At 46.2% G+C, this 72,089-nt stretch overlaps 1 protein-coding gene across 1 annotated transcript; it reads left to right on the top strand.

Moving 5' to 3' along the window:
- Positions 1-43,239: 43,239 nt before the first annotated feature.
- Positions 43,240-66,694, top strand: NOP53 (NOP53 ribosome biogenesis factor). Its single transcript, XM_040405005.1, has 13 exons — positions 43,240-43,466; positions 44,601-44,663; positions 48,165-48,269; positions 51,212-51,411; positions 51,488-51,558; positions 56,328-56,423; positions 56,706-56,810; positions 58,980-59,141; positions 61,187-61,362; positions 62,236-62,302; positions 62,478-62,554; positions 63,839-63,895; positions 66,198-66,694. The coding sequence occupies exons 1-13, from the start codon at positions 43,261-43,263 to the stop codon at positions 66,202-66,204; spliced, it is 1,392 nt and encodes a 463-aa protein (XP_040260939.1). The 5' UTR covers positions 43,240-43,260; the 3' UTR covers positions 66,205-66,694.
- Positions 66,695-72,089: the final 5,395 nt, after the last annotated feature.

The raw sequence follows: 72,089 nt of genomic DNA, 5'->3' as shown, positions 1-72,089 counted from the left end.
GGCAAGAGGATTGTCCGGCGTCATCATTTTTTTACACTCGAGCATTTGGGCCACGGAAGCCTGCCTTGTGCCAGATGAACGCGACGACGGCACGGTGGAAGGTGGAGTGGAGGACAAATGGGAGGAGAGAGGAGAAGAAGAAGAGGCAGGACGTGGAATGCCAAAAGTGTGGCTTTGTGGGTTCTGACGGTGTTGCTCCCACTTTGCTCGGTGATGGAAGGCCAGGTTCCTTCTAAAGCGGTTGTCCCTAGGTGAGTGTTGGCCTTACCGTGACTTATGCGTTGACAGCACAGGCTGCAGATGACAACACTATTATCAGCAGCTGACACGTTAAAAAAAGCCCACACTGTGGAGCCATGTGCCGGCGTCCTGGGAGCGCAAGATGTGACTGTGCATAGTGGATGGCTCACTCCAGATACATTTGCAGTCTGCTTTTTGCCTCCTGTGCACTGCAAGTTTTGCCTGCTTCTCCTCCCTATCTGCTGCTCCATCTCTCCCTCTGAACTCCCTTCCTCTTCCTCTCTTGTGGGCACCCACGTGACATCCATCGACACGTCATCATCGTCACCTTCACCACCACTGACATTAGAGATCTCGGAGTAGGCATCAACGGCGGGGACCACCCTCCTTGGGCTGATCTGGGTACTGTCGTCAGACCGCTGAGTGCCGGCCGTTGCTACCTCCTCTTGGTAGAGTTGGTGGTGGTGTCTTTGGGGGTGCACACAGCAGAGAGTGAGGAGGGTGCAGATACAGAGGATGAGCAAGGTGCAGAAGTGGAAGGCTGAGTGAGCCACTCAACCAACTCTGGTGCGCCCTTTAAAGTTATTGTACGCGCCTTCTCCAACTTCCCACTTAGGCTCCGGCCTGGTGCACCTGCCTAACCCCTAGCATCTGCAATGAGCAGGACACTGGGTCAGTGGGCATGTTATGCAGTGGGTCAGATTTGTCCTGGCCCCCCCCAGTGTGCCCCTGCGGGGGCATACCTCGGTACCACGCCGGTCACCCAGTCCCTCATTACTGCATCAGCGGTGGAGTATCAGTAATCCCACTCTTGTGCGAATTTACCGAAGGGGGGACCCTGCGGCGCCCGAAGACGCCAGATGGTGAGCATGCTCCCTACCCTATCCTTCCCTCCCATCCATCCATACTCCATAGGAGTCCCTTCCCCCCCTGGCCGTCCTTCTCTTCCTCGGCATCCTAATTACTCTAGTCCCCGGCTTGTGCCTGGACTAGGCCGCGCCAGTTCCCGCCTTTTTCCTGGGATCCAGGATCTCTGTGTGGCTCATTTTCTCTCTATATGGGGGTCGCTATGACGCCCCCTTCCCTCCCACCTCAGGGCATTCCTTCCTCCCCAGGTCCCACGGTGTCCGCCCGCTTAGGGTGCTTCATTTTCGGCTGCGGCATCTACTTTAGTCTCCGGCTACGACAAGGCCGCATCTGTTTTCTCATTTTTCCCTGCCATCCAGGGGTTCTATTGAGTCATTTTTCTCATCAATGGGGGTCGCTTTGACCCCCTTTCCATGCCTACCTTTTTTGTAGACTTTTGGAGCTTTTTTCCGCTTCCCAGCACCCTGCAGCATAAGTCCGCCGAGGGGGCCTCATTTTCGGCTACACTATCTACTGCCGTGACTAGGCCAAACTCTTTCCCTCCATTTTTTTTGGCTTCCCGCTTTTATTCTAGGGGTGTTGCCTCCCTCATCGACTTCTAGAGGTCTCTGCATGGAATTTCCGGTGGGAGGACGAGATGTCCTTCTTCCCAGAGGGTGCTTTCCCCATCTTCACAGTGCCCCCCGCCCGCATGTAGCGCCATTGGTGGGACTTATTATCTTGAGCCCCTGTTTGGTGGTTCATGTTGTGGCAGGTCCCCTTGCCCTCCATCCCTACCCCTGGGTTGCATCAGCTCCTGCGGTGGCTGGGGGTTGCTGTGCTATGGGGGCACTAGGAGGAAGGGGGGAGAGGAGCACTATGGGGGCATTTACTGGGGGCACTATATAGGGGTATTTTATACTGGCACATTATGGGGACATTAGCTTAACTGGAGCCATTTTTGCACTGTCACCTTATAAGGAGAATTATTTCTACTGGGGGGCATTATGGTGGGCTTTATTACTCCCCCATTGTATGACCCCCTAGTAGCAGCACCAGCCTCTCCCTGCTCTGCTATCCCTCTGCCCCTTCTCCAAATCCTTATTATGAAATCTTTCTCATTAGGATAAAACACAACATCAGCTCCGCCGAGCCCCCCAGCCAAGTGTTGAAGTGGTGTCTGAGATCCCCAAGGGCCAAGCCAAGTAACTAAGTTTTCATGTGAAATATGTTTATGTTATACACATATAGCCTACACCGTGCCCCACAATATACAGTATACCGCTACACTGTGCCACACAATATACAGTATACCTCTACACTGTGCCACACGATGTACAGTATACCTCTACACTGTGCCAGACAATGTACAGTATACCTCTACACTGTGCCCCACAATGTACAGTATACCTCTACACTGTGCCCGACAATATACAGTATACCTCTACACTGTGCCACACAATATACAGTATACCTCTACACTGTGCCACACAATATACAGTATACAGTATACCTCTACACTGTGGAGTCTGTTCTATAAGCACCCTTGTTCTGTGGCGGCGGACAGAAAATAATCTGGAAGTGCACCTCCCAAGACCAGGCTCTGGATCCACCACTGGACCGCTCACAGGAGTGTACATTTCTTCTAAACTGTAATCCGTATCCTCTGACCTGCAGAAATCAGCACTCGCTCGGCAACAACTAACAGGCAGTGCCTGTAGGCTGTAGCCTGGCCCTGTTACAGAAGCTAGCCGAGTGGTGTAAGGTTAAGGTACTAGTAGAGATGAGCGGCCGCTTAATCCTGATTTAAGGTTAAAGTTACTGCAGGATATGGATTACAGTTTAGAAATGTCAAATGTACACTCCTGTGAGTGGCGGGGAGGGAGATCTGTGGATGACACTGTTATAGGGAGGGGGATCTCTGGATGACACTGTTATAGGGAGGGGGATCTGTGGATGACACTGTTATATGGAGGGAGATCTGTGGATGACACTGTTATATGGAGGGAGATCTGTGGATGACACTGTTATATGGAGGGAGATCTGTGGATGACACTGTTATAGGGAGGGGGATCTGTGGATGACACTGTTATAGGGAGGGGGATCTGTGGATGACACTGTTATAGGGAGGGGGAAATGGGGATGACACTGTCATGGGGTGGATCTGTGGATGACACATATAGCATAAGATGCTATATACGGTATGTGTCATCCACAGATCCCCCCCCCCATAGCAGTGTCATCCACAGATCCCCCCATAGCAGTGTCATCCACAGATCCCCCTCCCTATAAAAGTGTCATCCACAGGCAACTAGGACATGTTGAAATATGAGTGATTGTTGTTGTTTTTTTAAACCACAGACAGCAAGACTTTTCTTCCCTGTTGCGGTTTTAGGTATTGGGTAAAGTATCGCAAGCATTTCTAAGCATACTTGTGTAAATGTATCGTTGTTATAGCTGCCCCCCTACTTTTGTCCTGGCCCCCAGTGTGCCCCCCCAAAATTTGAAAGCTAGAGACGCCACTGCTCTCCCGGCTTCCCCTGTCCAATTCTGCATCCTTTTCTGACATATGGATGTAACATAGTAACATAGTACATAAGGCCGAAAAAAGACATTTGTCCATCCAGTTCGGCCTGTTATCCTGCAAGTTGTAGATGTCTAGCGATTCTTTTACAAAATCCAGGGTGCTGTACTTGCCCCTTCCAGGGCAGTGTTATACAGTATGCTAGTCACTACACTTAGGATGGTTGATTAACCATGGCTGATATTTTTTTCCCTAAGGTAGCTACATTTCATTTTTCCTTTGATAATCTGGCTATTATTGTCCTTATGTGGTCCAGTTCTGTGGAACCTACTTGAACCTCTGACTGGGTAATACTGCTTGGAGTCCCTGCCCCAATGATTCTTAGACCAGCTAGCTGGCCGGTTCCCTCTGGGGAAGCTATTCGTGGCATCTCTGACCACACATGCTCTGTATGACAGCTGCTTCTTTGGGCCCGGTTTGGTTCTTTTCCCTCCTGGGTCCCCATAGGCTTGTTTCCCTCTTGAGATTCTAACCTCTCTTCCCGTATCCCCAGGTTTAGGTCCTGGTACCTTGTTGCTCCAGTTTGCAATTTACATTCATATTGGCCACTTCTGGGATGGAGCTTTCCCTCTAATTGAGAACTGTTCCTCCTTAGGCTGTTTGGAGTCCTTTCTCTTCTACTCCAAAATCTCTCAAACGAGTGTGTCCCCACTTGTATCACCAGGGCCTGTAACTGGTTCCTTTTTTTCTGAGACTTCATGTGGCCAGGGATTTCTCTGGTCTTACGTTATACAGTGCTATTTTGTTCCAGTTTTTCTTGATTCTCGCCTTCTTTGTGTGGGAACCATGTCTTTACGTTCGCTTCTCCTGGCCATTACCAAGGACCCCCTTCTCCCCCAGAGGTTGGCTGCTTTCTCTAGCAGGATGGGGTTTCCACCTTCTCATAGGGTGTTTCTCTTTTCCCACCTGCCAATGTAACGCCTCAGAGTGGTATTACCACTTCCTTTTGTATCCCTACTATCTTGGTTGGTGCAGCAAGTGTCATCTCATATATATTTACTGTAATTTCCTGCAATGTGTGTAAGTATTTCCTTGCATATGTAATGTTAACATGTAATGTGCCTGGTTCAACAGCAGGTGGCAGCAAATCTGTGCAGAGAGAGTTTCTCTGGAGAAGAACTTCTAGTTCCATTCCTGCCCTCTTTAGAGAGGGAGGAGTTAGTTAGTCAGTGAGTAAGTCTAGCCTACACCCTCCTGGGGAAGGGTTGTGTGTTGGCTAGCAGGGCACTGTCTGCTCTGCTGGTCCTGCAGGCCCTGCTTGCGAGTGCTATATGGTTGCTTGTCACCTCCTGGGCTTGCATTGCCTTAATACCTAGCTAAGTGAGCTTGAAGCCAGAAAGAAGTTCCTAGGATTACAGATAAAGATAAAGTAAGAGACAGACTACTGACAGCTAACCTAAGTTCCAGCAGAAGAGGAAAAGTTTCCTATTTAACCCATCCTGCATAGCAGGCTGAGAGAGTTCAGATATAGTAGAGCTGAATTTGTTGCAGATGTGTTTGCCTGCCAGAGTTAAGCCAATACCTGCTGATGACCAAGATAAAGTCTGGAAACTGTTTGGATTACCGTTTATGCCAGGTAAAGCTGTGTTCAAAGTTAACACAAAGTCTGGACTCCGTTTTTTCTTGTAACAGGTAGCCGGCGGTGCGCTTCCTCCTTTCAGCACCTCCGGAACCCCACTGACAGAGAGGGAGGAGGAGCCGGCGTCGGACGTGGCCGGCATCCCCGTCTCCCTGGCAACAAGGGAGGTGGGAGGACCCAGCAGCGAGCACTTCCTCAGCGCAGCCAGCGTCCTCCATCCCCTAGGCAACGAGCAGGGGCAGGAATCAGTGCCAACGGTGATAAGTCGGTGCTTAGAGTAGTGGCTGGGGCTAAAGCAGGGTCATGTCACGCTTGCCACGTCACGTGACCATTCAGTCTGGCCTATTTAACAGGCAACTTGCTGGCCACAGGTTGCCTGTAATTGGTCTTTATACTCACTAGCGTATTTCCTGCATGTGTGTTTATGGAACTCGACCTCGGATTGTGTTTGACTCCATATATTGTGTTATCCCTCTGTACTGACGTGATCTCCTGGCTTCTGACCTCAGTTTGTATTTTGACCTCGATTCTGCATTATCCCTGTGTACTCACGTCACCTCCTGGTACTTGACCTTGGCTTCTATTTTGTCCTGTTTTTGTCTACGGTGTGTTATTGCTTGTTTGGTTTCTACCCAGCCTTCAAGTTTATGATTCTGTCCTTGTCTCGTTTTCTCCATTTTGTTTCCTCCCTTTAAGCCCCTGCATGTACTTAAGCTAGGGACTGCTGTCCAGTTGTGCACCGTCGGTTAGGATGGATCGTGCAAGTAGGTAGGGATAGCGGTGTGGGCGGAGCTCCGGGCTGCACTTATCCCTACCACTTGTGACAATTCTACTCCTTCATCACCCAAGTTAATCACCCCCTTTGCATTTGCTTCGGACTACACCACGTCTGGGATCCAAGGATATCCAGGTAGGAGCAGCGTGACACGTGCATATAACATCTACAGAGACATTGTAGGCCACTCTACACCACTCTGGCAATCCTACACCTGGGTACCAACACTACCATCTACAAAGGGGACTCCATGTACTCGTTGCTTAACTACAACTGGTGTCACATTTACTTGCTCTATAAGAGGGACATATTTTGTAGAACCCTCCTAAGGGGCAAGGGATACCCCAGACGCTGGCAATAGGCAGCTGCACCTTTCAGTGGAAGAAGGCTTGCTTCCCTTCCCATGGTGAGTCTTTGCTATTCTTTCTCTCAATTGTTCAGCCTCCAGTGCTTCCTTGTTTCCTCTCTACCCTGGACTTCACATGGTGTTTGCCACGGACATCACATGGTGTTTGCCACGGACAGGCTACATTTTTGGTCTGAGACCATTTAGAGTTTTTTCCTTGCCGGGTCGTCTTACTGGTCAGGTTCCTTTGCTTCCAGGCCTTATGGAATCGCCTTCCTTTTGCGGAGGGGTGGTCCACAGGGTCTTCCTTTAGTTTGTCTCCAGGAAGTTCTTTCCTTGGTTCAGGACTGCTCCTGTCCTTTTCCCAGGCATTTTCTCTCCTGACATCCCGCCAACTGAGGAGAAGAGTTAGGGAACATGTGCTATCTATTGTAGCAGCCAAAGATGAGGAAGATGAGACACAGCTGAAAACTTTGGCAAGGCACTTTAAGGAAAGACATGATTCAGACGGGTCCTTGTTGCGGGTCAGAGGTATCGATAGAATTATAATAAATACGAGAAGTGGCAATTGGAAAAAAGCGCTGGCCCAAAGAGAAACCAAATGGATTTTTCTCCTGGATACCATCACACCTTTTGGTTTGAATGAGGGTAATAGTTTTGCCCCATTCCTCTAGATCGGTTTCTCTGTGGGGTGTGTTCTTTCTCTGTAGCCTTCGGCGCCTTGGTGGGATATTTTACTTATGGTCCGGGTTCCGAACCAGTCGCTCTTTCGTGTGTTTTTAACTGTCATTTTATAGTAACATTGTTTGTTGTTTAATTTTTTAAAAGGTTTACACATATGGGATGTGGAACCTGCTGACTATGCATATGTCCTGGGTTATCTGGATGTCCTGGTATCTGTGTCCTGGTAGCAGATATGGGAGTACGGAGAAGATGGCACCATTGGAGATACCTTCATATCTTCATCGATACTCTAACCCATCTAGGGGGTTTTCTTTGGACAAATATTTGGGCGATCATCCATTCGTAGTTGATACTCTTATAGAATCATGGATTAATGTGTTTTTGAACCGATGATCATGTATTCATTTTATAATATATTTATTCTACTCACTGCATGTCACTTGCACTGTTTACTTGCACATCACTTATCGTTTTGTCTGTCACCTTGCACTTTATGGTTTATTTATTATATGAATTGCTTAAGAACCTTAGCAAGGCTATTATTGTTGTATGTACTCTATTATATATATACACTTATTGAGTCTCATTTGACTTAGGATGGAGGGACATGGTTTTGTATCCATTATGCATGTAGTATCTGTACAGCGCTCCTCTCTGCGCCTTAAAGGGACACTGACAGGCCCTATAAACATATTTAGTTATTCCTATGCAGTCATAGATCTAGTAAAGTGTATTCCAATGATATAAGAGTACCCCCTGTCCGCATTGTAAACCATGTAAAAACAACTTTATATTGATCTGTCAATCACATTTCTTTATGCCCAAGGGGCGTTTTTTCTCCTACCTTCGTGCCCAGCCGCGCCTCAACTGTCGCTTCCTATCGCCGCCCAGCTCATTATTATTCACTGCGCTGGGCGGCTCTTACATTCCCCGATCCTGTCAGTTGCCGCGCATGCCCGATAGATACTCATTACCATGGTGAGACAGGACCCCTCATATAAGGAAGTGATGTGCGATCATGTGATCGCGATCCGATTTGTGATCCCGCGGTCTTTGTCTCGCATGATGTTTCTTGCATCTGACTTGAAGCGGTCACGTGATAGCTGACGTCAGCTGCTGAGATCTCGCGAGATGACGCGATCGGTGAGGACTCGTGAGATCCATCTCTCATCCCCTGACCTGGCTCTGGCAGGTCATGTGGTGACTGACGCCGTCATCGCGTTGTCTCGCGAGACGACGCGGTCACCACTGACCGGCCTAGGTCCTGCCAAGTCCCGCCTGCTGCATAGCCATTGGCCTGAGGTCAGGTGAATTACATTTGATTTTTAATCTCCTAGGGTATATGTAGGGTACAGCCTAGGGTTAATCTCTAGGCTGTAATCTTTAATCTCCTAGGGTATGTCAGTGGGTACAGCCACATACGCCCCTTGATAAAGCGGAGCGAAACGTGCGTCGGGGTGCGCTCTCTACCGATCCTAGTTTTGATCCACATTGTGATTCCACTAAACTCTAGGTAATATGCTCTAGTCTGCTTGCTGATTTTGTGTATATTGCTACTAGTGTTGTCTCTCCATACTGTCTATGGGCTTTTTTTGAGGTGCCTCATACTTGGCCCTCACGTTGGCTTATTTTTGTGCAGTTATCAGATGTTTAGTGGGGGGGTCTTGCACATTTATTGGGGGTGGTTCCAATATTGCCTGCACTTTACGGCACGTGTCATCTTTTGGATTTCCCCTTTTATTTGGATCATTTATATCCTGTGTCCCGTGGACGAGCTGCTTGTCGCAGCGCTAGCCTGCATTGCTGCTGCTTACATTATAACTTTTTATGTCTTGTAATATTTATTACTTAATAAAATTTGTCATTACCTCATATGTGTGTCCTTTGGTTTAATTGGTTCAGGTTCCCTCATGGTCTAATTTTTCTTGTTGGGTCTGTCCTCTTATAGATCCTCCTCCTGGAGCATCCTTCTATATGCAGAGTGCTAGGCCATTACCAACAGGCGCCTTCCGGTTGTGCTGCTCTCCTGTTTCTTCAGGGGAACCCCTGGTTCTTCCAGATCCTTCCTCTGGCTCTCTAGTGTGCACTTGTTCAAGGCTCGGTTCTTGCGCAGGACATCTAGCCCTGCTCCCTATCCTCTAACTTCTTTATTTTTCCCACCTTGGGTGGAGCTGGGTGTTTCCTTTTGTTCCTTTCTTGCATATGGCCTTTTTTCCCAGGCACTTGTCCTTGGGATCCTGGCGGTCTCCCACAATTTTTTCTTTGGACTCTTCCTGGTCCTGGAGCCTCTTGGCTCACTTCCTTAGTTTTCTATCTACCATTTCATGCTATGTCCTCTCCTGGTCCTGTTGGGTCACAGGGTTCTCCTGCACCTGTGCGCCAACATTTTGCATGAGATTTCCTTCCCACCCTCGGAGACTGCATTGGGACGTCCCATGGTGCTGTGTCCCCTAATGACATTAACAAGAAAATTAGATTTTTGTACTTACCGTAAAATCCATTTCTCGTTCAATTCATTGGGGGACACAGATCCCACCCTTTGTTTTCATTTCTCTTTCTTTCACTGGGCTGCTGTTCTTCTTTCTTCCCCGGTCCAGGACATGTTAGTTCTTTGCTTTTGTTTCTCAATCCTACTGCTATTGGTACAAACTGATTAGCCTAGTGTCTGTGGAGAGGGTACAGCCCACCTGGGCGGAGACAACCTTTTTCATATCTAGGGTCGCCTCCTAGTGGTGGCTGGGCGTATTTCCATGGTGCTGTGTCCCCCAATGAATTGAACGAGAAACGTTTTACGTTAAGTACAAAAATCTAATTATCATTGTTGCATGAATATAGTCTTAGAGGATAGGCCCCAGAGAGCAGTGAATGTGCACTTTACTCACCGCTCCCTGGACCTCTTCTGCAGGTGACGGCACTGGGGTCTGTATAAATTTGGGGTCTGATCCGGGGTCTATATGAATTTGGAGACTGATTTGGGGTCTAATCTAGGGTCTGCATAAATGTATGGGCTGATCTGTTTTTTGGGGGGAATTTGTGGTTTAATGCATGGTGGACTGGTTGCAGAAGAACACCCCATGCATCCAAAATAAAGTTAGAACACCCCATCCATTTACATCTCATCTGTATATAACGCAGCCTGGATCGCATGTTGCTCACCGGATTGCTGTGGCCTCTTCAAATAGCTGATCGTCAGGTTGTCTAAAAGTCGAACCCCCACCAGTATTGCACTCCCGGGAAACCCCTTTAAAGAGATGAGTACGTCAGTAATGGCATTTTACGCCGCGGTCGTATTCTGGGACTTACTGTACTTGTTAGAATAGTCTTTTCTTCTTTCAGTACATGAAAACCCAGAACCCCACCCTCTCCTGCCAGGGCTGCCCCAGATTCCACAGCAGAGTGCAAGTATGCCGGGTCATAGGATCAGCAGATTACACGGCTCTGTTAGTGAGCAGGAATGAGACGGCGGATCTGTGATGTCTCCAAAACAAGAATACATTGTTAGGATTGCAGAAAACCGAGCTCGCGGGGTGCATCCCTAATATCTGGTTTTGTGAGGCACCAAATAGTATATGCAGGGTGTTTATATGCAGCATCCTCTCTCTGCTAATAAAAGATAAAAACCCATAAAAATACATTTCTTAGATGACGTCATCAGTTCCTAGAAAAGCTGGGTGATAACCAAGAGGACAATTTGCAATTTTGACACGTACTGGACATAATAACTGGGGCTAGAGGGGTAGGCATATGGCTCAACTTAATTAAGCTAGCCAAAATAGCGTTCTTGACTTCCTGGCATGCTAGTTGGGTGTGCCAGGGAGGCTGGCGCTGCCGCTGCACAGCTCAGCTCTGCTGCAGACTGACACAGCACCATACATACTAGTGGGTTATGGTGGGTGACTGGCAGTGGGTGCTGAATGATGGATGGCTAGATATTTTGCACATGCAGCCGCTCATGCTAGCTGCACCCTGGCTGACTGCAGGGGTGAATCCACCGGTGCACCCCTGAGGCAGAAGTGGGCCCCAAGCCCCCTGCATAAGTGGCTCATGGCACATTACATTGGCTGTACTACTTACAGATAGGCGGCACACAGCATCTCAGCCATACAATAAACTGGGCGTCCAGGCTGGCCAATATTCTCCCTCCCTGGGTGGCTGCTGGGAGTTGTAGCTTTCCCCACAGACTGCAATTCCACAAGAAACTTTCTTAAAGGGACACTTCCGTCAGAAAGGGGTATATTTTTTTAAACTCTATGGGGCACATTTACTACTGAAAATGCACCAGTTTTGGAGCAATTTGCACCGAAATACTGACAGACATGCTTTGCACCACATTTATCAAGAGTTTTAGACACTTTTCTAACTTTTTTAGGCCCAACAAGGGACTTATCAGAAAGTGGACATGGCTTTGTGTAAAAGGGTGTGTGACTTATTAGGATCTCCATGCGCCATAATTTTGATATATTTATTTGGAGTGCAGGAAGCAAATGTATTGGTGGCGTATACTTAGACTATACGGATTTATCAGCCACTGTCTTAACCTGTTGGGGACACATGACGTACCGGTACGTCATGATGTCCCGGTACTTAAGGACACATGACGTACCGGTACGTCATGTGTATTTCCGATCACCGCCGTGATCGTAACTGGGTGCCTGCTGAAATCAATCAGCAGGCACCCTGGGACAATGCCGAGGGGGGTCCTGTGACCCCCCCGTATCGGCGATCGCTGCAAACCGCAGGTCAATTCAGACCTGCGGTTTGCAGCGCTGTCGGAAGTTTCTGATCCGCGGGGATCAGAAACTTCAAAATTACCTACATTTTTTATTTTTAACCCCCTGAAGCCCTTATTATTAGTTGCCGGCGGGATGTGCAGGGGGGGAGGTGCGGGCGGGCGCGCGATCATCCAGCCCGCCCCCTCTCATTTTCAGGATGGCTGAGCGGTTAGCAAGCAGAGTGTCAGCACATTAATGACACTCTGCTTGAAACGGCTGAAATCTGTGCTGTGATGTCAGCCGTTTAACCCCTTCCATGCCGCGGTCCATAGGGACCGCTGTATGGAAGAGGTTAACAGGGAGGGAGGGAGCCTCCCTCTCCCATCGGGGGCTGCTGTGCCTTTTCAACCCCCGATTTTTGACGGGATCCCAGAGGGAGGGGGGCCCCCCTCTCTCCCCATCACCCACTGCTCTGTTGTGGCAGCAAGTGATGGTTACCATAGCAACCGGACGCCTTCACAGGCTTCCGGCTGTCCATGGTGCTGATCAGACTTCTGCTAAAGGCAGAAGTCTGATCAGACTTTGTAAAGTGAAAATACAGTACAGTACACTATATAGTGTACTGTACTGTATTACACAGACATCAGACCCACTGGATCTTCAAGAACCAAGTGGGTCTGGGTCAAAAAGATGTAAAAAAAAAAGTGAAATAAATTTAAAAATAAAAAATGTATCACTGATTAAAAAAAAATAAAAAAAAATGCACTACACATATTAGTTATCGCCGCGTCCGTAATAACCTGCTCTATAAAAATATCACATGACCTAACCCCTTTTTTGTCACCTTACATCACAAAAAGTGTAATAGCAAGCGATCAAAAAGTCATACGCACCCCAAAATAGTGCCAATCAAACCGTCATGTCATCCCGCAAAAATCATACCATACCCAAGATAATCGCCCAAAAACTGAAAAAACTATGGCTCTTGGACTATGGAGACACTAAAACATTATTGTTTTTTGTTTCAAAAATGAACTAATTGTGTAAAACTTACACAAATAAAAAAGTAGACATATTAGGTATCGCCGCGTCCATAATAACCTGCTCTATAAAAATACCACATGATCTAACCTGTCAGGTGAATGTTGTAAATAACAAAAAATAAAAACGGTGCCAAAACAGCTATTTCTTGTTACCTTGCCTCACAAAAAGTGTAATATAGAGCAACCAAAAATCATATGTACCCTAAAATAGTACCAACAAGACTTCCACCCTATCCCGTAGTTTCCAAAATGGGGTCACTTTTTTGTAGTTTCTACTCTAGGGGTGCATCAGGGGGGCTTCAAATGGGACATGGTGTCAAAAAACCAGTCCAGTAAAATCTGCCTTCCAAAAACCGTATGGCATTCCTTACAGCAGTTTACGACCACATATGGGGTGTTTCTGTAAACTAAAGAATCAGAGCCATAAATATTGAGTTTTGTTTGGCTGTTAATCCTTGCTTTATAACTGGAAAAAATGTATTCTAATGGAAAATCTGCCAAAAAAGTTAAATTTTGAAATGTTATCTCTATTTTCCATTAATTCTTGTGGAACACCTAAAGGGTTAACAAAGTTTGTAAAATCAGTTTTGAATACCTTGAGGGGTGTAGTTTGTAAAATGGGGTCATTTTTGGGTGGTTTCTATTATGTAAGCCTCACAAAGTGACTTCAGACCTGAACTGGTCCTGAAAAAGTGGGTTTTAGAAATTTTCTGAACAATTTCAAGATTTGCTTCTAAACTTCTAAGCCTTGTAACGTCCCAAAAAAATAAAATGTAATTCCCAAAAATGATGAAGTAGACATATGGGGAATGTAAATTAATAACTATTTTTGGAGGTATTACTATGTATTATAGAAGTAGAGAAATTGAAACTTGGAAATTTGCTAATTTTTCCAAATTTTTGGTAAATTTGGTATTTTTTTTACTCCATTTTACCAGTGTCATGAAGTACAATATGTGACGAAAAAACTATTTCAGAATGGCCTGGATAAGTAAAAGCGTTTTAAAGTTATTCACACATAAAGTGACACTGGTCAGATTTGCAAAAAATGGCCTGGTCCTTAAGGGGTTAAGTTTAGACAATGTTAGTAATCGCTGTGCCGACTTCCCCGCTTGTAGCTGGCCAGCTAAGACCTGTCCTAGGTTTCTAGTATAGCCTTATATGTGTATACAGCTAAACCTGCCAATAACCTTAATACAGTTCCTATGTTTATGTATTAAAGACAAAAGCAGAGTTATTTACTGTGACATCATGTGTTGGATGTCATATAACTGTTATATTTTGTGTTCACAGAATAAGAAAAAAAATACCGGTAATATGCCCTTAAAGGGAACCTGTCACCTGGATTTTGGGTATAGAGCTGAGGACATGGGCTGCTAGATGGCCGCTAGCACATCCACAATACCCAGTCCCCATAGCTCTGTGTGCTTTTATTGTGTAAATAAAACGATTTGATACATATGCAAATTAACCTGAGATGAGTCAGAGCTTGAAAATATGACTCTTCTCTGGTCACACAAGTAAGATATGACTCTTTTATGTTAATTTGCATAAAAGGCGGGAAGTACAAAAATGCATAATACTTATTGAATTCATCTGCAAATTAAATTAAAAGTGTAATTTATATGTTTAGGGTAACACAATGAACATTTAGAAAGGCTCAGTGAGGGTAGCATAGTAGAGGCGACAGGTTCCCTTTAAGATTTATTTTGTAATGTAAGGTAAGCAGTGACACAGCAGAAACAACAGAATGCATAGTGCTAATCTGTTGTTGCTGGGCAGAAGTCTAGACCAATAACAGCCAGCTTCTCACACAGCAAGAGTTTTTACCAATCACAGTGTCACGGATGATGTTGCAGATAGCTGGAACTTATAAATAAACATCCGACTGGCTTGATCCCAAACTAAGGAGCATATGGGTGAGCCCTATAAAACCCTAAGAGCTCTCCCTGACTGCTATGCCCATGCAAGGGTCTGAATGGTAGACAATTGCATGCCCACATACCTAAGACTGTGTGACACCTGAAGACCCTATAATAGTGAGGGGACACGACCACCGGCTCCCTGCACTTAATACGGACGGAGTCAGGGTCACCTAGAATCAAGCCAGCAAGGAAACACAAATAAAGAAAAAGACTTATCTTAGCAAACAGCAGCAGCAGCCTCCAGCAGTGAACACCTCATCCAGGAAGTAGTATAAACCGCAAAGTGAGGCAGTATAGGAGGGAATATAAAGGGAGACAATTAGTCTAAATAGGTGACACCTGGGAGAAGGAAAGGAGATGACAAAGTGAAACCAAAACAATGAACGTCATGCAAGAGGTAGAGAAGAACGTCTGCCAGACCTTCTCACAGAACTGGCGGTGACACACAGCCAGCCTCACACACAGCCTGTCTGGGAATTCCCCCAGCTCCTTCTGCTAGAATCATTATTCACCAGAGACAGGATCTGAAGAAACATTCACTCCACTGAGAGCTGAGCTTTATGGGAATAAGAGGCCAATATAGGTATTTAAAACAGTTATATAATGTTCATGTTGTTAGTATTGTGATTAGAACTGTATACTGAATCAGTTATATATGTGTTTACTTACAGTCCTACTAAATTGCAAGCATACTGAGCCATACAATTGCATACAAATTCAATTGCAAGCATACCATTGCAAGCATTCAGATTCCATATTGCAATACAAATTGCATACAACCATACCAGATCATACTCAACCAATCTGCAAATAGTCAATGCTAACTGCATACTGCAAGTAAACAGTTAGTTAGACCTCAGATATACCTCTCAGAGAGATCATAAAGTGCTTAAATAACTTAAAGTAAGAGTACAGATACTCAAGGGAGAAACGACAAGATTGAACAGTTGAACCACCATCTTAATCATACCGCCATTTTGTGATATTTTTTCAACACGTGTTATGTACATGGACTATCTGAACTATAAAGAAGTTATTTCAAGCATTTGGTGTGCTCTTTAAACCTATTGTTTCCATAGAACGGCGCTAGAGGAATTACAGAGTAATAGTCTGGTTAGACTAAAAGCCAGAGATATCAAAATTCTTTTAATGCCCCAGCGCAAAAGGCACTTCATAGTGCTGCGCCTGCCACACCACTGTCTCTTCAGTTAGGGGCAAAAATACCACAGTTCTGAAAATTGGACAGAATTAGGGGGCACAGAGAAATTTTTGGGCATAAATCTGATGTAGCATTTACTATATGTAAAATTTATAACGGTATGTTCATCTGAATGATAAATCTAAAATTAAAAGGGCATCTGTCAGCAGATTTGCACCTGTGAAACTGGCTGACCTGTTACATGTGCGCTTGGCAACTGAAGGCATCTGGGTTGGTCCCATGATGATGTTTTCACTGCCTGGCCCTGTCAATTAAAGTGGAGAGGGCATGCCAGTAACAGATAAAGCAGAGCCTCTAGGTGTAATGGCAACGCTCCCATTGCTCCTAGAGGCTCATTTTCATTTAGTAAATATGTAGAGCCATAGCTGCCAGGTTCAACAAGCAACTGGTTGCTAATGTCTATGATCGGCGATAACGCCGATCACAGACATTTGACCCCTAAGACGGCATGATGGTGATGTGCTGCATGTGACCACTTCACCACTGAAGCCAGTCATTGACTGGAGCGGTGCATGTGACCCTGCCATAGCCAGCCCGATGTAAACGGCGCTGGGACCGGTAGATGGATAGAGTAGAAGCAGCATTGAGCACCAGAAGGTAAGTATGCATCTTTCATTTCAGGGTCATGCTGCAGTCACTTGATAAAAAAAATGTTTTGCTTAAAACCCCTTTAAGTCTTTCATGTGCAATGATAATAAAAAATTACCTAAATGTATATGTGCATATGTCATATACACAAAGGGTGGGCCCTCAGACTAATTTCCTCTGGTGAGCCCAAGGTACTGTAGTTGGACACTATCTGGGGTCCTCAAATTGTGTACTAGAGCCCAGCATATCCATGTTTTTATGGTGGGTATCCAGTTAAGGACCAACTTATCTCATGGAGAGCTCTCCTACATTGTTGGGAACCCTTGTGACCGTGAAAGACAAGACGCCCATGGTGTACACTAGAGATTACAGATCCATCTTACCCTCTGTTTCCATCCCTGCAGTAATTCATTTAGAACAGCAGGTTGGAGCAGATCTGTCAATAAAATGAATGTTGCACATATATATGTCTTAGGGACAGAGGGTAGGGTCCCATCCTGAAATCCCTGCCTCGGGCACTTTGAGAGTCTGTCCCATCCCAGCTAGAGGATCCTATTTTGAACATAAGTTCCTTAATCCTTAAGCAAGAACTGAGCAGACCCATAAGTTCCCTATTCTCCTGACCTATATAATCAGGTACCACTTCTCCAGATTTACACTATACATCCCATGCTGGCCACAAACCCCAGGCTTTATGTACATTGCCAGAAAATCTTTCATCCCTCCATCCATCGCTTCCCTCCATTGTCCTCCACGGCATATTTTCTGAGTGTGTAATTAATGAGATTGGTGAGTAATGCGAGGTTAATTCTGGAGATTCTCTCTGGGCATAACCTAGAGGTGACCCTTGCGTGCCTGGGTGTGCCCCGTAAGTAAGGGGGGGGGGGGGGGCCCTCTAAGGAAACCCTGTGTATATGTAAAGATTGCAGGGGTTGGGGTTTTATTTACACAGGCTGGAATGTTCATATATGGTCCAAAGCTGGAGAACTTCACACACACTTCTCACTTCAGTCATACAACACTTGGCATCTGCATTCAGTGCAGTAACTCTTTATATGCCAAGTCCGAATGCAACCAGCTGCACCTGAGACTCCACTGTAGCTGATGATACCAAGTGGCATAAAAGGGGTACTAAAGCACTTAAAGGGAAGCTCTGAAATAAAAAAAAGTTTGGATGGTAACTTTTTCTGCTCCGTTGACTTGCTGCCACCCAAATATCTTTGAGTTGAATTTGTGACAGAGGAACAGATGTACAGTCAGTGGGTGACTCCTTACAAGCTGGTGACACATCACCAGCATTTTCTCTGGTGGTTAACCTCAAGGGTTAAAGTCCCCGAGCTCCTCCTGGATTTAAAGCAGCTGTCCCTCTAACAGGATAGGGAATACGTTTCTGATTGCTGGGGGTCAAACTGCTGGGACCCCCAGTGATCATGAGAACAGAGGTCCTGGACTCTTCTGTGTGGACGGAGTGGTAGTGGTCACCTCTCTATTCACTTCTATGGGACTACCGATGATGACGATCGGCTCTATCTGTGGCATACCCATAGAAGTTAAAGGGTAACTGTCGTATTTTTTTTATTTATTTGCTAGTTTATTAGAGCTAGGCAGGTATACCTGAGTTAGTCTGTCAATGATTGTCAAAAGATCTGTAATTACCTTATAATAACAGCTTTCATTAATGTCCCCTGTCCCTGGCTAAGAAGACAGGAGGACAGAGGGGCGGTCCTTCACACTGCATGCCTGCATTAGGCTTCAGAGTGAGGAGGCGTGTCTCTCAGTAATCCAATCTGATTGGCTGGCAGGGAGCTGCTGGCTACAGCAAGTGTGTATGAGAAGTGAGGGAAAGCAGTTTTGACCTCAGAGAACTGGCAGAGGAGCCATCTTGAGAAGGTCCTCATATTGTAAATGTTTAAACAGCCGTAACTAAGGGAAAAACTCAAGAAAAATAGTGATATGTGAAGATCTCTTTATGCATAATGCTGCTGCAGTAGTAACATATGCTAAAAATGATTTTTTTATGAAAACATGACAGTTACCCTTTAATGGAGCAGTGTTCACACAGGCATATAACTGCCAGACCCCCATTAAACAGACATATTAAGGCACAACTTACAATTTCCTCCACCTTCATTTTTCTGCCATTGAACTGGTTCCAGAACTATAGAAACGGTCCAACCATCCCACTAAAGCCTGCATCATCCATCAGAGGAAAAGGATATTGGAAAGGTTAGTGTTTTAACAATGATAAGCAGTGCAACAGGTCTGTCTGGCAGCTGCTTATCTCCATCCGCAGTAAGGTGGCGTTCACATCTCCGTTTTGAAGATCTGGGGGCTCGGCAAAAAAACATTGCATGCAACTGTTTTTGTCCAGCAAAACACAGCATTTATCCCGGAAAACGGCTGGATAACCGCCGGACCTCATTGCAGTCAATGAGGATATGGAAATGCCGGATCCAGTGAGATCGGCAAGGCTGCTCTGTGCCAGGACAGTCTGCCGGATAACGTAGATGTAAAAGAAGCCTAAAAACATGGGGGGTCATTTATTAAGACCAGCATTTTAGACGGTTATCCCATTCTAATACAAGGGCGTTCCCACCATATAATCTGACACATCAATCGCATCTTCGATAGCGGTCAGCCTCCTGACTCCCCCATACACCTAGTTCCACCGCAAAGCATGCGTCTTCAATAAGGAGAGGGAGAAAAAAAGCACTACCCAATACCTCTGGCTGCTAATTATATTCCTTGAAAACAAAGGATCGGGCATGTTGGAATCCAATATGCCCGAACCTTCTTTCCACTAATATCTGTCGATAAGAGCAGATATACACATTACATGATTGACCAGTCCCACCCAATAACTGGTTCAGTTGACATTTATCAATACCTAATATGGGGTTTCGCTCTGGTAGACAGGATTAGCGGACGCAGTATAGAGGCAACAAGTTCTTTGGATCAAACAGTTCAGTGTTTTATTCACACTTTAGGCAAGTGATAAAACAAGCAGTCATAATCAAGTAAAAAGTCACCTTGTGGTGTTGGTGGTAATTCCCATCATGCAGCAATTCTGCCTCAAAGAGTCCTTGACCATAGCAGAACCAACCTGTTTTCAAGCCAAACAGGTAGCAAGCCTTCATCCAGACACAAGGCTCCCAGATCCCAACACAGAGACCTGGCTTCTGAGCCCAGCTGCCTATTTAAGGACAGCCAGGTGCTGCCAAAACCCGGACTGGCACTTAAAATCCGGTCCGGTATTTGACCTCACCTGGCTGTAAATGCTGGGAAAATAAATACCTGTTTTCCCAGACCAAACCTCTAACTGTGTCACATACCCCCCCCCCCCCCCTTCCCTTTGTTCAACCCTGAGGGGGAGAACACACGTCAGACAGTGTACTCAGGACAGGGCATCCACGTTTCCCTGTAACCGGCCTGCCCTGTGTTCCACTGGAAACTTAAAGTTTTGTAGGGAGAGAAACCATCAGGTGACCCGGGCATTTCTGTCCTTGGCCTGGCTCATCCACTTGAGAGGGGAGTAGTCAGTCACCAGGCGAAATTTTCTCCCCAATAAATAATAGCGGAGAGATTCTAGTGCACTCTCTCTCCACTATACTATACTGGGTCTCGGCTGGGATGAGCTTACGGCTGAGGAAGACAACGGGATGCTCCTCTTCATTGACTTCTTGGGACAGTACAGCACCGAGACCTACTTCGGAAGTCGGGCGTCACTAAAACCGGGGACCCACACAGGGCCAACTTCAAAGCGAAGAAAGCCTCTTCCGCCCGATCATCCCAGTGAACCATCATTGACTTGAGTCCCTTCAAGAGTCCTGTCAAGGGCGCGGCTAGAGTAGCAAAGTGGGGAACAAACCTCATGTAATAGCCCACCATTCCCAGGAATGACTTTATTTGCCTAGTGGTGACAGGTTGGGGCCAATTCTGTATCGCCTCTATTTTGTTCACTTGGGTTTTGATGACTCCGTGCCCAATGACATACCCCAGGTACTTAGTCTCTTCTAACCCTATCGCACATTTTTTGGGGTTAGCGTTTAGGCCAGCTTTACGAAGGGAGTCCACTACAGCCTGTACTTTGGGTAGGTGACTTTCGCAGTCGGTACTGTGGATGACAATATCGTCCAGGTAAGCCGAAGCATACCGACAATGTGGACGATGCACAATGTCCATTAGTCACTGAAAAGACCTTATATTGATACAGCCCCTCAGGCGTGATGAAGACAGTTTTCTCTTTGGCAGCCTCCGTTAAGGTCACCTGCCAGTACCCTTTCATGAGGTCCAAAACAGAAAAATACCGGGCTTGTCCTAACCTCTCGATGAGCTCATCCACCCGGGGCATGGGATACGCATCAAATTTGGAAACCTCGTTAAGTTTTCGAAAGTCGTTACAAAACAGCGTCCCATCCCGCTTGGGTATCAATACTATAGGACTGGCCCACTCACTTTTTGACTCCTCAATGACGTCTAGCTGCAACATTAGCTGCACCTCCTCCGATATGGCCTGTCGCCGAGCCTCGGGCACCAGGTATGGTTTTAATCAGACTTTTGCCTGAGGCTCAGTGACAATGTCATGCTGGATTATGGAAGTGCGTTCAGGGAGGTCCGAGAACACATCCGTGTTCCGACTAACGAACTCCCTGGCCTCCTGAGTCTGTTTAGAGGAGAGGCTGTCTGCAATTTTTACCAGGGTAGCCCTTACTAGAGTCACCAGACTCCCCGAGTCCAGCAGAGCCTCCGCCGGAGTGTCTCCCACTTCCACCTGGCACAAGTGATCTAAAGATTCTGGGGTACCTGTCGCACACAGCCTCCTGGCATATAGTGACTAACGGTAGCCAAAGTTAGTGTCCATGGGCTCAACCCGATGGGGACAGTCAGCCCTTACATGGCCATGCTCTGACACCGCCAGCAAACTATCGGAGCCAAGTCTGCTGTGGGTACATCCCCGGGCGGGTTTTATCGGCTCAAATCTCCAGGCCTGGGGGTGGAGATTTCCAGGGTCTGCCGACCCCCCTCCCGACAGAACCCTCCTTTAGAGGGCTGGAGAGGGTATGGCAAAGCCCTCCAGAACATGTCGGCTAACAAACGACCCAGCATAGCAGTGGGACTCAGCACGTCAGGCTGTAGCCATTTTTGCAAGAGGTGAAGTAAGTTATAATACTGGGGTCTTGGAGGCTCAGCCGGGATGAACCCCCACTGATGCACCCGCTGGGCCCGGACCAACACATTCACCCCCAGTCTTGCCAGAATCTCACCCTTGACTTTCTAGTAGTGGGCCGCTTGGTCGTCCGGCAAGTCGAAATACACCCGCTGGGAATCGGATGCCAGGAATGGATTGACGACCTCAGCCCACTGGTCACGGGGTAGCTTTTCCCTGATGACCCCTTTCTCGTACATGGCCAGGTAGGTTTTGCTGTCGTCTGCGGGGATCATCTTAGGAATCTCGGCACGGACTGCTTTCCGGGCATCGTGGACGCTCAGGGTTGCTCCTGCTGTCTGGAAAGCCATCACGTGTTGTAGCAGCAACTGGTTATTAGCCTAGCGTTGCTGCAGATTAGCCTCCATGAGGGCTTTCACAACAGCCTCCATTTTGTCGTGGGTCACTGGTTCTAATACAGCTGGTTTAATGTACGACATACAACAGTGCCTAAAAAATGCAGAAACCAAAAATATTGGCGTTCATGCCAGCCTCGCTGCTCTTGCCCGCATCCTCCACCAATTGTGGGGTTTCACTCTGGTAGACAGGATTAGCACATGCTGGGTGGAAAATACCTGTTTTCCCGGTCCAAACCTCTCACTGTGTCACACTACCTTAAGAGAAGCAGAGCAGGTGCTCCTCATATAAAGGAACTGGCGAAAAACAGACATTTCCTATTCTGCCATGGATAAGGTACAAGCGCCATCTGCTGTCAAGAGTCAGAACTGAACACTTGGCACTAAATGCAGATGTGGGTGTAACAGTGGCTGAAAAGGAATTTGGTTCTGGAGCAGGGAACTGTAGACATGCCCTATCAAGAACAACACGAAACAATTGGAATATTTGCAGCAGACAAAACCCCGGGAGATGCAACGTGTTACTATTACACGGGTCAGAATAAACGTTTGTTTTAACTTGGCAAGAAAAAGAATGGACGGAACATTTTGCATACTTATAACACCCTCTGCTGGTTAGTAGGCAGCAGTAAGGATGCAAAATCTGCCGGAAACCTCAGCGGATTTTGCGGGGGGTTTTCAATGGTGCGGACTCGCTCTTGTTTTATCTCCAGGGTTTGCAGACCCTGTCTTTACACTGCATTAATAATACAGTCTGCAGAACGCTCCTCCGCTCCCCCTAGTGGTGGTTGCAGGCAGCTACAATTTAACATTTCCTTCTAAGGATTTGCAGAGAAAAAGTGATCTCTGACTGTTATAGCTATATTATAAAATTAAAGTCCCTAGGACAGGCTGTCGATGCTGGGCGGACATTCACTGTCAGTTCATGTGGAAATCTGCAGTGTTCATGTCTATCAGATCTTCTCTTTTTGGCTAGTTTTAGACTAGCACTAAACTGTTCTGTCATTAATTCAGGGGCGTAGCTAGAAATGCATGGGCCCCATAGCAAAAAAAAATTATGGCCCCACCCCCCACATATCTATCGGGCACCCCCCTAATATAAATTTGACCCACCCCTTCCTGTCAAGGCCAAACCCCTTTCTCTCTAAACCCCACCCCTTCCTATGTGCCATCCACAGATCCCCCTCCCCTAAACAGTGCCCTCCACAGATCCCCCTCCCCTAAACAGTGCCATCCACAGATCCCCCTCCCCTAAACAGTGCCATCCACAGATCCCCCTCCCTTAAACAGTGCCATCCACAGATCCCCCTCCCCTAAATAGTGCCATCCACAGATCCCCCCTAAACAGTGCCATCCACAGATCCCCCTCCCCTAAATAGTGCCATCCACAGATCCCCCCTAAACAGTGCCATCCACAGATCCCCCTCCCCTAAACAGTAGCATCCACAGATCCCCCTCCCCGACGCTCACAGAGTACATTTATAAACTAATCAGTAACTTTAACTTTAATCATTGCTGATCTCTTTACTTAGATTGGATACCTTACTCTGTCTTAGCTCTGGTAACGGTAACAGCAGGCAGTGTGGGGTGCGGCGCTCACTCACTGACGTCACGCGCCTGCGCCGCCTAGTGGGAGGAGCAGGCGTGTGACGTCAGTGAGTGAGCGCCGCACCCCGCACTGCCTGCTGTTACCGGAGCTAAGACAGAGTAAGGTATCAAAGTAAAGCGATCAGCAATGTCAATGAATAAAGTTAAAGTTACTGATTAGTTTATAAATGTACTCCTGTGAGCGGCGTGGCCCTGTATATTCTAACCCCCAGGCAAGCGTCCCTGTCACCATGGGAATGCCTGGGGGTTAGAATATACCATCGGATTTGAGTTTAACTTTTTACGATCTCACTGAGCTTGTAAAACTCAGATCCGATGGTATATTCTAACCCCCAGGCAAGCGTCCCCGTCACCATGGGAACGCCTGGGGGTTAGAATATACCATCGGATCTTCTGAGTTACTCAGTGGCCTGGCTGGAGCCTCCCCGTCCCCAGCCTCTGTGTCGGCCCGGCCCTGCGTGCGCCCTGCTCCAGTCCTGACTCCTTCTCCCCAGCCAGGCCCGACCCGCGGACCGCCCGCGCCCCGTCCACTACACTAGTCTAGTGTAGTGGGCGGGAGGTCCACGGCTCGGGCCTGGCTGCCTGTGTGTAAATAAAATAAATATATAAAAAAAAAATCAAGAGAAGGCGGCCCGGACGGGCCCCCAGTGGCGTGGGGCCCCATAGCCACTGCTATGGTTGCTATGGCGATCCCTACGCCAATGCATTGATTATAATGGGACCTGGCAGGCTGAGATACCGCTGCAAGCCGGAAACAGGGCGGATCCCTGCCGGTTCCTATTAGTCAATTGGCTCTGGCGGGGAAAGGTTGTTTCCAGCTATGCCGGATACAATGAACTCCGGAAGGCTGTTCCTCTACCAGAACAGTCTTTCGGAACAGTTTAGAATGAGTGTGAAGCTAGCCTAACAGATCTTGCATTGTATTCTGCAGTTCCGGATGAGTAAGGGTACATGCACATGAATTTTAAAATCCGCACCGCAGGTCAAAATCCACGCGGAAAAAATACGCATCATGTGCATTGAGAATTTCAAATTCTCATAGAATACAATGTACAGCGGATTTTCTGCACGCAATCCTGATCATGTGCATTTAGCCTAAAGGATGGCAGCGGGCATCAGCTCTATGGGAGTCAATGAACTGACCTCTTATCCCATCCTGATGAGTGATAGCGGTCACTTACTATATTCTCCTCACTTTAGGACATCTACTGCTGCAAGGACAATGTTTATGGACTTGGATCCTTCTCAAAAGAGATTGTTTTTCATGAAGCCTCAAGAAACTGACTGATTTCTGGATGTTTTATGTTTGATCTCGTTATCTGGTTATGTTTTCTCTGCAGACACCACTAAAACGTAACTTTTAATAGAGATAAAGTCCCTGATAAAATCATTGTTCACTTGACTATTTGTATAAAGCTGGGAACATCAAAGAAAATGGAATAAAAGAAAAAAGAAAAACAATTCCTTATCTCTCACCCTATATCTATTTAAACCCTACCTAAAGACGGAATGGCTGCCCCAATAGGGGCGATCCCGTGTCAGGAACCTCCTGTTTGCCCTGTTGGGTCCCTGGCACAATGATAGGTCCCGTCACCAAATACTGAATAATGTATGTCCGTCAAGTAGAGTACCGTATATATAGACACTAATAGGGGAATTTATCATTGGGAGAATATTTGAAGTCAGTTTTGCTTCAGTCTGAGTTGGAGTACTTTAGTAGTAACATTTATCAGATGTTGCATGTTGTATGATAAAGTTGGCTTGTCCTTAAACCTAACACTTCTGTCTAGAGAAGCTACTCCAGTTTTCCTACTCCACCCTGCTCCTGGAGTGAGATTGCGACTTAGTTTCACACTGGCGTTTGGTGCGGATCCGTCTTGTATCTGAACAGACGGATCCGCACCAATAATGCAAACGCTTGTATCCGTTCATAACGGATCCGTTTGCATTATTCATTAAAAAAAAAAGTCTAAGTCAAAACGGATCCGTCTTGACTTACATTGAAAGTCAACGGGGGACCGATCCGTTTTCAATTGCACCATATTGCGTCATTGAAAATGGATCCGTCCCCATTGACTTACATTGTAAGTCAGGACGCATCCGTTTGGCTCCGCATCGTCAGGCGGATGCGTTTTAGTGTCCGCCTCAAAAGCGCAACGGAGACCAAACGCAGCCAAATCGATGCATTCTGAACGGATCCTTATCCATCAGAATGCATTTGGGCTGAACTGATACGTTTTGGGCCGCTTGTGAGAGCCCTGAAACGGATCTGACCAGCGGACCCAGAAACGCCAGTGTGAAAGTAGCCTAATTTGCGACTTTTTTAAAAAGTCTCAATGATAAATCTGGAGTGAAACTCATTAACATAGCTCGCCACGCCCACTTTTCCACCCATATTACAAAAACTGGAGCGAGTGGTGTACACATGCAAAATTTTGCGCGAGCGAGTGTAAAAAGTTGCAATTTTTGGCGCAATTGCATACATTTTGCGCAAGCAAGTGCAAAAAAGTCGCAAAAGCACTATTTTGTGACTTTTTAATACCAGAATTCTGGAGTGAAGGTATGATAAATCAGGGCCTAAGTCACTAACAATATACATACACTTATGATAAGACGCTCACACATAACACATTGACAAATCCTCAGAAAGTAAAAATGGCGGTCTAAGATTGTACCATCAGTTACGGATATATCTCAATCCAATATCAAACCCCAAATCGTATCCAAAAGGGGTTTGATATTGGATTGAAATATATCCGTAACTGATGGTACAATCTTAGACTGCCATTTTTACTTTCTGAGGATTTGTCAATGTGTTATGTGTGAGCGTCTTATCATAAGTGTATGTATTGTGGGGACTTGCTCTGGTAGACGGGTTAGCGGACGCAGTATAGAGGCAACCACAACAGTTCAGTGTTATTATCACACATAAGGAGAAACTAAAAGTGACGTTTTGCAGTCTAGATGTTTGTTCACACCATGAAAAGTCCACAGAACAAAAACCTTCACCTGGTTTGCAGTTTCTCCACCTGTGGTCCACAGCATGGTTTAGGGGCCTGTTTCTCAGCACGCGGCTCCCAGCCCTTTTGCACGGCACAAGTTTTCAGATCCCAAACCACACAGGGACTGACAGCGCTCCACTGTCATAGAGGAGTAATACACACACAGCTGAGACTGCTGGCTGGGTTTGATATAGGCCAGTAAAGACCCGGCCTGGAGCGTGAGGAGAAGCCACCCACCCAGCACTTTGTCTAGTAAGAGCCGGCCCGGATCAGCTTACAGCCATACTAAAATAGCAACGTGTCAACCAGCACTAGCTGCCGCTGACACTTGAAAATACTGGCTCTTATTTCACCGAGGCCAGGAACCTCGGTGACACATACCTTCCGTCAACGACGGACCCTTGCACCTTCCAACAGTATATTGTTAGTGACTTAGTGTCTATATATACCCCCCTTGACGGACATACATTATTCACTATTTGGTGACGGGACCTATCACTGTGCCAGGGACCCAACAGGGCAAACAGGAGGTTCCTGACACGGGATCGCCCCTATTGGGGCGGCCATTTCATCTTTAGGTAGGGTTTAAATAGATATAGGGTGAGAGATAAGGAATTGTTTTTCTTTTATTCCATTTTCTTTGCTGTATCCAGCTTTATACAAATAGTCAAGTGAACAATGATTTTATCAGGGACTTTATCTCTATTAAAAGTTACGTTTTAGTGGTGTCTTCAGTGAATTCTACTCTTTAATCTCCACTTCCTTCTTTATCCGACCATCTGACGGTTGACTAGTCAGAACTGTATATTTATGTTTTCTCTGCAGCCTATCCAAGAGATGAACAACGCCTCATCTACTGGATGAGATTCCTCCCATGCTCAAAATGAAGGTCGGTGATCCTACTGCCTTAGGCTACATGCACACGACCATTGTGTGTTTTACAGTCCGTAAATTGCGGATTCAAAAAACACGGATGGCATCCGTGTGTATTCAGCAATTTGCGGAACGGCACGGACAGCCTTTAATATAACTGCCTATTCTTGTCTGCAAAGCGCGGACAAGAATAGGACAGGTTATATTTTTTTTGTGGACCACGGAACGGAGCAACGGATGTGGACAGCACACGGAGTTAGGTCCGCATCTTTTGTGGCCCCATTGAAGTGAATGGGTCCGCATCCGACCCGCCAAAACTGCGGCTCGGATGCGAACCAAAACAACGGCCGTGTGCATGAGGCCTTATCAAGATGTCCTTTTAAGGCTCCATTCACACGTCCGCAAAATGGGTCCGCATCCGTTCCGCAATTTTGCGGAACGGGTGCGGACCCATTCATTCTTTATGGGGACGGAATGGATGCGGACAGCACACAGTGTGCTGTCCGCATCCGCATTTGCGGTGCGCGGCCCCGATCTTTGGGTCCGCAGCTCTGCAAAAAGATAGAGCATGTCCTATTCTTGTCCGCAGCTTGCGGACAAGAATAGGCATTTATATGGGGGTGCCGGCTGGTGTGTTGCAGATCCGCAATTTGCTGGTCCGCAACACACCACGGACGTGTGAATGCAGCCTAACAGTTTCATCCATGTTCTAGCTAAAGGTTTGAAGGTTTTCTTGGAACGTCTCATTGATAATTAACTGACTCGGTCCTTATTGCCTTGTGCCGACCAACTGAGTAGTCTAAAAGAAACACCTGCCTTGGCCATTGGATGAAGAAGAACCAGAACCTCAGCCGATGAAAGCGAGCCAACTGAAGAAGACAGAAGATACTGTACGTCAGCAGTCCATTCTCCATTATATCAACACCAACCTCAGAAGAAAGAAGAACATCATCTGGACCATCCTCCTCAGACCATTCTGCTGGCGACGGACGGCAACAAGTTGTTATATCACCTACAGCAACAAAATATAAAATATTCACGGGAATGAAATATTAATATTATACTTAGCCTATTATAATAATAATATCAAGTGTAGTAATTAGTAGTAAAAAAAAGTCTATAATAGATTATAAAAATAAAATATAAATAATAGTTAAAAAATGTATAAATAACATCAGGGGGTTTGATCCAGGGTTCTAGGACTAATTGCCTTTCTCCAAGTCAAGAAGGCACACATTGCGGAATGTGTCCAGGGGTTTTCACTTTCTTCTGGATCAACAGCTTTGGAATTAGGGACCTGTTAAAAAGTTGGATTTTGACTCATAGAGAGCCACTTCCACAAGGTGGCGCTAGTGAGATGGTTCTCTTTCCTTGGGAGATACCTCTTTGCATATTATTTTCCCAGGGAGCATTGCCAATAAGTCTCCATACAGGGCTGGTCTCTTTAAGTACAGCCTGCACCCTGCTTAAACTAGATACAGGGATGTAATTTATAATAAAAGTATATATTATATAGCCAAATGGTATCATTAGAAATATTGCTAATAATATAATAGCAATAACTTTGACCCTAGGATAATAATTTGGGGGTGTGGCTTTACTCATTGGGACAGATGAGGCCTCCACAGCCTGCCAGATTTACTTCAAAAGGGTTTTCTAAGACTTATGTACTGATAACCTATTCTCAGGCTAGGTCATCAGTGTCCGATCGTTGTTGCCCCCCCCCCCATTGATCAGCTGCTTGAGAAGGCACCAGTGCTCCTGTGAGTGCCACAGCCTTCTCCTTGCTCGCCAAGCACAACGCAGTACATGGTATAGTGGCCGTGCTTGGTATTGCACTCAGCTACATTGACTTCTATGGGGGATGAGCTGCACCTAAGTCATGTGACTGATGAGCGTGACGTCACTGATCTAGGAAAAGCTGAGAGAAAGCTGCAGCGCTCACTGGAGCACCACTGTCTTCTCAGACAGCTGACCGGCCATTATCCCAGGTGTCGGACCCCCAGCGATCAGATACTGATGAGCTATCCTGAGGTTATCAGTAGAAAAGTCTTGGAAAACCCCTTTAATTTACACTGAAATAAATTGTAGCTGCAATCTACACCAGTTCCTAGCTGGTGCACATTTCAGTTTCTGGCACACGGAAAGCCAGAAAATGCGCCAAATTTATAAAGAGTCCTGTCACTCGTGGCTTAACATTATACTGGTTTACGTTTTTTGCAGGATGCAGCTGGCTACTTTTTTCCACACAGCAGAAAAAAACCTATACCAATATATACAGGCCTGAAGAAGGGCAAAAGGACTCTCGTCCGGACCGTCAGGTAAATGGCGGCACCTACACAAATCTATCACCTGACAGCTTTTTAACGTTTCGTATAGTTATAGTATGAGGGACGCTGGATCTGTGAGAGAGGGTATTATTATTATTTTTTTATACCACTTTTAAAATTTTGGCACACAGAACAATCCCTTTAACCCCTTCACGACCCTTGAAGTACTAGTATGTCATGGCCACAAGTGACTTGTGGACCTTTGACGTACAATTACCTATCAGTGCAGGGGCTCGGCTGTCAGTCACAGCTGTATCCGCTGGCATCGCTGTAAAAGCTGATGTCGACAGATTAACCCCTTATATGCTGCAATCAACGCTGACCGCAGCATATAGGAGAATCGCAGAGGGAGGGGACTCTCTCTTTGCCTCTCCATTGGCCCCACGTGCTGCAGTGACAGGGGGCCGATGACTGCCATGGGGTCTGCTATACATGGAAGCCCCCAGGCTGGGTTTGACTGGCACACTGTCAGTATTGTACTACATTGAAACAGGGATTAGACCCTGAAATGTTGAAGTCCCTGTACTGGGACAGAAATAAAAAGTAAAAAACTGTAAAAAAAACAAAAACAACAAAAAAAAAGTTACACTTAAAAAGTGCCGCTTTCCATTTATTCAGCAATTTTTAATAAAAAAAAATGTACTAAAAATAGACATATTAGTTATCCGTAATGAGCACCTTTATAAAAATATCACATGACCTACCCCCTCAGTTGAACGCCTTAAAAATAAAATAAAAAAAGTCAAAACAGCAATTTTTTGGTCACCTTGCCCAATAAAAGTGTAATATTGAATGATCAAAAAACTTATGTACCCAAAAATGGTATTAATAAAAATGTCAACTCTTCCTGCAAAAAAAAGAGCCCCTACACAAGACGATTAGCAGAAAAAGAAAAAAAATATATATATATATATAGCTTTCAGAAAATAGAGACATAAAAATATGATTTTTTTCAAAATGCTTTCAATGTGCAAAACTGAAATAAATAAATAAAATAGACATTAGATATCGCCGTGTCCGTAACGAGCGGATAAAATTTTCACATGACCTACCCGCCCAGGTGAACGTCGTATAAAAAATAAAAATAAATAAAAACTGTGCCATTTTTTGATTGCCTTGAATCTTATGTACCCAAAAATGGTACCAATAAAAACGTCAGGGTCTAACCGCAAAAAATCAGCCCCTGCACAAGACAATCACAGAAAAAAAAAAAATATATGGCTTTTGGAAAATCGAAACACAAAACATGATTTTTTTTTTAAATGCTTTTATTATGTAAAACTGAATTTTTTTTTTTACATATTTGGTATTGTTGCGTCCATAACAACCTACTCTTTAAAAATAACACATGACCTGTCCTGTCAAAACGATGCCAGAACAGCCTTGCCTCACCAAAAATTTCATATTAAGCGATCACAAATCATAAGTACCCCAAAATAGACTCTTAAAACTGTCACCTTATCCCATAGTTTCAAAAATTGGGTCCGTTTTTGGGAGTTTCCACTGTAGGGGTGCATCATGGGGTCTTCAAATGCTACATGGCAACTTAAAATTATCCCAGCGAAATCTGCTGTCCAAAATCCATATGTTGCGCCTTCCCTTCTGCGCCCTGCCGTGTGCCCATACAGCGGTTTGCGACCACATATGGGCAGAATCAGGGTAATAGATATTGCTGTTAACCCTTTCTGATTGAAATGGATTCAAATGGAAAATCTGCAAAAAGAGGTGACATTTCTCTTCTATTTCCTTTAACCACCTCAGCCCCCAGTGCTTAAACACCCTGAAAGACCAGGCCACTTTTTACACTTCTGACCTACACTACTTTCACCGTTTATTGCTCGGTCATGCAACTTACCACCCAAATGAATTTTACCTCCTTTTCTTCTCACTAATAGAGCTTTCATTTGGTGGTATTTCATTGCTGCTGACATTTTTACTTTTTTTGTTATTAATCGAAATTTAACGATTTTTTTGTCAAAAAAATGACATTTTTCACTTCAGTTGTAAAATTTTGCAAAAAAAACCGAGATCCATATAGAAATTTTGCTCTAAATTTATAGTTCTACATGTCTTTGATAAAAAAAAAATGTTTGGGTAAAAAAAAAATGGGTTTGGGTAAAGTTATTGCGTGTTACAAACTATGGTACAAAAATGTGAATTTCCGCTTTTTGAAGCCGCTCTGACTTTCTGAGCACCTGTCATGTTTCCTGAGGTTCTACAATGCCCAGACAGTACAAACACTCCACAAATAGACCCCATTTCTGAAAGTACACACCCTAAGGTATTCGCTGATGGGCATAGTGAGTTCATAGAACTTTTTATTTTTTGTCACAAGTTAGCGGAAAATGATGATTTTTTTTTTTTTTTTTTTTTCTTACAAAGTCTCATATTCCACTAACTTGTGACAAAAAATAAAAAGTTCTATGAACTCACTATGCCCATCAGCGAATACCTTGGGGTCTCTTCTTTCCAAAATGGGGTCACTTGTGGGGTAGTTATACTGCCCTGGCATTCTAGGGGCCCAAATGTGTGGTAAGGAGTTTGAAATCAAATTCAGTAAAAAATGACCTGTGAAATCCGAAAGGTGCTCTTTGGAATATGGGCCCCTTTGCCCACCTAGGCTGCAAAAAGTGTCACACATCTGGTATCTCCGTACTCAGGAGAAGGTGGGGGAATGTGTTTTGGGGTGTCATTTTATATATACCCATGCTGGGTGAGAGAAATATCTTGGCAAAAGACAACTTTTCCCCATTTTTTTATACAAAGTTGTCATTTGACCAAGATATTTATCTCACCCAGCATGGGTATATGTAAAAGACACCCCAAAACACATTCCTCAACTTCTCCTGAGTACGGGGAAACCAGATGTGTGACGCTTTTTGCAGCCTAGGTGGGCAAAGGGGCCCATATTCCAAGAGCACCTTTCGGATTTCACTCCTCATTTTTTCCTGAAATTGATTTTCAAACTCCTTACCACACATTTGGGCCCCTAGAATACCAGGGGCAGTATAACTACCCCACAAGTGACCCCCATTTTGGAAAGAAGACAACCCCAAGGTATTCCGTGAGGGGCATGGCGAGTTCCTAGAATTTTTTATTTTTGTCACAAGTTAGTGGAAAATGCTGATTTATTTTTTTTTTTTTTTTTTTTCATACAAAGTCTCATATTCCACAAACTTGTGACAAAAAATAAAAACTTCCATGAACTCACTATGCCCATCAGCGAATACCTTGGGGTCTCTTCTTTCCAAAATGGGGTCACTTGTGGGGTAGTTATACTGCCCTGGCATTCTAGGGGCCCAAATGTGTGGTTTAGTAGGTAAATGACCTTTGAAATCCGAAAGGTGCTCTTTGGAATGTGGGCCCCTTTGCCCCCTAGGCTGCAAAAAAGTGTCACACATCTGGTATCTCCGTACTCAGGAGAAGTTGAGGAATGTGTTTTGGGGTGTCTTTTTACATATACCCATGCTGGGTGAGATAAATATCTTGGTCAAAATGCCAACTTTGTATAAAAAAATGGGAAAAAGTTGTCTTTTGCCAAGATATTTCTCTCACCCAGCATGGGTATATGTAAAATGACACCCCAAAACACATTCCCCAACTTCTCCGATTACGGAGATACCAGATGTGTGACACTTTTTTGCAGCCTAGTTGGGCAAAGGGGCCATATTCAAAAGAGCACCTTTCGGATTTCAAAGGTCATTTTTTACAGAATTTGATTTCAAACTCCTTACCACACATTTGGGCCCCTAGAATGCCAGGGCAGTATAACTACCCCACAAGTGACCCCATTTTGGAAAGAAGAGACCCCAAGGTATTTGCTGATGGCATAGTGAGTTCATGGAACTTTTATTTTTTGTCACAAGTTAGTGGAATATGAGACTTTGTATGAAAAAAAAAAAAAAAAAAAAAATAAGCATTTTCCACTAACTTGTGACAAAAAATAAAAAATTCTAGGGAACTCGCCATGCCCCTCACGGAATACCTTGGGGTGTCTTCTTTCCAAAATGGGGTCACTTGTGGGGTAGTTATACTGCCCTGGCATTTTCCAGGGGCCCTAATGTGTGGTAAGTAGGTAAATGACCTGTGAAATCCTAAAGGTGCTCTTTGGAATATGGGCCCCTTTGCCCACCTAGGCTGCAAAAAAGTGTCACACATCTGGTATCGCCGTACTCGGGAGAAGTTGGGGAATGTGTTTTGGGGTGTCATTTTACATATACCCATGCTGGGTGAGAGAAATATCTTGGCAAAAGACAACTTTTCCCATTTTTTTATACAAAGTTGGCATTTGACCAAGATATTTTCTCTCACCCAGCATGGGTATATGTAAAATGACACCCCAAAACACATTCCCCAACTTCTCCTGAGTACGGCGATACCAGATGTGTGACACTTTTTTGCAGCCTAGATGCGCAAAGGTGCCCAAATTCCTTTTAGGAGGGCATTTTTAGACATTTGGATACCAGACTTCTTCTCACGCTTTGGGGCCCTAGAATGCCAGGGCAGTATAAATACCCCACATGTGACCCCATTTTGGAAAGAAGACACCCCAAGGTATTCAATGAGGGGCATGGCGAGTTCATAGAAATTTTTTTTTTTTTTGGCACAAGTTAGCGGAAATTGATATTTTTTATTTTTTTCTCACAAAGTCTCCCGTTCCGCTAACTTGGGACAAAAAATTCAATCTTTCATGGACTCAATATGCCCCTCACGGAATACCTGGGGGTGTCCTTCTTTCCGAAATGGGGCACATGTGGGGTATTTATACTGCCCTGGCATTCTAGGGGCCCTAAAGCGTGAGAAGAAGTCTGGAATATAAATGTCCTAAAAAATTTTACGCATTTTGATTCCGTTGAGGGGTATGGTGAGTTCATGTGAGATTTTATTTTTTGACACAAGTTAGTGGAATATGAGACTTTGTAAGAAAAAAAAAAAAAAAATTCCGCTAACTTGGGCCAAAAAAATATCTGAATGGAGCCTTACAGAGGGGTGATCAATGACAGGGGGGTTGATCAATGACAGGGGGGTAATCAATGACAGGGGGGTAATCAATGACAGGGGGGGTGATCAGGGAGTCTATATGGGGTGATCACCACAGTCATTGATCACGCCCCTGTAAGGCTTCATTCAGACGTCCGGATGCGTTTTGCGGATCCGATCCATCTATCAGTGCATCCGTAAAAATCATGCGGACGTCTGAATGGAGCTTTACAGGGGGGTAATCAATGACAGGGGTGTAATCAATGACAGTGGGGGTGATCAGGGAGTCCTATATGGGGTGATCACCACAGTCATTGATCACGCCCCTGTAAGGCTTCATTCAGACGTCCGGATGCGTTTTGCGGATCCGATCCATCTATCAGTGCATCCGTAAAAATCATGCGGACTCTGAATGGAGCTTTACAGGGGGGTAATCAATGACAGGGGGGTGATCAGGGAGTCTATATGGGGTGATAACCACAGTCATTGATCACGGCCCCTGTAAGGCTTCATTCAGACGTCCGGATGCTTTTTGCGGATCCGATCCATCTATCAGTGCATCCGTAAAAATCATGCGGACGTCTGAATGGAGCTTTACAGGGGGGGTAATCAATGACAGGGGGTAATCAATGACAGGGGGGTGATCAGGGAGTCTATATGGGGTGATCACCACAGTCATTGATCATGCCCCTGTAAGGCTTCATTCAGACGTCCGGATGCGTTTTGCGGATCCGATCCATCTATCAGTGCATCCGTAAAAATCATGCGGACATCTGAATGGAGCTTTACAGGGGGGTAATCAATGACAGGGGGGTGATCACCACAGTCATTGATCATGCCCCTGTAAGGCTTCATTCAGACGACCGGATGCGTTTTGCGGATCCGATCCATGTATCAGTGCATCCGTAAAAATCATGCGGACATCTGAATGGAGCTTTACAGGGGGGTGATCAGGGAGTCTATATGGGGTGATCACCACAGTCATTGATCATGCCCCTGTAAGGCTTCATTCAGACGTCCGGATGCGTTTTGCGGATCCGATCCATCTATCAGTGGATCCGTAAAAATCATGCGGACGTCTGAATGGAGCTTTACAGGGGGGTAATCAATGACAGGGGGGTAATCAATGACAGGGGGGTGATCAGGGAGTCTATATGGGGTGATCACCACAGTCATTGATCACGCCCCTGTAAGGCTTCATTCAGACGTCCGGATGCGTTTTGCGGATCCGATCCATCTATCAGTGGATCCGTAAAAATCATGCGGACGTCTGAATGGAGCTTTACAGGGGGTTGATCAATGAGAGGGGGGTAATCAATGACAGGGGGGTGATCAGGGAGTCTATATGGGGTGATCAGGGGTGATTAGGGGTGATCAGGGGCTAATAAGGGTTAATAGGTGACGGGGGGGGGGTGTAGTGTAGTGTAGTGGTGCTTGGTGCTACTTTACTGAGCTACCTGTGTCCTCTGGTGGTCGATCCAAACAAAGGGGACCACCAGAGGACCAGGTAGCAGGTATATTAGACGCTGTTATCAAACAGCGTCTAATATACCTGTTATGGGTTAAAAAAAACACATCTCCAGCCTGCCAGCGAACGATCGCCGCTGGCAGGCTGGGAGATCAACTCTCTTACCTTCCGTTCCTGTGAGCGCGCGCGCCTGTGTGCGCGCGTTCACAGGAAGTCTCGCGTCTCGCGAGATGACGCGTATATGCGTGACTGTGCGCAGGGCTGCCACCTCCGAACGCGATCCTGCGTTAGGCGTCCGGAGGTGGTTTAAAGGGGTTGTCTCATGTCAGACAATGGGGGCATATCGCTAGGATATGCCCCCATTGTCTTATAGGTGCGGGTCCCACCACTGGGACCCGCACCTAAATTGGGAACGAAGCCCTGCAAAGTGGTGGCTAGAGGAATCCGTTCTGGCCACCCTCAAGCTCTCTCCCCATAGAAGTGAATGCGAGTGCACCGCGAATGACATGCCACCGCTCCCATTCACGTCTATGGACCTGACGGAAATAGCCGAACCAGCGCTCGGCTATTTTCGACGGCCCTATACAAAATGAATGGAAGGCGACTGCGCATGCGCAGTGTGCCCTCTACCATTCGGGGCTCCGTTCTCAATATAGGTGCGGGTCCCAGCGCTATCAGACAATGGAGGCATATACTAGCTATATTCCCCCATTATCTGAGATGAGACAACCCCTTTAAGTCTTCTGGAACACAAAGGGTTAAAGGGGTTGTCTCATCATGGACAATGGGCGCATATCGCTAGGATATGCCCCCATTCTCTTATAGGTGCGGGTCCCACTGCTGGGACCTGCACCTATATCGAGAACGGAGCCCCGGAAGTAAAGGAGGGCGCACCGCGCATGTGCAGCAGCCCTCCATTCATTTTCTATGGGGCTGGCGAAAATAGCAGAGCGCTGGCTCGACTATTTCTGTCGGCCTCATAGAAATGAATGGTAGCGGGGGCCACGCATGCGCGGTACGCTCCCATTCACTTCTATGGGAGCCAGGCTGGTGGTGGCCGGACCTCCAGCCACCACCTTGCCGGGCTCCGTTCTCGATATAGGTGCGGGTCCCAGCGGTGGGACCCGCACCTATAAGACAATGGGGGCATATCCTAGCGATATGCCTCCATTGTCCATGATGAGACAACCCCCTTTCGCGAGATTACGGCGCTCTAGCTTTCTGATGTCGTGGAGCAAGGAGGAGATTCGGAGGATGCGGGCGGTGCTGGGCTCCTTCACGCTGGACTTATCTCACGTACAGGACACATCTCAGGGTAATTTGCATATGGATCAAATCGGGTTTTTTTTACACAATAAAAGCACACAGAGCTGTGGGGACTGGGTATTGCAGATGTACTAGCGGCCATCCAGCAACCCATGTCCTCAGCTCTATGCATCAAATCCCGGTGACAGATTCCCTTTAAAGTAGAGAAATAGAAATTTTGAAAATGGCAAATTTTTTATAAATTTGGGATTTTTTTTTATAAATAAAGGTGGAATACATCGACTCTAATTTTCCCGTGTCATGAAGTACAATGTGTCACGAGAAAACAATCTCTGAATGGCTTGGATAATTAACCACCTCAGCCCCCAGTGCTTAAACACCCTGAAAGACCAGGCCACTTTTTACACTTCTGACCTACACTACTTTCACCGTTATTGCTCGGTCATGCAACTTACCACCCAAATGAATTTTACCTCTTTTCTTCTCATAATAGAGCTTTCATTTGGTGGTATTTCATTGCTGCTGCATTTTTACTTTTTTTGTTATTAATCGAAATTTAACGATTTTTTGCAAAAAAATGACATTTTTCACTTTCAGTTGTAAAATTTTGCAAAAAAAACGACATCCATATATAAATTTTGCTCTAAATTTATTGTTCTAACATGTCTTTGATTAAAAAAAAAATGTTTGGGTAAAAAAAAAAAATGGTTTGGGTAAAAGTTATAGCGTTTACAAACTATGGTACAAAAATGTGAATTTCCGCTTTTTGAAGCAGCTCTGACTTTCTGAGCACCTGTCATGTTTCCTGAGGTTCTACAATGGCCAGACAGTACAAACACCCCACAAATGACCCCATTTCGGAAAATACACACCCTAAGGTATTCGCTGATGGGCATAGTGAGTTCATAGAACTTTTTATTTTTTGTCACAAGTTAGCGGAAAATGATGATTTTTTTCTTTTTTTTTTTTTTCTTACAAAGTCTCATATTCCACTAACTTGTGACAAAAAATAAAAACTTCCATGAACTCACTATGCCCATCACGAAATACCTTGGGGTCTCTTCTTTCCAAAATGGGGTCACTTGTGGGGTAGTTATACTGCCCTGGCATTCTAGGGCCCAAATGTGTGGTAAGGAGTTTGAAATCAAATTCTGTAAAAAATGACGAGTGGAATCCGAAAAGGGCTCTTTGGGAGGTGGGCCCCTTTGCCCACCTAGGCTGCAAAAAAGTGTCACACATCTGGTATCTCCGTATTCAGTAGAAGTTGGGGAATGTGTTTTGGGGTGTCTTTTTACATATACCCATGCTGGGTGAGATAAATTATCTTGGTCAAATGCCAACTTTGTATAAAAAAATGGAAAAGTTGTCTTTGCCAGATATTTCTCTCACCCAGCATGGGTATATGTAAAAAGACACCCAAAACACATTCCCCACCTTCTCCTGAGTACAGAGATACCAGATGTGTGACACTTTTTTGCAGCCTAGATGGGCAAAGGGGCCCATATTCCAAAGAGCACCTTTCGAATTTCACTCGTCATTTTTACAGAATTTGATTTCAAACTCCTTACCACACATTTGGGCCCCTAGAATGCCAGGGCAGTATAACTACCCACAAGTGACCCCATTTTGGAAAGAAGAGACCCCAGGGTATTCGCTGATGGGCATAGTGAGTTCATGGAAGTTTTTATTTTTGTCACAAGTTAGTGGAATATGAGACTTTGTATGAAAAAAAAAAAAAAAAAAACATCATTTCCACTAACTTGTGACAAAAAATAAAAAATTCTAGGAACTCGCCATGCCCCTCACGGAATACCTTGGGGTGTCTTCTTTCCAAAATGGGGTCACTTGTGGGGTAGTTATACTGCCCTGGCATTTTCCAGGGGCCCTAATGTGTGGTAAGTAGGTAAATGACCTGTGAAATCCGAAAGGTGCTCTTTGGAATGTGGGCCCCTTTGCCCACCTAGGCTGCAAAAAAGTGTCACACATCTGGTATCGCCGTATTCAGGAGACGTTGGGGAATGTGTTTTGGGGTGCCTTTTTACATATACCCATGCTGGGTGAGATAAATATCTTGGTCAAATGCCAACTTTGTATAAAAAAATGGGAAAAGTTGTCTTTTGCCAAGATATTTCTCTCACCCAGCATGGGTATATGTAAAATGACACCCCAAAACACATTCTCCACCTTCTCCTGAGTACGGAGATACCAGATGTGTGACACTTTTTTGCAGCCTAGGTGGGCAAAGGGGCCCATATTCCAAAGAGCACCTTTCGGATTTCACTCGTCATTTTTTACAGAATTTGATTTCAAACTCCTTACCACACATTTGGGCCCCTAGAATGCCAGGGCAGTATAACTACCCCACAAGTGACCCCCATTTTGGAAAGAAGAGACCCCAGGGTATTCGCTGATGGGCATAGTGAGTTCATGGAACTTTTTATTTTTTGTCACAAGTTAGTGGAATATGAGACTTTGTATGAAAAAAAAAATAAATAAAAAAAATCATCATTTTCCACTAACTTGTGACAAAAATAAAAAATTCTAGGAACTCGCCATGCCCCTCACGGAATACCTTGGGGTGTCTTATTTCCAAAATGGGTCACTTGTGGGGTAGTTATACTGCCCTGGCATTTTCCAGGGGCCCTAATGTGTGGTAAGTAGGTAAATGACCTGTGAAATCCTAAAGGTGCTCTTTGGAATATGGGCCCCTTTGCCCACCTAGGCTGCAAAAAAGTGTCACACATCTGGTATCGCCGTATTCAGGAGACGTTGGGGAATGTGTTTTGGGGTGTCTTTTTACATATACCCATGCTGGGTGAGAGAAATATCTTGGCAAAAGACAACTTTTTCCATTTTTTTATACAAAGTTGGCATTTGACCAAGATATTTATCTCACCCAGCATGGGTATATGTAAAATGACATCCCAAAACACATTCCCCAACTTCTCCTGAGTACGGCGATACCAGATGTGTGACACTTTTTTGCAGCCTAGATGCGCAAAGGGGCCCAAATTCCTTTTAGGAGGGCATTTTTAGACATTTGGATACCAGACTTCTTCTCACGCTTTGGGGCCCCTAGAATGCCAGGGCAGTATAAATACCCCACATGTGACCCCATTTTGGAAAGAAGACACCCCAAGGTATTCAATGAGGGGCATGGCGAGTTCATAGAAATTTTTTTTTTTTGGCACAAGTTAGCGAAATTGATATTTTTTATTTTTTTCTCACAAAGTCTCCCGTTCCGCTAACTTGGGACAAAAATTTCAATCTTTCATGGACTCAATATGCCCCTCACGGAATACCTGGGGGTGTCTTCTTTCCGAAATGGGGTCACATGTGGGGTATTTATACTGCCCTGGCATTCTAGGGGCCCTAAAGCGTGAGAAGAAGTCTGGAATATAAATGTCTAAAAAATTTTACGCATTTGGATTCCGTGAGGGGTATGGTGAGTTCATGTGAGATTTTATTTTTTGTCACAAGTTAGTGGAATATGTGACTTTGTAAGAAAAAAAAAAAAATTCCGCTAACTTGGGCCAAAAAAAAGACTGAATGCAGCCTTACAGAGGGGGGGGGGGGGGGGGGGGGGGGATCAATGACAGGGGGTGATCATGACAGGGGGGTGATCAGGGAGTCTATATGGGGGTGATCACCCAACTGTCATTGATCACCCCCCTGTAAGGCTGCATTCAGACGTCCGTATGATTTTTACGGATCCGATCAGTCTATCAGTGGATCCGTAAAAATCATGCGGACATCTGAATGGAGCTTTACCAGGGGGGTGATCAATGACAGAGGGGTAATCAATGACAGGGGGGTGATCAGGGAGTCTATATGGGGTGATCACCACAGTCATTGATCACTCCCCTGTAAGGCTGCATTCAGACGTCCGTATGATTTTTACGGATCCTATCAGTGGATCCGTAAAAATCATGCGGACATCTGAATGGAGCTTTACAGGGGGGTGATCAATGACAGAGGGGTAATCAATGACAGGGGGGTGATCAGGGAGTCTATATGGGGTGATCACCACAGTCATTGATCACTCCCCTGTAAGGCTGCATTCAGACGTCCGTATGATTTTTACGGATCCGATCAGTCTATCAGTGGATCCGTAAAAATCATGCGGACATCTGAATGGAGCTTTACAGGGGGGTGATCAATGACAGAGGGGTAATCAATGACAGGGGGGTGATCAGGGAGTCTATATGGGGTGATCACCACAGTCATTGATCACTCCCCTGTAAGGCTGCATTCAGACGTCCGTATGATTTTTACGGATCCGATCAGTCTATCAGTGGATCCGTAAAAATCATGCGGACATCTGAATGGAGCTTTACAGGGGGGTGATCAATGACAGGGGGTAATCAAGACAGGGGGGTGATCAGGGAGTCTATATGGGGTGATCACCACAGTCATTGATCACTCCCCTGTAAGGCTGCATTCAGACGTCCGTATGATTTTTACGGATCCGATCAGTCTATCAGTGGATCCGTAAAAATCATGCGGACATCTGAATGGAGCTTACAGGGGGGTGATCAATGACAGGGGGGTGATCAGGGAGTCTATATGGGGTGATCACCTCCGTCATTTATCACTCCCCTGTAAGGCTGCATTCAGACGTCCGTATGATTTTTACGGATCCGATCAGTCTATCAGTGGATCCGTAAAAATCATGCGGACATCTGAATGGAGCTTTACAGGGGGGTGATCAATGACAGGGGGGTAATCAATGACAGGGGGGTGATCAGGGAGTCTATATGGGGTGATCAGGGGTGATCAAGGGCTAATAAGGGGTTAATAAGTGACGGGGGGGGGGGTGTAGTGAAGTGGTGCTTGGTGCAACATATTACTGAGCTGCCTGTGTCCTCTGGTGGTCGATCCAAACAAAGGGGACCACCAGAGGACCAGGTAGCAGGTATATTAGACGCTGTTATCAAAACAGCGTCTAATATACCTTTTAGGGGTTAAAAAAATCACATCTCCAGCCTGCCAGCGAACGATCGCCGCTGGCAGGCTGGAGATCCACTCGCTTACCTTCCGATCCTGTGAACGCGCGCGCCTGTGTGCGCGCGTTCACAGGAAATCTCGCGTCTCGCGAGAGGACGCACCGGCGCGTCCACCCAGAACAACAGGACCGCCGCAAAGACGCAATCCTGCGTACGGCGGTCCTGAGGTGGTTAAAAGCGTTCCAGAGTTATTACCACATAAAGTGACACATGTCAGATCTCCAAATATTGGCCTTGTCCATAAGGTGAAAAATGGCAGGGTCCTGAAGGGGTTAATAAGTTCCCCTCACTCCCCCCCCCCCCCCCCCCAAAAAAAAAAAAATCATGTGTACAACAAAATGGTGCCAACATGTAAAACTAAAGCTCTAAGAACCAACAACTGTGATGAACAATAGCTAAGAATTTATATTACATCCTATTGTATTGAACTATATTGCGAATCACCCTAAACCCCAGCAATTCACCACAAGCACAGCGCTACATTCCACCATGAGCCAGTTCCATAGTGGGAAATTAGGTATAAATACGCTCAGTGCCTGTACAAAGATGGCCGCCATCCTACTTTACGCTCAGGCTCCGTGACGCATTTCCGGTTGCTACTTGCGGACAGTCTTTAACTCCAAGATGGCGCCCACCACAGGTCGCGGCGGCGTGGAGCAGGGGAATGATTTCCTGGGGTTCAGTCTCCTTTCTAAAAGCGGGGAGAAGAAGAACACCCCGAAAAGAAGGCGGATGAACAGGAACAAGAAGAAGACCTGGAAAAAGCACATCGATGTCCGGGATGTGGAGGAGTTCATGGACGACGTGCGGCTGCAGGAGAGGACAGTCGGGTGAGGAGGAGGGGGTCACATGAGGCCTGGCCTGTAAGGATCAGAGCTATCACCGGTTATGGCCACTGCAACTACAACTCCTAGGCTATCAGGGCATGCTGGGAGTTGTAGTTTCACAGCAGCCTCTGGTGGTTGTCCGTGTTAGAGCCGCAGCCTATTACCTATCACTAAGGTCGTCTGTCATCAGCCGATCACCAGCTGTATGGCCTTGCTTCCCAAAAATTGGGGTGTCTTGTGCTGCTGGCGGATGGGCGACTGCTTAGATGTGGGCGAGATCTGAGGTAGACCGCCATCAGGATCTTCTAGGGGGTGTTCTGGCCGCTCTGTTCCTGCACAGGACCTCCATGTGATCATAGTGTTGAGCGAACTTGTGTTTTAAGTTCGGCGTCTAAAGTTCGGGTTATCGAAGAATCGCGTTATGGATTCTAAATTCCGTTATGGTCCGTGGTGGCGGAATCCATAACGCGATTCTTCGATAACCCGAACTTAAAACACAAGTTCGCTCAACACTACTTGCTAGTAGTCGGACCCGCAGCAATCTCGTGTTTATCACCTGTGCAGAGGGTAGCCTTTTAACATGATCATCCTGGAGAACCCCTGTAAAGGGGTTCTGCAGTTTGTTTAAACTGATGATCTACCCTCTGGATAGATCATCAGCATCTGATCGGCGGGGGTCCGACACCCGAGACCCCCACCGATCAGCTGTTTCAGAAGGCAGTAGTGCCGCGACCTTCTCGCTGTTTACCGAAGGCCCGGTGACGTCATAACTAGTATCAATGGGTGGGGCTAAGCTGTGTGCACTTGAATGGCGCTTAGCCCCGCCCAGGCCAGTGATACTAGTCGTGACGTCACTGGGCCTGCGGTAAACAGCGAGAAGGCCGCGACACTACCTCCTTCTCAGACAGCTGATCGGCAGGGGTCCCGGGTGTCGGGCCCCCGCCGATCAGATGCTGGTTATCTATCCAGGTGGCAGTGCCAGTTGTATTTGTGGTGAGATGCAGATGCTGCGCCTGTGTTACAACAGGATTAAAATGGTGCAGTCACTCTAATGCACATTTTGACATTTTTATAAACGTATCCGCTATGTTTTTTTCTCATTTGACCGCTCTCTTTCTTTTTCTCTCTCTCTCGCAGGGGTCTGCTGTCGGAAAGACCCAATGAAAATCTCTTCTTTGTGGACACCAACAAAAAAAAAAAAAAAAGGTGAGCAGGTAACTGGAGGCTGCTGACGCTTTGTGAATCGGTGGATTACCGTACTTCACTGAGTAGGTGGCACCCCCTGCTGGTGAAGAACAGTGCTCTCCCTCCGTAGCAGAACTACAACTCCCAGCATGCAGCAGTGACACGAGTTGGAAAGAGATCAGACCGTATAGTTGTCTGCATCCGTTCTGCAATTTGGCGAGGTGGGGCCGCAAAAGATGCAGATGGCACACCGTACTTCCGTTCTGTGGCCTCTCAAGAGATTAAACGTCTTTTTTTTTTTTTTTCCTTGTCCACAATTGTGGCCAAGAATAGGCATTTCTATCCTAGGGCTGGCCGTTTCGTTCCACAAATGCGTAGCGCATGCAGCCAGTATCGGACCACAAAACTGAGACCGTAATGGCGGCCTGGGCTGAGGCGTAACCGCTGGGAATTACGATTGTGCCAGTTGGAGTTTGGAGCTCTGACGAGCGGATGTTCTGGAAAGAGATTTCTGGGGACTTCACTCCAGAAGTTTCATCTGCTGAGGGTTTAAATACTTAAAGGGGTATTCCAATCTCAGACAATGGGGGTATATCGCTAGGAATGTCCTCATTGTCTGATAGGTGCGGGTCCCAGAGGTGAACGAGACCGGACACCTGAAGATTGTGGAGGGCGCAGAGGTGGGACCCGTACCTACACCGAGAACAGAGCAGGTGGTGGGCAGAGGACCCCTGGTTTCCCTGTGTCCGGCAACCGCTCTCATTCATTTCTATGGGGCCGACGGAAATAGCAGAGCCGAGAAATGAATGGAGGGCGGCTGCACGTGCGTCGTGCGCCCTCCACAACCTTCAGGGCTCCGTTCTCGATGTAGGTGGGGCGTATCCTAGCGCTATGCCCCCATTGTCTCAGATTAGACAACCGCTTTAATTTAATTCCATTCATTTGGAGAGGCGGCTGCAGCAGGCGGGTTGTGATGGCCTATACTCAGACCAAGTGTTAATTTGTCCGAAATCTGGGGCATTGCCTATGAGTGGTTGACGCATGCATACTGGGAAACGGGGTGGTGGCAGGGAAGCCATACTAACTTTGGCTATCGACCCTGTGAGATCTGTGTATGTCTCTGGCATTTGTGACTGTAATTGCCCAGTGTGTGCACCAGGATAAAGATGGCAGCGCTGCAGCTGAACTCCATCGATCCTGACACGAGCTAGAAGAACCCCAATCAGTGAATGGAAATACCAGGACACCTACATCAGCCTTTGCTTCCAACTGGATATGATATGAACTGGATGCAAATATGTAAGGGGGGCACACCTACATCTGATTCACACCAAACTCTACTCAATATTTAATTTTAAAAATGTATTAAATGCAGTTAAATATAATGTGCAAATATGGTACCTTATCACTTTAAAAACATAAAATACATGTTTAAAATATAGCCATGCCAAGGGTTAATGTGTACTTCAAACTGAGATTTCAGTAATAGGTATAATGTCTGTTTCGATGATACTGGGTCTCAGTCTACAGAATAATAGTAAATCCAGTCTCTGTATCGATTCGCAGTTAGTCAGCGGTATTTTTGGTATGAGTATTCGCTGACATAGGAATATTATCCTTTACAATTCATTGCATAGAGTCTTCAGTTGTAGCTCAGTAGTGATTTAGCTCGTACACTGTGATAGTTATAGTAGATTACTCACTGTTTTGGAGGTAATAAAGTGTTCGGATTTGTGTGCTTAACGTGGCGTCCCACGTATTATCAGCACAAGTGGTCGTACCTCCGATCAACTTTTGAAGTGAGCAGATGACCTCGCAAACAAGGGAACAGTCCGCCGATTGCTGGGGTGAGTGTGTGGTTACACCCGCTTGATAAATTGTAAAGCTGGATGTCTTTTTTTTTTTTTTTTCATTTTTTTTTTTTTTTTTTTTCAGGGAAAAGACCGGACTTTTGTTTCTTTGCGAAATATATTCGAATATTGTTGCCAATTGATATTAAAAAGATGCACAGATGGTGAGCTGCGGTGTCCTTCTGCCCTGTGATGAGACCCATCCTTGCGCTGTGAGCATTCTCTGCATTGCTTGCTAGGAATGTGATGCAAACTCTGGGTGCCCTGGGGTTATGGTCAGTTGTCCATCTCCAGGGTCTGAGGGTAAGAAACACTTGTCGTCTGTCTCTTGTGCAGTAACATTGGGAAAGTGCAGCTCACCATCTGTGCATCTTTATTCAATTTGCAACAATATTCGAATATATTTCGTAAAGAAACAAAAGTCCGGTCTTTTCCCTGGGAAAAAAGACATCCAGCTTTACAATTTATCAAGCGGGTGAAACCACACACTCACCCCAGCAATCGGCGGACTGTTTCCTTGTTTGCAAGCTCATCTGCTCACTTCAAAAGTTGATCGGAGGTACGACCACTTGTGCTGATAATACGCGGGACTCCACGTTAAGCACACAAATCCGTACACTTTATTACCTCCAAAACAGTGAGTAATCTACTATAACTATCACAGTGTACGAGCTAAATCACTACTGAGCTACAACTGAAGACTCTATGCAATGAATTGTAAAGGATAATATTCCTATGTCAGCGAATACTCATACCAAAAATACCGCTGACTAACTGCGAATCGATACAGAGACTGGATTTACTATTATTCTGTAGACTGAGACCCAGTATCATCGAAACAGACATTATACCTATTACTGAAATCTCAGTTTGAAGTACACATTAACCCTTGGCATGGCTATATTTTAAACATGTATTTTATGTTTTTAAAGTGATAAGGTACCATATTTGCACATTATATTAAACTGCATTTAATACATTTTTAAAATTAAATATTGAGTAGAGTTTGGTGCGAATCAGGCTACTTTCACACTAGCGTTCGGGTGTCCGCTCGTGAGCTCCGTTTGAAGGGGCTCACGAGCGGCCCCGAACGCATCCGTCTGGCCCCAATGCATTCTCAGTGGAGGCGGATCCACTGAGAATGCATCCGCCTGCCAGCGCTCAGCCTCCGCTCAGTGAGCGGACACCTGAACGCTGCTTGCAGCGTTCGGGTGTCCGCCTGGCCGTGCGGAGGCGAGCGGATCTGTCCACACTTACAATGTAAGTCAATGGGACGGATCCGCTTGAAGATGACACTATATGGCTCAATCTTCAAGCGGATCCGTTCCCCATTGACTTTCAATGTAAAGTCTGAACGGATCCGCTCAGGCTACTTTCATACTTAGAAAATTTTCTAAGTAATAATGCAGACGGATCCGTTCTGAACGGATGCAAACGTCTGCATTATCGGAGCGGATCCGTCTGATGAAACATCAGACGGACCTGCTCCAAACGCTAGTGTGAAAGTAGCCTCAGATGTAGGTGTGCCCCTCCTACATATTTGCATACTTGATTTCTCTCTAAAGGTTTGGGGTAACCTTTTTAGGGGGAGCACCCTTTCCTTGCAACTTGGAGGGTGAGCCATCCCAATACTTCCTACTGGATGTGACATTGATTTCATCTTTTCAGACTCCAGAATATTACCAGCTACCAGAAAGCTAAGGAAGCGCAACCGACCTCTAAAGATCGACCTTATTCTACAGCCGGACTCTAAAGTGCCGCCACCTAAAGAGTGAGTATGTGTTCACAATTGGAAGTAGTAAGGACCGATGAATTACAGAAATGTTCCAATTCACTGACCGCAAGCAAAGGTCTTTTAAATGGTGGATTTCAACACAAAGTACGTTAGAGAATGCATACAGTTTCAATAGTCAATGTTAATGGGGTTTCTGCGTAAAGGGGTTGTGCAGCCTTTAATACTGATGATCTGTCCTCTGGTCGGAGGGGGTCTGACTCCCGACAATCGGGTGGTTGAAGAGTAGGTCGGTGCTTTTGCAAGAGCCACTTCCTCTTCAAGATTAGACCGCGTCATCTCGGAAGAAGTGATTGTTCCATTCACTTGTAAATACACCGCGCCGATGGCGCAGTTTGATCTTGAAGAGATTACTCGCACAAGCAGCACTTCCTCTTCAACCAGCTGATCGGCGGGAGTGTCGGGAGTCAGACTACCTGCGACCGGAGGATAGGTCATCAATATTGCTGGCTGCACAACCCCTTTAAAGGGGTATTCCGGTTGTTAGAAGTTGTTTTGATGGCAGTGATGAAGAATTGGAAATTCCTTGAAGATCTGAACGTGATCAGATTATCAGACTGCACCACTGAAGTAATTCCCATGATACAGTGATGTCTTGAGGTGTAGAACAATGTCTGCCTCCGTGATCATTCCTTTATCTCTGGCCGTGAGTGACATCCAGGCCGTCTAGTGCTGCTTTAGAAGCCTGCAGGTGTCCTTCTGCCCTGTGATGAGACCCATCCTTGCGCTGTGAGCATTCTCTGCATTGCTTGCTAGGAATGTGATGCAAACTCTGGGTGCCCTGGGGTTATGGTCAGTTTTCCATCCCCAAGGTCTGAGGGTAAGAAACACTTGTCACCTGTCTCTTGTGCAGTAACATTGGGAAACTGCTAACTGGTGGAGGAGCCAACAGTCAAACCCCCACCGTATATATATTTTGTGATTTATTCTGAGGATAGGCCATTATTATCTTAAAGGGGTATTCTGGTTACATTGTTATCCCCTCCCCTACCACTGGGACCCCCACTGATCATGAGAATGGGGGCCCTGTATCCCCTGCAACCCCCTGGAATGAATGGAGCGGCCGGTCGCACATGCACGTGGCCGCTCTATTCATCTCTATGGGAATTCCGGAGTTAGGTGGAATTTGCATAGAAATAATGGACCGGCTGCACGCGTGCCCGACCAGCCGCTCTGTTAATTTCAGGGGGTAGGGCTCCCCGTTCTCGTGATGGCCTATCCTCAGGTCAGATGTTAATTTGTCAGAGATCTCTAGCATTGCCCATTTCGTTCTGCATTGCCTAAAAGGGATTGACGCATGCATATTGGGGGAAACAGGACGGTCCCAACGGTAGGACCCCCATAGGGGATAACGTCTAACAGCTGGAATACCCCTTTTAAAGAGGACCTATTATCGGTCCAAACATTGTGAACTAAGTGTCATGACATATACAGCGGCGCCCAGGGATCTCACTGCACTTACTATTATCCCTGGGCGCCGCTCCGTTCTCCTGGTATGTTCGGGGACTTGGTTATAGTAGGAGGAGTCTGCCCTTGTTCTCCTGGGCGTCTCCTTCTCCAAGGCTGTAGCGCTGGCCAATCGCAGTGCAGAGCTCACAGCCTGGGAGAAAGAGAGACGCCCAGAAGAACAAGGGCAGTCTCCTACTATAACCAAGTCCCTGAACATACCGGAGGGCATAACGGGAGAACGGAGCGGGGCCCAGGGATAATAGTAAGTGCAGTGAGATCCCTGGGCGCCGCTGTACAGATCATGACACTTAGTTCACAATGTTTGCACCGATGAAAGGTCATCTTTAAGCAGATATATGAACTAGGGATGAGCGAATTGACTTCAGATTAAACATCCGAAGTCGATTCGCATAACACTTTGTTCCAATACTGTACGAGCAAAAGCTCCGTACAGTATTAGAATGTATTGGCTCCGATGAGCCGAAGTTATTGCTTCGCAAAGCACTCTACTGTAAAAAAATAATAAAATTCCCGAACTCTTCGATACTATATATATTTTTTTTTTTTTACAGTACAAATTAATTTATGAAGTTATTACCTGAAGCCAATACATTCTAATACTGTACAGAGCTCCTGTTCCGTACAGTATTGGAACGAAGTGTTATGCGAATCGACTCCGGATGTTTCATCCGAAGTCGATTAGCTCATCCCGAATACTGACCCTAGTCTTAGTGTCTCTCTTTGTCCACTAGGTGGCAGTGGCAGATAATCTGTTATGCACATGGTTTATAGAGCTTGGCTTCAGTGACCGTAAACTGGCCTTGGCTCATTTTGCTGGTCGTAAGGGTTAAGCTGAGGAGTATGGGGTTGTTTCTCACTTTAGATTTCCATGTTGTGAAGGGGGGGAAAAAAGCAGAAAAATTCTCCTATATTTTTATGGATGCCTGCCTGTCTCTGGTAGCGTCTTAGAGTTTCAGTGGAGCAGCAACGTGCATGCTCGACCGCAACTCCATTCAAATGGGGGATATGAGACCCCAGTCACGTTAATGGTGGATGGGTGATAAGTTGAGTTTCTGGGACAGCCCCTATATGGTGGATGTCTAAGGTCCTCAGCCACTAAGCTCTTAGCAAAAACTGGGGCTTGTGATCGGAGTAGAAGCCGAGGACACAGAATGAATACCCTGCTAATGATTGCAGTCATACAGCGGAGGCATCGGATGTGGATTATTAACCAGTTTAGTCCTGACCAGATGCAGATTTAGTTTGGTCGACGCCAAACTCTCTATGTAGCGTACACATAGGTTCTGAAGTTCTTTTTTCCGCGTGCGTTCTCCGGTATCCGCTTTTCCAAGCAGTGTCATTTTCTTTGGAGAGTCTCTGCTGGGAGGGACGTCGATAGCCCACCGCTGTGACTGCTGTAAATCTGAAAGCGTGGAGCGGCCATGTTACTGACAGCCTGTGTCTCTCTCCAGCATCTTGTCTCACCAGGTGCCCAATGCAAAGAAACTGAAAAGGAAACGAGAGCGAGAGGAGCAGCAGCTGGAAACTAAGGGGATTCTGCCCCGTACAGACAGACTTCTCCTGGCACAACAGGACAGACCCAGCTCAACACACAAAGACGAGCCCAACAATAACCCAACCAGAGGCTTCTACGACCTGTGGGCGGCAAAGAGTATGTGGATTCTGTGATTGTGTAGAGACCGGACCACTTGTGCACATGAGATATTCACTCCCTCCTTTCATTACAGATCCCCTGGATTCTGCGTTTGAAGGAAAAGAGCAGTGGTTTTTAGAACAGACCAAGAAGGGTCGTGTTAAGGTGAGCCTGGGTTTTTGAAAGTGGCTGTTCTTCTGTTATTCATCATGGGAATTAAAGGGGTTGTCTCACTTCAGACATTGGTAGCATATCCTAAGGAAATGTCACCAATGTCAGGTGCGGGTCCCACCTCTGAGACCCTTTCCCCTGAAAGTGAAGGAGAGCCCATTGCAGGTGCAGCCACCCACCCATGACTGCTATGGGAGTTCTGAAGATGGCTGAGTGTGCTGGCTTGGCTATTTTGAAGCTCCCATAGAAGTGAATGGAGAGCACGCATGTCGGGGGGCTCCGTTCTGTAGATAGATCCGACTCCTATATGTCATTGTTGGCAATTTTTTAATTGTGTGAACCTATACTTGGAGAAGGTGGTAGAGAGCATGGACCTCACTGCCCTCTCCTTGTCATGTTTCGTGTTGGGTGGAGCCACGTATATACAGAGAAAGAAGCGCACACTCGCTGCTCCTAATTTTGAAAGCAGCAAATGTTAGACATCAATTTCTGGGACTGAAAATCTGCTCCATTTATCTGAATGACGTTGTTTTAGCAGCAAGTCCCCTTCAGATGAATGTGGCAGTCGTGCAGAAAATATGTAGCAAAATACTGTGTAATACAAGTGTGTGGGATTTCCCAATCCCCATCTACACACAGTGGATTTTCTGCATGCACATGGAACTCCAATCTGCAGCATGTCCATTGTCTCCTGGATGGTTTGCAGTTTATTCATGGAGTTTAAAGGGGTTCTGCACTTTGTTTTAACTGATCTATCCTCTGGATAGATCATCAGCTTCTGATCATCGGGGGTCCGACACCCGGGACCCCCGCCGATCAGCTGTTTGAGAAGGCAGCGGCGCTGCTGCCTTCTCACTGTTTACCGCCGGCCCAGTGACGTCACGACTTGTATCAACTAGCGTGGGTGGGGCTAAGCTCTGTTCACTTGAATGGAGCTTAGCCCCGCCCACGCTAGTTGATACTAGTCGTGACGTCACTGGGCCAGCGGTAAACAGTGAGAAGGCCGCTGCGCTACTGGAGCGCTTCTGCCTTCTCAAACAGCTGATCGGCGGGGGTCCCGGGTGTCGGACTCCCGCCGATCAGAAGCTGATCTATCTAAAGGATAGATCATCAGTTAAAACAAAGTGCAGAACCCCTCTAAGTCTGCAATTAAATCTTCCACTAAAACGTGTTTTTGCAGATTTACTTGTGGATTTCTTCCACTACAAATCTACAATGTGTAATCCTACCCTTAGGGATATGAGGAACTGATATTTAGTGATTGTAGACCGGTGGGCATCATTAAAATTTTAACCACATCTTAGGGTCCATTCACACGTCCATAGTGTATTGCGGATCTGCAGTACACCCGGCCGGCACCCCCATAGCACTGTCTATCCTTGTCCGCCATTGCGGACAAGAATAGGACATGTTCTATTTTTTGCCGGAGCCACTGACTGGAAGATCGGCGGCGCGCTCTGGAAATGCGGATGTGGACAGCACACTGTGTGCTATCCGCATCCCTTCCTGCCCAATAGAGAATGAATGGGTCCGCACCCGTTCTGGAATTTGTGGAACAGATGAATGGACCCTTAAAGGGGTTCTCCAGGAATTTAGAAAATAAAAATACGTAAATATTACTTTATTATAAAATTCCCAAATACCTTTCATTACCGTATTTTTCCCATAAGACTCACTGAGGTTTTAGAGGGTGAAAATAGGAAAAAAATATTTTGAACAAAAGGTGTTAATAATGGGCAACATGGGGTTAAAACATGAGGTACATGAGCAGTCACTTGCTATTAATGTTATCGGCACAATCTTATGAATTTTGACTTCCATCATTCCATGTGCCTCACATTAATAAGTGGCCTGTATTCTGTAACTCGCATTAACCCCCCGTTGCCCGTTATTTGAGAAGGTACGGTCACTTACTATTAATGTGAGGTGCATGTGCCCAGCCTGACATTAAAAATAAGTGACCCCCCCCCCCATCCATGTTTAAAATATGGCAGTGGCAAGATTGGGGTTAATGAGTCACATTAACCCTAATCTTGCTAGCTGCCTGGTACATACCATATGTTTTTGCCTGCCTTTATTTTCAGGCAGGCTACTCCCCTTTTGTACTGGGGGATACCAGCTATGCTGCTGAGTGCACACAATAATAATCCTCTGCATCCCAGAAAGAGGATCATGTTTGTGCTATCGCAAAACCTCAGATCGGACACTACATTCTAGCAATAGGGCTTTCCCATAGACATTGGTGCAGTCTGGTGTGCATGTATGCGGCTCCGGGAGGCTGGGACAGGTCCTAGGAGGATCGTAGTTGTTGATGTCCTGCCATAGAAGTGCCAGGCTCTTCCCTGTTCCTCAGTAGGTACTGTACATGCCGGGATCAATGTCCGGTACATCGCAGGCTGATGTCCTTATGCAGTAGAGCCTGCGATGTATCGGCAACATGAAAAGCGCTGGCCATCCCAACCGCCTTTCCCCCCCCTTGTATTCGTCCTATAAGACGCATTATAATTTTCACCCCACTTTAGGGGGGGGGGATGCATCTTTATAGGGTGAAAAATACGGTAGTTATAATGGCTCGTTTTGTCTAGGGAGCAATCATTGGGAGAAATAAAATGGCCGCCGTCCTATTCGTGCACACAAAACCTGTCCTAATAACACAGCAGGATAAGTTACTTCACAACACTGAGGTAAAGAGCTGCCTCATCCTCGGCTCTGCTTGTCAGGGATTACGGTCCTGAATACTGTTCACTATGATCTTCAGCTGAATCTGTAGGAATGGAGCTCATGAGGAGACATGAAGTACAGAGAGGAGGTGGGGATGTGGCTGTGTCCTGCTGTGTGATTAGGACAGGTTTTGTGTGTAGTAATAGGATGGCGGCCATTTTATTTCTCCTAATGGCTCGTTTTGTCTGGGGAGCAATCATTATCAGTAATGAAACATATTTGGGAATATATTTATTATAAAGTAATATGTACACTGCTCAAAAAAATAAAGGGAACACAAAAATAACACATCCTAGATCTGAATTAATTAAATATTCTTCTGAAATACTTTGTTCTTTACATAGTTGAATGTGCTGACAACAAAATCACACAAAAATAAAAACAATGGAAATCAAATTTTTCATCCCATGGAGGTCTGGATTTGGAGTCACCCTCAAAATTAAAGTGGAAAAACACACTACAGGCTGATCCAACTTTAATGTAATGTCCTTAAAACAAGTCAAAATGAGGCTCAGTAGTGTGTGTGGCCTCCACATGCCTGTATGACCTCCCTACAACGCCTGTGCATGCTCCTGATGAGGTGGCAGACGGTCTCCTGAGGGATCTCCTCCCAGACCTGGACTAAAGCATCTGCCAACTCCTGGACAGTCTGTGGTGCAACGTGACGTTGATGGATAGAGCGAGACATGATGTCCCGGATGTGCTCAATTGGATTCAGGTCTGGGGAACGGGCAGGCCAGTCCATAGCATCAATGCCTTCGTCTTGCAGGAACTGCTGACACACTCCAGCCACATGAGGTCTAGCATTGTCTTGCATTAGGAAGAACCCAGGGCCAACCGCACCAGCATATGGTCTCACAAGGGGTCTGAGGATCTCATCTCGGTACCTAATGGCAGTCAGGCTACCTCTGGCGAGCACGTGGAGGGCTGTGCGGCTCTCCAAAGAAATGCCACCCCACACCATTACTGACCCAATGCCAAACCGGTCATGCTGGAGGATGTTGCAGGCAGCAGAACGTTCTCCACGCGTCTCCAGACTCTCTCATAACTGTCACATGTGCTCAGTGTGAACCTGCTTTCATCTGTGAAGAGCACAGGGCGCCAGTGGCAAATTTGCCAATCTTGGTGTTCTCTGGCAAATGCCAATCGTCCTGCACGGTGTTGGGCTGTAAGCACAACCCCCACCTGTGGACGTTGGGCCCTCATATCACCCTCATGGAGTCTGTTTCTGACCGTTTGAGCAGACACATGCACATTTGTGGCCTGCTGGAGGTCATTTTGCAGGGTTCTGGCAGTGCTCCTCCTGTTCCTCCTTGCACAAAGGCGGAGGTAGCGGTCCTGCTGCTGGGTTGTTGCCCTCCTACGGCCTCCTCCACATCTCCTGATGTACTGGCCTGTCTCCTGGTAGCGCCTCCATGCTCTGGAAACTACGCTGACAGACACAGCAAACCTTCTTGCCACAGCTCGCATTGATGTGCCATCCTGGATAAGCTGCACTACCTGAGCCACTTGTGTGGGTTGTAGACTCCGTCTCATGCTACCACTAGAGTGAAAGCACCGCCAGCATTCAAAAGTGACCAAAACATCAGCCAGGAAGCATAGGAACTGAGAAGTGGTCTGTGGTCACCACCTGCAGAACCACTCCTTTATTGGGGGTGTCTTGCTAATTGCCTATAATTTCCACCTGTTGTCTATCCCATTTCCACAACAGCATGTGAAATTGATTGTCACTCAGTGTTGCTTCCTAAGTGGACAGTTTGATTTCACAGAAGTGTGATTGACTTGGAGTTACATTGTGTTGTTTAAGTGTTCCCTTTATTTTTTTGAGCAGTGTAGTTATTTTCATTTTCTTAATTACCGGAGAACCCCTTTAAGAGAAGAAAATTGCTGCAATCTCGCAGCTTGTGGTAAGTGTCTGCGGCCTTATGCACACCTGCATATTTGTGGTGTTGAGCGCGGCGTCTCCTCACTTCAGTATTACAGAAGATTGATGAACGGGTCCCTGCTGCTTGTGATTACACTAATGTACTTCTCGTTCTCAGCGTCCTGAAAGAATGAACAAAAAACCATCGGTGCTTCCAGCTGTTGAAGTTGCTGCTCCTGGAGCCTCCTATAACCCGTCCTACGAATCGCATCAGGTCAGAGACGTGACTATTTCTTGAGTCTGTGCCCCCACCCATGTGAGATCTCCAGGTTTTCTAGTGATGCAGCGGATTATTCTTCTAGGCCCCACTCTGTGTGTATTCAGTGTTGTAGTTGACCTATAGTCTGTAAGCTTCTGGCCTTCACACATTGAAGCGTCTGCCCTGCTGTTTCTGGTTCACTCGCAGCAGTCTTCTGTACTTTCAAGCCTCCGTTTTTATTCTTTTCTACCAAATAGTCTTGTAAAATTCTTAGATTGTATCGTGTTTTACCTCCAGGACCTGCTGCTGAAAGCTCATGAGGTAGAAGTGAAAAAGCTGAAAGAGGAGAAGAAGCTGGAGAGACAGCTGAAATTTCCCACCGGGGATGAAGCCCCCACAGAGGTTCGTATCCTCCCCATTAGTCCTACCAGACAGTACTGCTGAATATTAGTCCAAGCATTGATCAGATCTCAAGATGTTAAAGGTTGATGACCTATCCTCAGGCCCTCAATATCAAATCAGCAGGGGTCTACTTCCCGTCACCCCTTTCTTAACCGCTATTTGCAAATGTAGTGTAGCTTTTGTGCTTCGTCTTCATCATCTGCCCTTCCTTTTGCTTGTAGAGGCAGCACAACGTAATTACAACTGCTTGTCCCATTCAAGTAAATGTTATAGGTGTAATTACACTGCCCCGCCACTACAAGTGAGACTGCGCCCAGGTAATTATGAAGAGGAAGGAGAAGTCGCGCTCTTCAAACAGCTGTTTGGCGAGGGTGCCGGAATTCGGACCCCCACATATCTGATACAGATGACTTATCCTGAGGATAGGTCATTATTATTTAACCCTCTGTACAACCCCTTTAAGGTGAAAAATGAAGCAGCTGTTCAGTAGATCATCAGTAAAAACCTCGACTGCTTTCTATATTCAGCTTAGTTCTAATACTGTACAGAGCAGGAGCTCCCTACAGTATTAGAATGTATTGGTTCCGATGTGTCGAAGTTATTGGTTTGTGAAGTCTGTAACAAACCATTTCCTGAACTCTGGTTCGGTTCCAAGTTACCACTTGGAACTAAACCCGAGTTTGGGAGATGTTTTTTTACAGTAGAAATTTAATTTGAGAGACTTCAAAGTAATAACTTCGGCTCATCAGAGCCAATACATTCTAATACTGTACGGAGCTCCTGCTCTGTACAGTATTAGGTTACTTTCACACTCGCGCAGACGGATCCGCACCGATAATGGACGGATCCGCACCGATAATGCAAACTCTTGTATCTGTTCAGAACGGATCAGTTTGCATTATTCTTAAAAAAATAAAATAAAGTCCAAGTCAAAACGGATCCATTTTGACTTGCATTGAAAGTCAATGGGAGACGGATCAGTTTTCAATTGCACCCTATTGTCAGTGAAAACAGATCCGTCCCCATTGACTCCTGAGCGAACATTGGGGCTGATCTGATCCGTTTTAGGCCGCTTGTGAGAGCCCTGAAACGGATCTCACAAGCGGACCCAGAAACGCCAGAGTGAAAGTAGCCTTAGAAGGAAGTTTTATGCAAATTGACTTCGGATGTTTCATCCGAAGTCTATTCGCTCATCCCTAGTTGTAGCATACTGTAAGACTCGCCATGTTGTGGATTGGAATGAAATCTCACTACCATTACTTGGTAGTTCCAGCAGCCTATATGTAAGTGGCTGCTTGCGAGCTGTGCTGTGGGGGCGGGGGGGCAGCAGAGCTGTGCTGGTGCATGTGAAATCCACAGGAACGCCCACAGATTCTCACAGGAGATGACCGCACTGAGCAAAACTCATTTCAGAGCATTTCTGAGAGCATGTGAAGCAAAGCTGATACCAGAAAACATACAAGTGCCGTTTTATTATGTGCTGCCTTACAGTAATATATGGGATTATTGATTTTAGGCCTTTAAGGCCTCTCGCAGAGTTGTAAATCGCCTTTTAAAGGGTCACTAACCTTTCAAAAAACGTTCTCCTAGGGACACATCAGACGTTTAGGTCGGTGGGGTCTGAGTGCTGAGACCACCACTGATTTCTAGAACGAGGGGAGAAAAGCTTGAGCATATTGTGTTCCCTTCCCATCGAAACTGGCCCATAGACTTCTGTGGAGCCCGTCTCGTGCAGCAAGGAAAGCGCATGTGATCTGCACGTACTTCTCTCCCCTCGTTCTAGAGATCAGTGAGGGTCACAGCACCGATAAACCCACCAGCTCTAAACTTTTGATATGTTTTTATGACCGATTGAAAGTTTTTTTTGTTTTTTTTCTTCAAAAGTAAGTGACTTTTTAAACGGGGTTGTGCAGCCAGTAATATTAATGACCAGACCTCGGGATAGGTCATCAATATCTGATCGGCACTGGTCCGACATGCAGCTGCAAGCAGGATAGGTCATCAATATTACTGGCTGCACAACCCCTTTAATAATATATTGAGTATGCACATGGAGGCCTTTGTGAAATGTAGGTACCGTCAGATGTGGGTTTTATGGGAGGAGAATCCCAGATTAGAATTGGGTAATGTCTGCGGGATTTGTCAATTGTTCATGTTTTGTTTCTGCAGGAAACCCGGTTAAGAGAGCTGTGCGAGGGTCTAGTGGAGGAGTCTGAGGAGGAGGGCGGTGGTCCAGGGGCGGAAGATGAGCAGCAGAAGGTGACATCCCTCCATCAGAGGGAGCGGAAGACAGAACGACAGAGAAAGAAGGACAAAGAAGCTAAATTCCTGGTGAGTTTGTGGGTTTGCTTTTCCAGTTGTGATGAGATGTGTAAGGGGGGGGGGGGTCTTGCAGGATTTTGCATTCTTAAGACAGGCCATCAGTGTGATCAATTTGGGACCCTCACTATCAAAGTGAAGGAGTTGTGTGGTCCCAGCGGCTGTGTCTGGTACTGCAGAAAGGAACCGTGCTCGGGCAAGTGCCACTTCTCAATGCAGCAAACATTAACCCCTTCCCACAGAACGCTGTACATGTGCGTCGTCCCTTAGCCTGTGGGTTCAACAGCTCTGCCTGATCATTAGAAGGATTGTGGCTGTGATTGACGGCTGAAAACTCTAAGCCCGTACTTTTTAACCCTTGATTTTTATTATTTGTACATCTGTAGCTCAGGTTGTAAATATGGTGTGAACTTGTCTGGGGTCCAGTGACCTCCCTCCCCCCACAGTTAAGCACTGATGCCCTTCTCAGAGACTCTAAATCCCTGCCTGGTAATTCATTGCTACCTGGGCGTTCAGCCAGTACCAGCTTAAGTCCACCTCTCCTGTCAAGGTGCTCCCCTCCAGTTTGTCGCTTATTCTGCCTTGTGGTTTCCGTGTATCTCCTAAATTAATATTTAATCTGCTTTAGTCTGTGTTGGGGTCATGTACGGACCTTATCGGTTATGGATCTGGAAATAGCCACCTTCAATAGTCACCTTCCATCGATCTGTATGCATAGAGGTATAGGCCAATGATGGGTTTAGATGGCAGTGATGAAGAATTGGAATTTCCTTGAAGATCTGAACGTGATCAGATTATCAGACTGCACCACTGAAGAGAAGTAATTCCCATGATACAGTGATGTAGAACAATGTCTGCCTCCGTGATCATTCCTTTATCTCTGGCCGTGAGTGACATCCAGGCCGCCTAGTGCTGCTTTAGAAGCCTGCAGGTGTCCTTCTGCCCTGTGATGAGACCCATCCTTGCGCTGTGAGCATTCTCTGCATTGCTTGCTAGGAATGTGATGCAAACTCTGGGTGTCCTGGGGTTATGGTCAGTTTTCCATCCCCAGGGTCTGAGGGTAAGAAACACTTGTCACCTGTCTCTTGTGCAGTAACATTGGGAAACTGCTAACTGGCGGAGGAGCCAACAGTCAAACCCCCACTGATCATAAATTCTTGTGATTTAGGGCCCTTGCACACGACCGTATGACCTCCGAGACATATGTTCCGCAGCGGCATTGATCGCGCGCACGGGAGCGCACCACATCATAGATGACAATGATGCTGTGCACGTCGGGCCGCCCGCTATTGTCCTGTACTCGTATATGGTCTTCTGAGTGTGGAACTATAGTCCCGTGGGCCGGACCTGCGCAGCATCATTGTAATCTATGATGCTGTGCGCTCCCCTGCGCACTATCAATGCCGCTCCGGGACATATGGCCCGCTCACAGACCATATGTCTCGGAGGGCATGCGGTTGTGTATAAGGGCCCTTATTCTGACGATAGGTCGTCATTATCTTAAAGGGGTATTCTGGTTAAATTATTATCCCCTATCCACAGAATAGGTGATAGCTGTTAGATTGGTGGGACCGCCACTGATCACGAACAGGGGCCCTGCAGCCATTTGAAATTAATGAAGTGGCCGGTTGGGCATGCACATGGCCATTGCATTCATTTCTATGGGAGTTCCAGAGATGGCTCTCCACTATCTCCAGAATTCCCATATAAATGAATGGAATGGCCACATGCATGCCTGACCAGATGCTCTGTTCATTTCAGGGGGCTGCAGGGGCTTGTGATCGATGGGGTTCCCAGCAATAGTTATCCCCTGTACTGTGAATACCAGGGGTTGTTGATCCAGGGAGTATTCTCATTGCCTGATTGGAGTCAGTAAGGGATAGATAGATAGATAGATAGATAGATAGATAGATATTATCTATATCTATCTTTTTTCAGCCTTATTAACCGTTACTCTATTACCTCTTTAATTCCTGGAAAACCCCTTCTGCCTCTTAATGCTTGGCTCTTCCCCAATTTTCTGCGTAGGAAGTCTTTAAATGGATCTTATTTTGCAGAGGGCCCGTCAAGAAGCTGAGAAGACGGAGAGACTGCGACGACAGGGTCTGTTCCAGCTGAAATCCATCCAGATCTCTCTGAAGTCCAGACAAGATGAGCTCTTAAGACGCAAGAAGCTGCGCGAGAAGACGCAAAAAGCAAAGTCCTTACAACCCAAGAGACTGGGCCGTCTAAAGTGAGTGGGCTGTGACTGGTGGTTTCATATTGGGGTAAAGGTTCATACTTGGCAATCATGTACCCATTGAGCTGGTCCCCGTCGGTGAATTCACACGTAGCGCTTCTGTGTTTTTTTTGTTTTTTGTTTTTTTTTTGGAGAAATTTCTGTGACTCCCGTTTGGATAAGTGGGAGAGAGTCACAGAAATCCCTGCAATGAATCTGTGAGTTTGCCCTTATTGAGCTGAGGTTTATTGGATTGTATCTTAAATTCAGAGAGGCTTTTATAAGATGCTACATTATGAAAAGTGAAGTCTCCTTGTGAAGATCTGGGGCTTTCAAGACTACAGTATTGATGACCTACTGTCCTATCGGGTGATCGGTGATGGTAGGGGCAATGTGCTCCAGCAAACCGTGTCCCATTCGTCCTGTACTTTTTAGTCCTGAACCCTTTTGCTCACAACTAATAAACATGGCTGCTTTCTTAAGAACAAAACCGTCCACAAGGTATCGCAGCTCAGGCCCATTCACGTCAGTGAAGCCAGGCTGCAGTACCTGGCACAGCCCATGGACAGGCGTGGCACTGTTCTTGAAGAAAGCAGCAGAGTTTTTCTAGTACTGACCGTAGGATCAGAGCTCTGCCCGATGATGAGACACATCCTTGCGCTGCGAGAATTTTCGGCTTTGCTGGAAATGTGATGCCAACACTGGGTGCCCTGGAGGCGGGTGTGTTTTACCTATTCTGGGGCCTGAGGGCAGAGGACTTATTTATAGCAAAACCTTTAAGATACAAGCCTAGCTATTAGATGATGAACCCCTCGGATAGGCGTACTTTCATATCTTGGCTTCCTTTTTTCTTCCTGTGTGAGTTCACCTATAACTTCTTATTTGAAGGTATCAAGAACCCGACGTGGATGTCCTGCTAAGCGAAGAGCTAACAGAGTCGCTGAGGAAACTAAAGGTAAAACTTCCACCCAGGCTTCTTAGACTACTGTCTGCAGTAACATCGCCTCCTCCAGTCTTAAAGCCTGCTGATGGTTTCAGGAGCAGGGAATTTGGAAATGGATTATCTTTTGTAAGCACTTGACGTGCTCAGCTAACCACTAGAATAACACGGGAATGTTGTCTGCTTACAGCCGCAGGGGAACGTTACCAAAGACAGGTTTAAGAGTTTCCAGAAGAGAAACCTCATTGAGCCAAGGGAGCGTGCAAAGTAAGTGTCGGGGACAGGTGGGCCGAATATTTAGAATGCCTGCCGTATGATTTGGTGCATATGATGGTATCCCATTTAACCAGCAGCTAATTCTGTACCCTTGCTACGTTCAGTAAAAGAGCTGACCATTTCTTATTTTATTCTCCCCCCCCCCCCCCCCCCCCCCCCCCCAACTTAAAGGGGTTCTCTCACTTTAGCAATTGGCATTTATCACATGGCATTTATTAATACATTAGTAAGTGGTTTGTATTGTGATTGTCAATATTGCCTCCTTCGCTGGCTGGATTCATTTTTCCGTCGCACTATACACGGCTTGTGTTTCATGGTAACGACCACCTTGCAATCCTGTAGTGGTGGTCGTGCTTGTACACTATAGGAAAAAGCGTCGGGATCGTGGGAGCTCATAGACTGGCACTTTTTTCTATCATGTGCAATCACGACCACCACTAATGGATTACAGGGTGGTCGCAGCCATGGAAATGGGCAGTGTATAATGTGATGGAAAAATGAATCCAGCCAGCAAAGGAGGCAATACGGAGAATCGCAGTACATTAGTGCCTTGTATTAACTTAATCTACATGCTAAATGCTATTTGCCAAAGTGAGACAACCCCTTGAAGTGGCGGCATGTCACAAGGATCTTGTGAAAAGGGACACGGTGCTGGTGTAGAGCTTCATCTTTTTCTCAGTTTTTCCTGTCAGTGCTTCCCCGACCACCTGCTATGCAGCCTAGTGTTTAGAAGCACAGGGGAAAAATAGAAAGGGATTCAGTGCTGTACCAGTGCTGCACCCCCTTCATTCTCAGGGTCCGTGGGGGTTCCAGATCTCTGGCCACCACTGATCAAAAACTGAGATTCAGTCTTGCCATCGGTACTCCGTTTAATAGTCCAGTCTACAATATTTGTAGTGTTATGTGAGATTCTAAGACTCGGGACCTCCGTCCAGGAACGGTACCGCTCTTATCCATAGTTTGTCACTGGCATTGCAGCTCTTCCCCCTTACAAGTGAATAGGGATGAGTGCCGTATCTGAAAAGTCAACTTCTGGATGTTAGCGATCACAGATTTCTCATCTCCTACAACCCCGTTAGGTTCAAGCACCTGCTTTTGTCTTTTTGGGAAGTCCTCTTTGCAGACAATTCACCGCCCTTTGCTACCAATATTACCTTTGTGGCGTCTCTCTGCAAATATCCTGTCGGTAGTTTTCAGTTCCCTCTCGTGTAAACCAAACATTGCGTCCATTTCTTGTTACGGGAGGTCTGACCTGTTGATTATTTTGTTATGCAGATTCAAGAGGAAGCTGAAGGTCAAATATGTGGAGAAACGAGCGTTCAGAGAAATCTCGTAAGTAACAGGAGGATCGTTTCCTTGTATAGCACCAACGTATTGCTTACAAAGGGACCTATTTCATCAAGCGATGTTTGGGCCAGTTTTTGGGAACGTGCTCGTTCCTGATCATTTGCTCGTATAAACACGCCTTAGTAAACAAACGCACATTTGTAGGCTGATTGCATCTTTTATACAGAATAAGAGCACATCGCCCCGTGTAATCCTACAACTGAATGGGGGAGAAGTCACTGCAGTAGCAATTGTGTCCCCCCCCCCCCCCCATACTTTTCTTGGCCAATGGAAACCCACACATATCAGGCAGTATAATTGTACCCTTATAACAGTCCTAGTCCCCAGTGCATCTTAAGGACCTTATCTGGTGGGAGGAACATGTAGTCATACAAACCCTAGGAGATCCTATAGCAGTGTTGGCGAACCTATGGCAGAGGTGGCACTCAGCCCTCTCTGTGGGCACCCACACCATGGAAAAAGTCTATGGTGTACCAATTTGCCTTAGACTTTTCCTGCCATTCATCAGCGCAGGGCGCACTATGAACAGCACAGACATCGCACTGAATGTAGGCAGCTATTATAGCTAAATGATAATGTACATGGAAGATATACTATGTTGGACTGTAGTGTTCAGGGTAAATTGCCATGTTGGCACTTTACGATAAATAAGTGGGTTTTGGGTTACAGTTTGGGCACTCGGTCCTTAAAAGGTTCACCATCACTGTCCTATAGTGTGTGAAATCTGCACATAATATATGGGGATTTGTATCTGCTATGTGTGTGCATACTGTTAAAGGTCTGAGAGAGGTTCTATTCTCCCCTCTCTTCTTGGCTGCAGCAGTGATGTGTCATGCACACCAGGTCACCATGCAGCCAGTTGGTGGCTTCAGAATACAGCATGTGACTGCTGAGACCATTGATTGGCTGTAATGGAAGGTGACATGTGTACAGGAAACACCAGCGTGAAGGACTGGGGTGTGACTCTAGAAACTGCTGGGGAGAAAAGGGTGCAGTGGCATTTTGTTATTTTAACCTTTACTGCTGCTCTGCCATAGGCCGGGCCCCTCACACTGATTCTACTTGCCTGGTCCCCGCAGCATCTGTTAAGGAATAGCCTCCCTAGCGTTGATGGGGACTCTAGGAAGCTAGTCACTGCCTGCCATTGGCTTATGATTTTGATAGAAAACCATGCAAGCTGCATCAGATTGGTTTGGTATTAGATCATTGTTAATGGCCATGCAGTTCCTGCACATGGTCATGAACAATGATGGTACGACCCCATGGCATGTTTGCAATGTAGCACTAGGCTTTAATTAAACTACTGAGACCGCACTGTTCACGGTTTCTTTTTTTTTTTTTCTTTTTTTTTTATGGCCGCATAGGATCGAAGGTCCCGTGTGGGCTTTAACAATACAGAATCACTGAACTGTGCAGTCTCATAAGTTTATATAGAACCATGTCAAGTGCCACATGGCCATGCCATGTGGTCGTACCCTTAGGGCTGTTTCACACGAGCGGGTGCAGTCTGGAAATCGCACTCCACGTGTGAGCCTGATCCTCCGTCCTGGACACTGCTCGTCTTGCAGGATCGCCCAGCATTATCCTGATTTATAATGCTATGTGCTTCTGCTTGACCTTACTGTTACAGAATCAGCGTGACATAGCGCTGTCGGTAGTATTCTGTAGAAGTAAGGTCACGCAGAATCACATAGCATTATAAATCCGTATAATGCCAGCAGGGTCCAGAATAGAGGATCACGCTCACATCGTGATTTCCGGCCGGCATACGCTCATGTGAAAGGGCCCTTAGAGACCAGCATGAAGTAACTAGGTTAACAATTTAAAGGGAATGTGTCACCACATAGTTTGGTAAGAAACCATTTTATGTGCCATTTGCACACTTCTCAATACAGTCTAATGGCGTTGGTCCTATCGTGGAGAAATTAGGCTTTTTATTTTATGCTAATTTGCCTCTGGGTGCACTTGAGACTCCGCTCCTTTTCCTTCCCAGCTACACCCCATCTCCTTGACTAACAGGGCCAGGCAGTGAAGATGTACTCATGCCTGGCCCTGTAGTCTCGCGATTGCTCATTCGCCGAACAGTGACAGATTCCCTTTTAAGCAGATCTTTTAGATGTCCTGTTTAAAGGTGCATTTTGTAATAATGACAGAAGACCCCCTACCAGCCGTGCCAGGGATTGTAGATTCGTAGATGCTGCAGAGCTTTGCTTTGTCTACTCATCTCACCTGTTAATATTTCACACTATATTTAATTTTTATAATGTTCTTTGCTCTTTTTAATCAGCGCCTAATTTGGACTTCCCACCCTGGACTGGATCTGCTCAGAGCTTTCATCTGGATGAATCCCCTCCATTATACTGCGTCTTTGGTCTCCAGTCCCTTCACTTGCAGGCGGATCATTCTGCCTATTGGATTAACAGGATTCGTCAGGTCACAGTCGGCACTTTCCAAGTTTATCCAAATTGAATTATTTCACTTCTGTCTGCCGGAGATCTGGTATAACAGCTCTGCATCACTTGACAGTACCTGTAATCCCGCTAAATTATGGGTTCACACGCCATCTCTTAACCCCGCAGCAAGCACTATGCTCCTCAGAGTGAGTGGGCGTTACTGTACTTGTCTTAAGCTGATGCGGAGACTTCGAAAATTTGCAAGAGACACACGGCCTGAAAGGCGATTGAAGTCAAGCTGCATCTTTGGTTACGTCGGACATGAATACCTTTGTACACGGACTTCATTACGTACCTCCTGTGCAAATAAATTGATCTATTTTGGAGTTCAGAATATTTTCTGTTCCTCACTATGTATAATGAGAAAAATACACTGACAGTGAGCGCACAGTCAAAGTGAGATTTAAAAAAAGATATCAGATCAGACATTGATGTTCTATCATAAGGGTAGGCCATCCATTCTATAGTACTGGAATACTCCTTGAAGTGACCCCAAATGCAGACCATCATAGATCCCTGTGATGCTACCTGATGGACGCAGCTGTTTACTGCAGCACTGCCCCCACTGAAGTGAATAGGAGCAGTCCTGCAGTAACTATCTCCGTCCAATACAGAAATGGACAGAGCTGTGTAGTTTCGACACCAGAACAATTGCAGAACACCTGATTGGGTGGGGGGGGAGTGTCAGACCCCGCAGAGCTGATATTGAGGGCTTATCCTGAGGATAGGCCATCAATATTAACCCCTTAGTCACCACTAATATGCCTTTTTACTGATGTAAACAAAGGGGTTTTAAGACAGCTGGTGTTAATCAATGATTATATGTACCCAAAATGGTGCAGTGAAAACTATAATTTGTCCTGCAAAAAATAAGGCCTCATAAAGGTATATTGATGAAAAAACAAAAAAGTTATAGCTCTTGGAATGCAACACTAAGGGGTTAAAGTACCAGAAAATGCCTTTACACCTACGGTTGCGGCTGCATAATGCACCTGTACTACACACGTGTGGACCTGACCTCAAGACAAGGGTTCCATGGAGACTTTTTGAAGAGCTACTAATCTTTATCTATTGTGACCCCCACAGTCCACCGGATTGCATGCGACTTTGGACTGCAGTTGTAGCATGTGGATTTTAACTACTAAGACACAGGTAGCCTGTGTATCCCTAGCCTAAGGTGTCAAACCCTGACAATGTAGTGACCTATAGGTGGCACTGGAGGGTTTTCTAGAAAACAACAATTTTTGCCCAGGATGCACGGTGGCAAATCTTCTAACCTGCTCAATTACGTTAGACACTGGTTGTGGAAATAGTGCACCGCCAAGCTGTTTTTCTATATTGCTTGGCGCCAACGTGTGTAGTGCAGTACTGCGGCATGGCCATGTGCTTGCAGGAACGGCTGGGTGTTATATGAGCCATCGCTGCGCCATATGGCACATTACTAGGTTGGTCGGGAAAAGGAAGTGCTCTGATTAAATTACACAGTGTGGCAGGTATCGGGAGAATCCCAATGGAGTCTGTAGAAGTTCACGGTCTCTGCTTAATGCAGTAATGTCCTTTTTTTTTTTTTTTTTTCCCTCTAATCCCCCGGCTGCTCATTCACTGCGCGTCTGTCTGCTGATGTGAGGCATTCTGGCTTTTCTCCATGTATTATTCAAGGGATTAATGCGTTTTCTATGTCTTCCATTCGGTTTTGCTTCCTTCTTTCCTGCTGATGCCTCAGAAATAGAAACACTGAATTTGTCATTTTATTTTTTTTCCCAGTCCCCCCTTCCCTTGTCCTTTCTACATTCTAAATTTAGCTGTGAGGCTGCCCTGCGGTTCTAGCGGCGGAGAGCAAGATGGGGGCTTGCGTGTAGAGGAGCGAGCGTGCTGGTCTCCGAGGCTACCTTGCTCTGCTGATGAAATATTAACTATTGAGAGGCCGAGACTGGAAATTATCCTCCGCTCTCCAGTATCTTCCATTAGGTATAAGAGAATGAATTCTGCACCTACGTTATAGGCCAATCATTAGAATTAACGTGGTTTTCGGGCTACAGATATTGATGACCTATCCTCAGGATAGGTCATCAGTATCAGATTATTGGGGTCTGGCACACCCACCGCTCAGCTGTTTTGGGCAGACGCGGTAACAGTGTATGGAGCGGAAGCAGAAGGCTGCCTGAAATATCGGAGTGTCAGACCACCATCAATCTGATGTTGATGACCTGTCCTGAGGATAGGTTATTGAAAGCTATAGCCCGGGGAACCTCTTCAATATCTTTTGATTGGACTGATTAACAACTGGAGAATGAGCCCTACACAGAGATTTGCGTAAAGGGGTATTCCCATCTCAGACAATGGGGGCATATTGCTAGGATATGCCTTATTGTCTGATGGATGCGGGTCCCACCTCTGGGAACTACATCAAGAAAGGACCCCCTGCAAACACAGCCACCCTCCATTCATTTCCATGGGGCTGCTGAAAATAGCTGAGCACTGGCTCGGCTATTTCCGTTGGCCCCATGGAGATGAATGAGAGCGATGGTCGGACCCCGGGAAAACGCTTTGCGGTGGCTGGACCCTGGAAAACCTGGGCTCCTCCTTCCACCACCTTTTCCCGCTCTGTTCTCAGTGTAGCGATATGCCCCCATAAACCGAGATGGGCATACCACTTTAATCCATACTACACGTTGCATTACCATATGCTGGGTTCCCACCGAGTTTATCATTCATGTAAGGCTACTTTCACACCTGCGTTTGGTGCGGATCCGTCTGGTATCTGCACAGACGGATCCGCACCTATAATGCAAACGCTTGGATCTGTTCAGAACGGATCTGTTTGCATTATCATGAACAAAAAAAAATAATTTTTTTTGTTCATGATAATGCAAACGGATCCGTTCAGACTTTACATTGAAAGTCAATGGGGGACGGATCCGTTTGAAAATTGAGCCATACTGTGTCAACTTCAAACGGATCCGTCCCCATTGACTTACATTGTAAGTCTGGACGGATCCGTTCGCGTCCGCACGGCCAGGCGGACACCCGAACGCTGCAAGCAGCGTTCAGGTGTCCGTCTGCTGAGCGGAGCGGAGGACAAACGCTGCCAGACTGATGCATTCTGAGCGGATCCGCATCCACTCAGAATGCATTAGGACTGGACGGATCCGTTCGGGGCCGCTTGTGAGAGCCTTCAAACGGAACTCACAAGCGGAGCCCCGAACGCTAGTGTGAAAGTAGCCTAAAAAGCTTTTGGTGTCAGTTAAAGGGGTTTTCCAAGACAAAGATCCAACCAGTTGACTGGATCCGAAACCTTTTTGCTATGCACTCTTCTTTCCCTCCCCCCCCCCCCTGCCATAAGTGACATGAAGAAGACACATATCAGCATTTATTATATTAATTCATAGTTTCTCCATAGAATTCCTGAGACTTGTTCTTCTCGGAATATTGCACCTGTATTACAGCTGAATTCTGCATTGCATCATCTGTTCACCCCCATCCCATGACCCTGTGCCAGAAATGTGATGATGAGTAAGTCAATGTCTGGAACAGTTGGATAATTCTGTACATTTGGTTGATACAAGCACCGTTGAGTTTCCTCCGTTTGGCTGTGTCCTGAGTCTGACCCGAGGCGCACGTCTCAGGCCGGCTGACGTCACTGCGCTGCCTGCAGTTGAAGGCGGGTGTAGCATAGAAGAATGGTTTGACTCTTAGCGGAGAGTTCCCTACAGATCAGTTAGTTAAAGACGTCCATTGACTTGTCTCTCCTGAGGAAGAATTTACTAAATGGGAGGCAGTGATTCCTTCAAGGGAAATAAACATCAATTTAAAGAATAAAAACCCTTTGGATTTTCCCAGTTGCTGATCTGTGTAATAGTCATCAAACCACTAACATAACATTCTGTTACAATACTTTCCACTTTTTATAAAAAACAAATAAAAAAAACAAGCTGTAGACAGGTATTAAACACATGCTTACATACCAACTCATGATATTAGAAAAGTGTTGTGGTACATGACACTGAAGAGGGGGCACAAACATCAGGATGGCTGGAATCTACGCTGAAGGACAAGCATCTGTTTTAAGTTATTAAATGGGTCTGAGTGACACGATGACCTATCCTCGAGATCATCAATATCCGATCAGCTGGGGACTGACTGCCACCAGTCAGGGTTTTTTTTTTTTTTTTTTTTTTTTTTTTTTTTTTTTTTTGAGGCTGGGGTCTCTACCTAGGACAGTCATGTCACATTCATTGGTCACGTGGCCTAGGCATAGCTCAGTGCCATTCAAGTGAATGGGCCTGGGCTGCAATACCAAGCACAGCTGCTCAAAGGGAGTGCTAGGGATCAGACCCTCGCTGATCTAATATCGACTACCTATTCTGAAGATAGGTCCTCATTATCAGAATCTCAGAAAGCCCATTTAAAGAAATTAATTCCTTTAAAAATGATCTCTAAGGGGGCAGAATAGGATGGAGGGGGAGACTGATTTGTTACAGTATTTCCATAAGGCTATTTAACTGATTTCAGGACTCAAAGCCTGTGAGTTCTGCTTCCCTGACCATAGAGAAAGGCCTCATGCACACGGCTGTTCTGTGCATTGATTTGCGGTCCCCAATGCACGGGCAACGGCTCGAGACCCATTCAACTTGAATAGGTCTGTGATCCGTACGCACTGCAAAAAAAATTTTTTTGCGGTCCGGAGGCACTCCGTAGTGCTTCCGGGCCTCTGTTCCTCACCGCAGCTCTGGATTGCGGACCCTTTCAAGTGTGCATGAGGCCAAAGCCTGAGTCCTGTTTCCCCCGTCCACTCCTACAGGGAGCCTGTGAGTCCTGCTTCCCCCCATCCACTCATGGAGACAGCCTGTGAGTCCTGTTTCCCCCGTCCACTCCTACAGGGAGCCTGTGAATCCTGCTTCCCCCCCATCCACTCATGGAGACAGCCTGTGAGTCCTGTTTCCCCCGTCCACTCCTACAGGGAGCCTGTGAGTCCTGCTTCCCCCCATCCACTCATGGAGACAGCCTGTGAGTCCTGTTTCCCCCGTCCACTCCTACAGGGAGCCTGTGAGTCCTGCTTCCCCCCATCCACTCATGGAGAGAGCCTGTGAGTCCTGCTTCCCCATCCACTCATGGAGACAGCCTGTGAATTCTACTTCCCCATCCACTCATGGAGAGAGCCTGTGAGTCCTGCTTCCCCCATCCACTCATGGAGAGAGCCTGTGAGTCCTGCTTCCCCCATCCACTCATGGAGAGAGCCTGTGAGTCCTGCTTCCCCCATCCACTCATGGAGAGAGCCTGTGAGTCCTGCTTCCCCCATCCACTCATGGAGAGAGCCTGTGAGTCCTGCTTCCCCCATCCACTCATGGAGAGAGCCTGTGAGTCCTGCTTCCCCCATCCACTCATGGAGAGAGCCTGTGAGTCCTGCTTCCCCATCCACTCATGGAGAGAGCCTGTGAGTCCTGCTTCCCCATCCACTCATGGAAACAGCCTGTGAGTCCTGCTTCCCCCATCCACTCATGGAGACATCCTGTGAATTCTACTTCCCCTGCCCACACAGTGATTGACAGCCCTCCTCCTGTGACATTTAATATCTGGGGACCCAGGCCACACTCAGCCCATCCTTGGATCGATTCTATGATACTCATTGGTATAATACGTTAAGGTTCTCTACCCCTCCTTCAACTTGAAATCGGCCATCTTGAATACATCTTAAAAAAATAAAATTGAAATTAATCATGGTCTTG

Source organism: Bufo bufo, chromosome 8 (assembly GCF_905171765.1).
Source record: "Bufo bufo chromosome 8, aBufBuf1.1, whole genome shotgun sequence".
Classification (NCBI taxonomy): Eukaryota; Metazoa; Chordata; class Amphibia; order Anura; family Bufonidae; genus Bufo; species Bufo bufo.
This window is presented reverse-complemented; position numbering and strand designations above follow the sequence as displayed.

Bases quoted from the DNA above. Each gene is read 5' to 3' on its own strand.
- NOP53 (XM_040405005.1), top strand. From the start codon at position 43,261: ATGGCGCCCACCACAGGTCGCGGCGGCGTGGAGCAGGGGAATGATTTC. The intron at 43,467-44,600 runs GTGAGGAGGAGG...TCTCTCTCGCAG, and splicing joins CTGCAGGAGAGGACAGTCGG to GGGTCTGCTGTCGGAAAGAC. The intron at 44,664-48,164 runs AAAAAGGTGAGC...TTTCATCTTTTC, and splicing joins GACACCAACAAAAAAAAAAA to AGACTCCAGAATATTACCAG.